Source organism: Lactuca sativa, chromosome 6 (assembly GCF_002870075.4).
Source record: "Lactuca sativa cultivar Salinas chromosome 6, Lsat_Salinas_v11, whole genome shotgun sequence".
Lineage (NCBI taxonomy): Eukaryota > Viridiplantae > Streptophyta > Magnoliopsida > Asterales > Asteraceae > Lactuca > Lactuca sativa.
Genome location: NC_056628.2, coordinates 121,117,371 through 121,189,459, shown reverse-complemented (window position 1 = coordinate 121,189,459; position 72,089 = coordinate 121,117,371). Strand labels below are relative to the sequence as shown.

The 72,089-nt window shown below is 38.6% G+C and overlaps 3 protein-coding genes and 2 long non-coding RNA genes across 5 annotated transcripts; 3 read left to right on the top strand and 2 right to left on the bottom strand.

The window, feature by feature from the left end:
- Window positions 1–28,772: 28,772 nt before the first annotated feature.
- Window positions 28,773–32,378, bottom strand: LOC111882211 (30S ribosomal protein S1, chloroplastic). The gene is made up of 7 exons (XM_023878567.3): window positions 32,013–32,378; window positions 31,148–31,423; window positions 30,926–31,006; window positions 30,525–30,806; window positions 29,891–30,001; window positions 29,192–29,278; window positions 28,773–29,044 (listed from the first exon to the last, which is right to left on the bottom strand). The coding sequence occupies exons 1-7, from the start codon at window positions 32,316–32,318 to the stop codon at window positions 28,940–28,942; spliced, it is 1,248 nt and encodes a 415-aa protein (XP_023734335.1). The 5' UTR covers window positions 32,319–32,378; the 3' UTR covers window positions 28,773–28,939.
- A 4,065-nt stretch (window positions 32,379–36,443) lies between these two features.
- LOC122196553 (uncharacterized) lies at window positions 36,444–40,260 on the top strand. The gene is made up of 6 exons (XM_042899581.2): window positions 36,444–36,538; window positions 36,629–36,770; window positions 36,862–37,005; window positions 37,086–37,457; window positions 37,894–38,076; window positions 40,231–40,260. The coding sequence occupies exons 3-6, from the start codon at window positions 36,877–36,879 to the stop codon at window positions 40,258–40,260; spliced, it is 714 nt and encodes a 237-aa protein (XP_042755515.2). The 5' UTR covers window positions 36,444–36,538; window positions 36,629–36,770; window positions 36,862–36,876.
- A 5,241-nt stretch (window positions 40,261–45,501) lies between these two features.
- On the bottom strand, window positions 45,502–46,480 carry LOC128126631 (uncharacterized). The gene is made up of 2 exons (XM_052764472.1): window positions 46,326–46,480; window positions 45,502–46,250 (listed from the first exon to the last, which is right to left on the bottom strand). The coding sequence occupies exon 2, from the start codon at window positions 46,170–46,172 to the stop codon at window positions 45,600–45,602; it is 573 nt and encodes a 190-aa protein (XP_052620432.1). The 5' UTR covers window positions 46,173–46,250; window positions 46,326–46,480; the 3' UTR covers window positions 45,502–45,599.
- Window positions 46,481–59,604: 13,124 nt separating this feature from the next.
- LOC122194603 (uncharacterized) lies at window positions 59,605–60,563 on the top strand. The gene is made up of 3 exons (XR_006183944.2): window positions 59,605–59,754; window positions 59,881–59,935; window positions 60,032–60,563. It is a non-coding gene; the product is annotated as an uncharacterized LOC122194603 (long non-coding RNA).
- A 7,835-nt stretch (window positions 60,564–68,398) lies between these two features.
- On the top strand, window positions 68,399–69,561 carry LOC122194728 (uncharacterized). The gene is made up of 3 exons (XR_006184382.1): window positions 68,399–68,480; window positions 68,614–68,682; window positions 68,754–69,561. It is a non-coding gene; the product is annotated as an uncharacterized LOC122194728 (long non-coding RNA).
- The last annotated feature ends 2,528 nt before the right edge of the window (window positions 69,562–72,089 follow it).

Sequence of the window (72,089 nt, the reverse complement as noted above, 5' to 3'; positions counted from 1 at the left end):
GTATCCATTATCCTCGGATCCTACATCATAATCTTCAAAGTGATGCGCCCAGACTTCATAATCATGGGTGTATAGGATGGGAATCTTCGTGGTTGATCCAATGCTGTTGAAATATTGATGGGATTCAATTGCGACTCATCCATTATGATCAAATAACCTGTTCAAAGATCAGACTTGTAATAAATCAAATTAGGGCAAAACAATAAATATCAAGATACGTCAATAATGAGATGACGGCTCAATAAATATCAGTAATTGCGGAAAACCCTAATTGAAACCTTTTTCACAGAAAAGAAGTGTATTGATTACACAGCCTCCTGCTCTGATACCAATTGATAAGATTAAAACTAACCTTGAAGATCGATTAGATCTTAAACAGGCAATATAAAGAACAAACAACAAAAACACAAAAATAATAAACAACTCAATAATGAATCAAACAAGTCGAATGATTATAAAACAACCCTCAGAAGAGCTCGACAAAGAACATCAACTGTAGAGGGTTAGAAGGTTTACAGGAACGATAAAGAAAGAACTTTATAATGCTATCTTCTTCTATCAATCGTATTCTCTAGATCGTTAACCTAATATGCATGCAAGCATATTCTTATATAGTAAACCTAACAGCTCACGGTTGGACAAGCCCAAACCGGAGTACAAAATAATTGGACTTTTAACCGAGCCCAATGACGCAATTCTAAAAGAATCTGCAACCCAACATAAATTAATATAAAAGTTATATTAATATATTATGAAAATAATATATTAATTAGAAACAATATTATTTAATTAAAAATTAATCACAATTAATTTTGGGGTTAATAGAATTAATTAAAAGTGTAGGGTTTGAAGTGTAATTGTTTAATAGTTGAGCAAAAGGCTCCAGAACCTTCGTTCTTAAGGGTTGGACAATTTTTAGGGATATTCTAGGGTTTCTAGAATATCTCATATGAATAAATAAGGAGTTGGATAATTACCAATTTAAAATATTATTATTATTTTCTAATTAGGGTTATACATGGCTTCTTTGTACCACTATATAAAGGACCCTAAGGCCTTTATTTTTCGGCCACTCATTATTCCAAACGGATAGCCGAATTTTATACCTCATTTCCCATCCTTCAAGTCATCCTCTTGCTAGCTTGGGTATGATTCCATTAGACGCACGACATTTGTGGTGCTAGCTTTCAAGAAATCTACATTTGAAGAATCATTGCTATTTACTAAAATAACAATAAGCTATGTAATCCTAAACCTTCTTTTGGTAATTTCGAAAAAAACCTATACCATCTAGGGTTTCTTATTTGATGTTAATAGTTATAGGTTCAATAGTGAAATCATAGATCCTTTTAGGTTGCATGTGAACTTAAGGGTTTTAAGTTTATTTGTCTTACCTAAATCCCATCATATTTTACTACACACAGGAAGGTATCATTGAGGTAAGAGCGATACATTGAACACAAATTTAGGCATGTAAAGTCCATATCATGCATTGCACTCTATTTATTTGCTTTAATTTACGTAAACTTGTTGATTTATAGCATGTAGTATATTTAAAGTTGCTTTTAACGTTATCTTTAAGATGTATTAATTCAATTGCAATGACTTACATTGTATGAAGCGAAATAGATTGAAGTTGTTTCGAACAATTTTTTTAAGATGAAGTTCAATTTGAACGTGTGAATTTTCTAAGGAGTCTAACCCCTTGTATAACTCACTAAACTTTTTACGTGTGATTGATATGATCGGTGAGAAGTAGAGAAGTGATTAAATACTCCTAGAGGTTAAATGTTGAGGTCTTAATTGGAGAATAAATATTGAATTCCTCATACTTTGTTAAACATTTAGAGTTTTGAAAAAGTGGAGATTTTCCACTACTTACGTTGGTTTACTTTACTTAAAATTTGAAAATGATATTTTTAAACAAACCCTAGAGAGGTGTTACTGTTATGGTCAAAATGTGTAGAATTGATGACGCCAAACTTGTACATAGTTTTATAGCTATAATGTTTATTGCTGATAGTCAGTATTGGCTAAATAAGTGTGAATATTACAACTTAGACAAATTGCCAGGATTTTGTTTATTATATGTTGTAAAATGTTACTTCTCTATCGAAGACTAGGACCAAATATGGAACTAATACTTGATGTCGGTGAAGAAATCTAAAATTGCTAAAGAAACTGAACTTGTTGAAAATTTTTAAAGTTGCTAAAATAATCATGTAACACCCAAATTTTTCAAACAATTTTTACATTTTAAAAAAAACATACTTTCATTCATAAATATTATAAAAATGTCATTGTATCACATATCAACCATAGAAACACAACCCAAGATCATAATGCATAAAAACTCCTCATGTGTGTACTGATCATGCCGGCGCCTTCCCACGATCCTCGCTGCTATCTACTCGTTCTCAAGCATCTACTAGCAAAACCCCTAGGCTAAGGAATCACAAATCAGGCCACTCTAGTCCTAATAAGAATACCTAGCCTATTCTAGCATGCATATCATACCATAACATATCTCATAACTCATAATGTAAATGGTATTTTGGGAAATCACCGTTCGGGCGCTAGCTGATCGTACACACTGCTCTGATCTGCTCTTTCAAAAACTTTTTACTCTTTGAGAAAATTTTGTGAATTTTATTTTGAAAATCTATCAAATCCTCAGTTTAAGTTCAGATACGCCCGAAGGTGCACCCGAATCCCTCAAACCAAGGCTCTGATACCAACTTGTAACACCCAAAAGTTTCAAACAATTTTTACATTTTCAAAAAAACACACTTTCATTCATAAATATTATAAAAATGTCGTTGTATCACATATCAACCATAGAAACGCAACCCAAGATCATAATGCATAAAAACTCCTCATGTGTGTACTGATCATGTCGGCGCCTTCCCGCGATCCTCATTGGTACCTGAAACACATAACACAACACTGTAAGCATAAATGCTTAGTGAGTTCCCCAAAATACCATATATAACACATATTAGCCACTCGAGGCTATAACTTTGTGGACCCTCTGGTCCTAACTCTGTGAACCTTCCGGTTCTAACTCTGTAAACTCTGGAACATACACAACATAAATCACATAGAAATAATGCAGTGCATCACAATCACATAAATAGCATACAAGATACTGTTGGGTCGTGTTTTGTGTAATGTATTGCGTCTATTGGGCTCATTAGCTAGTCCATTATGTATCTCCGGTATGGGCCTGTCTATCCGTGAGTTTAGTAGGGTTTAGTTTATATATAGGTGCTTGCATGCTCCTAGAAGGTAACGATAGAATAGTACGATCAGAAAGTTATTATTTAGCAAGTTTATTGCTATCGTTCTTGTAACCCTAAAATCCTCTACAGCGGAAGTTCTTAGTCGAGCTCTGCTGAGGATTGTTTGATCTAATCATTCGACACATCTTGATCTATACTTGTGTTATTTACTGTTTTTACTTCATCGCATTACCTGTTAAGAAGATCTAATCGATCATCAAGTTAATTAATAACTTATCAATTGGTATCAGAGCAGGAGGCTGTGTAATTCATACACATCTTTTCTGTGAAAAAGGTTGCGATTAGGGTTATTCCGCATTAACTAATATTTATTGAGCCGTCATCCCATAATTGACGTAACTCAGCATTTATTTGTTTTGCCCTAATCTTATATATTACAAGTCTGATCTTTCAAACAGGTTATACGATCAAGCATGGACGAGTCACAATCAAATCCCATAAACATCTCAAACAACATTGGATCAACGACGAAAATTCCCATCCTTTACACCCAGGATTACGAAGTATGGGCACATCACTTTGAAGATTATGTCATTGGATCTGAAGACAATGGATATCTTATTTGGGAAGCAATCGTGTCTGGACCATTCGCTCATTCAGCAACGTCTAAAATCATTAAAACTCAGAAAGAGTATAATGATCTGTTGAAGGGCGTAAAAGATATTGCCCAAGACGAAAAGGATAAGTTTCAGTGCAATATTAAAGCATTGAGACTAATTAGATTCGCTCTTCAATCGGATACTTTCAGGCTAGTAAGTTCATGCAGCACTGCCAAAGAAATATGGGATAGGCTACGAGAGTTATATTACACAGACGAAGATCTGGAGCATTCCATTCAGACCCTACTTTTATCTAAGTTTGGAGAATTTAAGCAGAATCCCAAGTAAACTGTTACTCAGACATTCGATCGCTTCAATCATCTTCTCAGTAAGATGATTAAACACGATATTGAAAGGAAGTTGATTGAACAAAAAGTTACGTTTTTGAATGGTCTTAGATCTGAGTGGAGAGCGGTTGTGTCCACTGTTAAAGCTCATGAGCAATTCAAATCTTATTCATTGGCTAAGCTGGTAGGAATTTTAAAATCCCAAGAAAAGATTGTCTTGCAGGAGAAGAATGTGGTTTCAAGCTTGGGTTCCTTGGCCCTTCTTTCTTAAAGCAAAAGTGTGATGGAAGATGAAGACCTTAACTTAGAAGACTATGACCTTACCTCTGAAGACTATGCAATGATGGTATCAAATCCAAAGAGGTTTATTAAGAAAAGGTTTCCTACCAATAAGAACCAGAATTGGCAGGGAAGCTATAGTTCTGAAATAGTGAGGGAGGAACCGAAGGCAGAAGAAGCAATGAAAGAGCCGAAAGCTGAAGGGGATTCTGGGGTGAACTGATACTACTGTGGAGGAAAGAACCACTATGCCAAAGATTGTGTCCTAAAGAAAATGGCAGAAAAGGATGAAGAAAAAGATGAAGAAGCTGTGTTTATGAAAAAGCTGGAAGAGATCAAGAGAAAGAAAACTACTGCTAACCCTTCTATGAATGCTTTTATTGTGCAGGGTTCGGTAGCGGATGATGAGTTCGGTGGCGTGGAAGTCTGGTCAACCGATTTTGAGGATGATGAAGTTAGAAAGTCATCTCATGGAAACGCTTATGTTGCGAAAGGTGAAGGAAGCGGTGGAAAATGTCTGATGGTGTCGGATGTATCTCAAATAAGGGGATACAACACAGACGGTGGGAATGAAGACAAGAAGGAGCGAGAGGACTTGTGTTTCACAGCAAAACCTCTCAGCGTGCAGTTTAATGAGCTTGATGAATTAATCAAGAAGGTACAATCCATTTTTGTTTCATTCAAAGTCCCACAAAATTCATATGAAAAAGAATTAAAAAATGTAAATTCAAGAATCTCTCATCTAGACAGCAGTTTAACTCAAATACGGGTCACCAATTCTAACCTAACTGACCAATTAAGCAGGGTGTCTTCAAAGAGTGAGGAACGGAGGATGTGGATAGAGTTGAAGGAGTCAGAGTTGATCAAATCCAAAGACGAAAACGTTTATTTACAAAGAGACAATTTAAAACTTTTGAAACAAAGAAATGTGTTTTGTTTGATTGCTAAGCGTCTTTATTCTAACATCACTCAACTTCATCTTAACAGTGAAATAGGACAGAAAATTCATCGCATGATTTTGCCCTTTCTTGAGTTTAAGGAAGATGAAATTGACGCTGAAGCATATAATTGCGAAAGTGTAGTTTCGTCTGAGGATGTAAATCCGACGTATATGTATGGTCTAGACAAAATCGAATCTTTCATAAAGTCCAAGGACCATAAGGACATGCTGAAAAATCTTTTGGATAAAAATGATAAACTGAAACTAAGGACCGAAACCATACAAAAGTTTGACTCATTGAATGCCAACTTAAGCTCATAAAATAAAATTGATGTTGAAAATGCATCTGAGCTTAATGAGGATGATGATATGAGTGAAATTTCTGTAGAGGATGAAATTGACTGTTCTGAGTTTGTCAAGAGCGAACCCGAAAACCACAAAAATCGTATTTCAGAAAATTCTGTGGAGTTTGCTCGTTTGTCCCAACAAAAGTCCCCGATCCTTGAAGAAAAAGCTATTGTATACCAAAAGGTAAGGACAACTCCAAATCAGGTGTATAAGGTCACAGGAGTAACCGAACATCAGACAGCCGAACTCACAGGCATTGTAAATGAAGATAATGTTGATGGTTGTGATGAGTTCTTCTGGTCTGCCCCTATCGATAATGCTGACGAAACCGTTGGTCTGTCGGAGCGGACGTCCTGGAAAACCAAAGGCAGATATGTGCCAGAGCCACTAAACAAACCTGACAACTTCGATGTGCCAAGTACTAGTGGTACAAAAGAAGTTCCTGAAGAGAAAGGAGTTCCTGCAGAAAAAGTCACTCCTTCAAGTGAAATATCATCAGTTCAAAGTAAACCGGCTGACAAGAAGCAAAAGCAAAAAGCCAACATCCACCGACAGCCGAAGCAAGTAAAGAATCAGAAGCAGCAAAGGAATCAGAGATACAAGAAAAATCTCTCTGGACGAAAACATTTTTGGAGATCTCAAAACGCCCATTTCTCTTATCATGACAGAAATTCAAAGTCAGAGAAAAGTGTTGTTAGGCAGCAAGAAAGTAATAATAACCAAAAGGAAAGGTTCGGTTCTGAGGATCATAACAACCGAAGGGAAAGGTTCGGTTCAGAGAACACCAACTACCGAAAACATAAGTTCGGTTCCGAAAGCAAAAGCAATCAAGGTTCAAGGTTCGGTCCCACTAATGATCAAAAACAAAAGGGGCACCTAGAACCTCAAGTCAAGCAAACTTCTCAGTCTAACTTCTGTCGTTCTAATTCTTCTCAACCCCATTCTAAATCTAATTATGTTCATACTCAAAATCCAAAATCTTTAACAGATTCGAAAGGAAAATCGAAGGTTTCCTCTGTCAAGACTGATCGAAAGCATTCCAAGGCCCAAACGTCAAATCCTGAACCCAAACCGTCTGTAACAAATCCCAATAAAATTAAGGTTTTCACCATTAAAAAGAAAGATGAAACAACTTTAATAAAAAGAACATATCTTGTTGACATCTCTCTTACTATTCCTGTTCCTGTGAAAGGCTCACGTGGACCCAAGAAACTTTGGGTTCCTAAATCTGCTTAATTTTTGCAGGTTATCAGTGACGAGCAGTTTTGTAACGACCCGTTTCCGGTATGTTAATTAATTTGTTTTGGGCTAAGTTTTCAAGAGGGACTCGGCGAGTTCTAGCCTGACTCGCCGAGTCGGGTCGCGCATTTTGGGCACGCGGGAGCCGGCGACTCGACGAGTCCATATCCTGGACTCGGCGAGTCCATCCGTCTGGGTGAAACCCTAACTCCCCGGGTTTGCTCACTATTTAAACCCCCATTATAGCCTCCATCTCGTCACTTTCCCCTGTTAGCACTGTGAGAAACCCTAAACCTTCCTCTTGTGAGCTTATAGTGATTTTATTCCATTTTGGTGAAGGAGTGAAGAAGGAGAAGAAGAAGGAAGCAAGGAAACGAGTTCTAGTGCCAAGATCCAAGGTCAAGGGTGAACTTATTCAGGTATTTTCGGAGTCCTCTTCTGGTTTCATGCTTAAACTTCCATTAGAGCTCTTTTAAGGGCTATTTGATGCTTGTTCCAAGCTTTATGCTTGCTTGATTGTATTATTAAGCCGAAACACCTATGGATCTTAGTGTTGGGGTGTTGAAGAGTCCAGATCCACTGTCTTTTTGGGATTACATTGCTTATTAGCCATGGATCTACCCTTATTGTGCATATTTTAGCCTTATTTCCCTCATTCATGTAGTTGTGCACGTAAAGTTGGAAACTTTACGTGGTAAAACAGCTTAATGGACCTAGATCTATCATTTGCATGTGTTGGATTCAAGAGAAATCGAGTAAAAATATGTTGCATGGCGGCGACTCGGCGAGTCGGAAGAACGACTCGACGAGTCACGTCGCGGGTCCCGAGTTCTCCAGTTTCTTCAGTGTCGAGTGGACTAGGTGAGTTAGGGAGTGGACTCAGCGAGTTAAGAGTAGACTCAGTAATGGAGGGACTCGGCGAGTTGTTCATACAACTCGGCGAGTCCAAGGCAACCTCCTTAAGGATTAAGAACAACTCGTCGAGTCTGTTCATCTGACTCGGCGAGTCGGATGAAGATCATCTGAGTTCTTGGATCCAGAGGGTACCCGTCGAGTCGATGCCACACTCGACGAGTAACAGCATGTAAGAGTTGAACGGGGAATCTAGGACTCGGCGAGTCGGGTATCCCGACTCGGCGAGTCAGCCCTGAGTAAGTCAACTTTGACCAAGGGTAAAAGGGTCATTTTACCCTGAGTATAGTGCTAGTGATTGATTGAGTGTGTTTATGGATTTGTAGCCGAGGAGATTCAGGAGCAGCAGCCGTTAGCTTTCCGAGCCACACACTCATCCGCTAGCTTACGAGGTGAGTCTCCTTTCTGTAGGGACGGGTCTAAGGCCACAATGCCGGCCCGTCCAGTTAATAGTAGTTTCCGGACTTCGGTCCGATGTAGTAGTTCGTATGTTTGATGCCTTCGTGGTTCAGACATGTTCTATGTGCTATGTGTATGTTCCGGGCCACGACCCGATGCAGTATGCAATATAAATGGTTATGATATGCTATGTTATGTGCAGCCAGTTCCGGACTTCGGTCCGATGCAGTCAGTTCCGGACTTCGGTCCGATGCAGTCAGTTCCGGACTTCGGTCCGATGCAGTTAGTTCCGGACTTCGGTCCGATGCAGGGGACAAGGTCCCAGTCAGTTCCGGACTTCGGTCCGATGCAGTTTCCGGGCTTCGGCCCGATGCAGTGGGCAAGGCCCAATATGTGTTTATGTGTTATTGTATGGTATGTGGTAGTTTGGGGGAGCTCGCTAAGCTTCGTGCTTACAGTTTCAGTTTTGGTTTCAGGTACTTCCGCAAGCAAAGGGAAGAGCTCTGGATGACGGCATCGCACACACCACCGCCTCAGCTTTAGCCTGGGATTGATTTAGATGTTTGATTTGATGTAGCATGATACAGTTTTTCCGCACAGTATTTTACTATGTTTTGGAATACATCACGTATGGTTTTATTATATGATGCTCTGATTGCAGTTTTGATTATATTAAAAACAAAAATTTTTGGGTCGTATTTTTGGGTTGTTTCAAGTTGGTATCAGAGCCCTGGTTTGAGGGATTCGGATACACTCTCGGGTGCATCTGAACTCAAATTAAGGGGGAAATAAAAGATTTTTTAATAAAATGTTTTTACAAAAGAATTTTGAAAATACTTAGGAGGAAAAAGAATTGTTTTAAGATAAAGGTGTGTGCATGCGGTCAACCGAGCTCAAGTAAGTACTCCCAAATTACCCATACAAGTTATTTGTTCAATTTCAGTTTAGTAGAACAGCATGCTAGAATAGGACTAAGGGTGTAGGAGGATGCCTTATGTGCCTGCTTATGTGTTACAGCTCTATGAATATTGCATGCTAGAATTGAGTAGACAGCAGTAGGATAGCCTGTTTAGGTTATGCCTGATAGCGTGAGCTTAGCATCCTATGATAGTGCAATTTCTCGTTATAAGAATAGCTTGCGTGAGTCTGTTTCCCTTGTCCGAATGCTGCTTGCTTTGTGCTTAGTGGGATTCGAGTAATGGGAGTTAGCCATTAGGTGGACACGTCACACCACATGTAATCAGGTTTGAATAATCCCAGAGTGCTGGAACTGGCCCTACTGTGCAGCTCTTGTTTGAGTCCAACCGTTGTAGGGACGGATCTTTTACTTGAAGGATTATCCGATCCTCATCACATGTGATGGTGTTCAGGTGATGGCTAACTGGCAGTGCAAGGAGACCTACAGCAGCTGAGGACCAGTCGTATTGAGCTCGAGTTTTCTCTAGGGCAAGCCTAGGGTGAGGGTAGCAGAAAATAGCAGCGGTAGAAGTGACTTGGGGAAGTCGAGGCAGTTCTTGAGGAAAGTACGGATAGATGTGGAAGGTAGTAGGGGCCCATACTACTGGAAACAGAGGATCCGTACTCGAATCAAGGAAGGCCAAGATTAGACCAGGAAGCTAGTAGTCGTATTATGACCCCTTGAAATATTTCAATGTTCTGATGTTGTTATGATATGTTTCAGAATGGTAGTTTTGCGTCCGAGGCCAGCAGTCGGCAGTTCAGATGCCGAAGGAGGATCAGGATCGGGATCCGACCCGGAGGTCGGACGGATGGATGAGCAGACCAGAGAGTTCCTTTCTTCTGAGATTACTCGCATCATACTTGAGCAGACTCCTGTGATCTTCGGTTCGATCAAGGAGGGCATTTTGGAGATGATGGATGAGAGACTGAGTACCTTCCGTACTGAGATGGCGGCCATGATGGGGTCGCGCACACTCACTTTCAGGGAGTTCAGGGCGTGCGGGGCTCCTGACTACCACGGGGCACGGGACCCCATAGCGAGTACCAGGTGGTTGGCGGATGTGGCCAACGCATTCCGCACTAGCAGATGTCCCGAGAGGGACAAGGTCAGATTGGCGTCCTGTCTCCTGAAGGACAGGGCACGTGACTGGTGGGAGGAGGTAGGACATACCATCGGGGATGATGCGGCATTGGATGCCATGACCTGGGCTGATTTTTCTACCAGGTTCAGAGCGGAGTTCGCACCGGTCATTGAGGTGCAACAGTTAGCCAGGGAGTTCCAGGATCTTACCCAGACTACCGAGACAGTGGCGGAGATCACCGCCAAGTTCAGGGAGCGGGCCCTTCTTGTTCCTCAGTATGCAGCAGACGAGGAGATGAAGAAGGCCCGTTATCACGAGATGTTGCGGAGCGACATTCGTATGTTTGTGAGCCGGTCCAGTTGCAAAACACTGGACGACATGATTGCTAGAGCCAGAGAGAGGGAGATTGATCTCGAGATGGAGAGGAAGAGGAAACCGGAGGCGGTTTCGGGCGCAGGCAGTGTAGGCAAAAAGCCCAAGGTTTCAGATCACAGACCTAGGAGTCAGCAGAGCCACGGTCGATGTGGCAAGTGTGGGAGATTGCACGAGGGAGCGTGCAAGGCAGGGAGTTCCGGCTGCTACAAGTGCGGTCGGATTGGGCATTTGAGTAGGGATTGTACGGCCCCTGCCACTACGGTTACAGCATCGGATCTGATTTGCTTTCAGTGCAATCAGAAGGGACATAAAAGGTCCCAGTGTCCCAGTTTAGCTGCAGCAGGGAAGGTGCATGCACCCGCCCCTGCTACCTTGAGGATCACGGATGGCCGTCAGGGCCGAGCTGATGCGCCGGTGGCGAAGAGCAGGGCATTTCAGATGACAGCAGAGGAGGCGCGAGTGACTCCTGATGTGGTGACGGGTATGTATCTTCCCTTTTATCTCTTTATTATTGTTGATTAAATGTTGCTTATGGTTGTATGTTTTATTCAGGGTCGTTCTCTGTGAACGGCATTTCTGCTTTGGTATTATTCGATTCGGGGGCTACCCGATCATTCGTATCTCTTGCGCTTAGCAAGAGGTTCAGTAGAGCTCCAGGGAAACTGGATTGTCCTTTAGAGGTGGAGATAGCAGATGATAGGACCGTGAGGGTCGACAAAGTATATGGAGGGTGTTCCCTTCAGATATTTGAGGAGCAGTTTTCAGTGGATTTGGTTCCGATTCCCCTGCGCGGGAATAAAGTTATTGTGGGAATGGATTGGCTAAGCCCCAACGGGGCGGTGATTGACTGTGAGCTTCAACTAGTGAGGGTTCGCACTCCCAGTGGGGGAGAGATAGTGGTTCAGGGCGAGAGGCCCCAGCGAGGATTGACCTTCTGCTCGGCCGCTAGGGCGAGGCGCTACGTTCAGCAGGGTTGCGCCGGTTATGTAGCCTACGTCTTGGATGCCCGGGATAAGGGCAAGACGACGATCGATGATGTTCCTATTGTTCGAGATTACCCGGATGTGTTTCCCGAGGATTTGCCGGGGATACCTCCTGAGAGGCAGGTTGAGTTCAGGATCGACCTGGTTCCTGGTGCGGCTCCGATAGCCAAAGCACCATATCGACTTGCTCCCCCTGAGATGCAGGAGTTGTCTACACAGCTTCAGGAGCTGTTAGACAAGGGTTTCATTCGACCGAGCAGTTCGCCTTGGGGAGCGCCGATCTTATTTGTGAGGAAGAAGGACGGGTCGCATCGGATGTGTATTGACTACCGGGAGTTGAACAAGGTAACGGTGAAGAACCGTTACCCACTTCCGAGGATAGATGACTTGTTCGATCAGCTCCAGGGAGCGTCTTGGTTCTCCAAGATCGACCTACGCTCCGGTTACCACCAGATGAGGGTCAGGGATGAGGATGTACAGAAGACTGCTTTTAGGACCCGGTATGGTCATTATGAGTTTGTGGTGATGCCATTTGGGCTCACCAATGCCCCAGCCGCGTTCATGGATCTCATGAACCGCGTGTGTAGACCGATGCTGGATCGGTCAGTGATAGTGTTCATCGATGACATCTTGGTGTATTCCAGGACGCAGGAGCAGCACGAGGAGCACCTGCGGGAGGTGTTGGAGACTTTGAGGAGGGAGAGACTGTTCGCTAAGTTCTCCAAGTGCGAGTTCTGGTTACGCGAGGTGCAGTTTCTTGGGCATCTCGTTAATCAGAAGGGTATTTTGGTTGACCCGGCCAAGATTGAGGCCGTGATGCAGTGGGAGGTCCCGAGGTCTCCATCTGAGATTCGGAGCTTCCTAGGATTGGCAGGGTATTATCGGAGATTTATTCAGGATTTCTCCAAGATAGCAGTGCCGCTCACCCGACTAACCAAGAAGTCGGTAGTTTTTCGTTGGGGGCCTGAGCAGCAGGCGGCGTTCGAGACTCTCAGGCAGAGATTGTGCGAGGCTCCGATCCTTACCTTGCCAGAGGGTGTTGAGGATTTCGTGGTCTATTGTGATGCTTCGATCACCGGTATGGGAGCAGTGTTGATGCAGCGAGGCCATGTGGTGGCTTATGCTTCGAGACAGTTGAAGCCTCACGAGGCTAATTATCCTACCCATGATTTGGAGCTGGGGGCAGTTGTATTTGCTCTCAAGATATGGAGGCATTACCTGTATGGGGTCCGCTGTACTATCTACACGGACCACAAGAGTTTACGATACCTTATGGATCAGCCGAGTTTGAATATGAGACAGAGGAGATGGTTGGACGTGCTGAAGGACTATGACTGTGAGATCCTGTATCATCCAGGGAAGGCCAACGTGGTGGCCGATGCCCTAAGCCGCAAGGTGTCGGCGGCCCCTATCAGGGATTTGTGTATGAGGATGACGGTAATCACTCCTCTGTTGGAGCGGATCAAGGAGGCTCAGATGGAGGGTCTCAAGGAGGAAAGGCAGAAGTGCGAGAGGATAGTGGGTCGAGTAGCTTCGTTCGACTACGACAGCCGGGGTTTGATGACGCTTCATGGTAGGGTGTGGGTACCGTACTGGGGTGGGGTACGGCAGATATTGATGGATGAGGCTCATAAGTCTCGATTTTCTATCCATCCAGGGGCGACGAAGATGTATCGAGATCTTCGACCTGATTATTGGTGGCCCTGCATGAAGCGGGACGTCGCCTGGTACGTGGAGAGGTGCTTGACCTGCCGGAAGGTCAAGGCGGAGCACCAGAGACCTCACGGCAAGATGCAGCCGTTGGATATTCCCGTGTGGAAATGGGAGGACATCACCATGGATTTTATCACCAAACTTCCCAGGACCGCACGTGGAGTAGATTCGATATGGGTAGTGGTGGATCGGTTGACGAAGAGTGCCCATTTTATTCCGATCCAGGAGAGTATATCGGCGGAAAGGTTAGCCGATATCTATGTGCGAGAGATTGTGGCACGTCATGGAGTGCCGGTATCGGTGGTGTCAGACCGAGATGTTCGCTTCACGTCCAGATTTTGGAAGCGGTTTCACGACGAGATGGGTACTCGTCTCCATTTCAGCACCGCTTTCCATCCTCAGACTGACGGGCAGAGTGAGAGGACGATTCAGACCCTCGAGGACATGCTTAGGGCATGTGTTCTGGATTTTGGGGGCTGTTGGGATACGTATCTTCCCTTAGCGGAATTCTCGTATAACAACAGCTATCATGCGAGCATAGATCGACCTCCTTTTGAGATGTTATATGGCAGGAAGTGCAGGACCCCGATTTGTTGGGGCGAGGTCGGTCAGCGGGTCATGGGGAGCACCGAAGTGGTGCTCAAGACGACGGAACTGATCCAGCAGGTCCGTAGTAGACTGCAGACTGCGCAGAGCCGGCAGAAGAGCTACGCCGACAGGAGGCGTTCAGACTTGGAGTTCCAGGTGGGAGACATGGTTCTTCTGAAAGTCTCACCTTGGAAAGGTGTCATCAGGTTCCGGAAGAGGGGCAAATTGGGCCCCAGATTTATTGGTCCTTTCAGGGTTTCGGCCCGGGTGGGTCGGGTTGCTTATCGGTTAGATCTTCCGGAGGAGCTCAGTTTGATACACAACACCTTCCACGTGTCGCAGTTGAGGAAGTGTTTAGTGGACGAGACAGCGGTCGTTCCCTTGGAGGATATCCAGGTCGATAGCGGCTTGAATTATATCGAGAAACCGATAGCAATTTTGGAGCGAAAGACCAAGACCTTGAGGAACAAGGTAATTCAGCTGGTAAAAGTGCAGTGGCAGCATCGGAAGGGGTCTGAATGGACATGGGAGGCTGAAGAAGAAATGAGAACGCACTACCCGGAGTTATTCGCAGATCCAGCCGTAGCAGACTTCGAGGACGAAGTCTGAAACAAGTGGGGGAGAATTGTAACGACCCGTTTCCGGTATGTTAATTAATTTGTTTTGGGCTAAGTTTTCAAGAGGGACTCGGCGAGTTCTAGCCTGACTCGCCGAGTCGGGTCGCGCATTTTGGGCACGCGGGAGCCGGCGACTCGACGAGTCCGTATCCTGGACTCGGCGAGTCCATCCGTCTGGGTGAAACCCTAACTCCCCGGGTTTGCTCACTATTTAAACCCCCATTATAGCCTCCATCTCGTCACTTTCCCCTGTTAGCACTGTGAGAAACCCTAAACCTTCCTCTTGTGAGCTTATAGTGATTTTATTCCATTTTGGTGAAGGAGTGAAGAAGGAGAAGAAGAAGGAAGCAAGGAAACGAGTTCTAGTGCCAAGATCCAAGGTCAAGGGTGAACTTATTCAGGTATTTTTGGAGTCCTCTTCTGGTTTCATGCTTAAACTTCCATTAGAGCTCTTTTAAGGGCTATTTGATGCTTGTTCCAAGCTTTATGCTTGCTTGATTGTATTATTAAGCCGAAACACCTATGGATCTTAGTGTTGGGGTGTTGAAGAGTCCATATCCACTGTCTTTTTGGGATTACATTGCTTATTAGCCATGGATCTACCCTTATTGTGCATATTTTAGCCTTATTTCCCTCATTCATGTAGTTGTGCACGTAAAGTTGGAAACTTTACGTGGTAAAACAGCTTAATGGACCTAGATCTATCATTTGCATGTGTTGGATTCAAGAGAAATCGAGTAAAAATATGTTGCATGGCGGCGACTCGGCGAGTCGGAAGAACGACTCGACGAGTCACGTCGCGGGTCCCGAGTTCTCCAGTTTCTTCAGTGTCGAGTGGACTAGGTGAGTTAGGGAGTGGACTCAGCGAGTTAAGAGTAGACTCAGTAATGGAGGGACTCGGCGAGTTGTTCATACAACTCGGCGAGTCCAAGGCAACCTCCTTAAGGATTAAGAACAACTCGTCGAGTCTGTTCATCTGACTCGGCGAGTCGGATGAAGATCATCTGAGTTCTTGGATCCAGAGGGTACCCGTCGAGTCGATGCCACACTCGACGAGTAACAGCATGTAAGAGTTGAACGGGGAATCTAGGACTCGGCGAGTCGGGTATCCCGACTCGGCGAGTCAGCCCTGAGTAAGTCAACTTTGACCAAGGGTAAAAGGGTCATTTTACCCTGAGTATAGTGCTAGTGATTGATTGAGTGTGTTTATGGATTTGTAGCCGAGGAGATTCAGGAGCAGCAGCCGTTAGCTTTCCGAGCCACACACTCATCCGCTAGCTTACGAGGTGAGTCTCCTTTCTGTAGGGACGGGTCTAAGGCCACAATGTCGGCCCGTCCAGTTAATAGTAGTTTCCGGACTTCGGTCCGATGTAGTAGTTCGTATGTTTGATGCCTTCGTGGTTCAGACATGTTCTATGTGCTATGTGTATGTTCCGGGCCACGGCCCGATGCAGTATGCAATATAAATGGTTATGATATGCTATGTTATGTGCAGCCAGTTCCGGACTTCGGTCCGATGCAGTCAGTTCCGGACTTCGGTCCGATGCAGTCAGTTCCGGACTTCGGTCCGATGCAGTCAGTTCCGGACTTCGGTCCGATGCAGGGGACAAGGTCCCAGTCAGTTCCGGACTTCGGTCCGATGCAGTTTCCGGGCTTCGGCCCGATGCAGTGGGCAAGGCCCAATATGTGTTTATGTGTTATTGTATGGTATGTGGTAGTTTGGGGGAGCTCACTAAGCTTCGTGCTTACAGTTTCAGTTTTGGTTTCAGGTACTTCCGCAAGCAAAGGGAAGAGCTCTGGATGACGGCATCGCACACACCACCGCCTCAGCTTTAGCCTGGGATTGATTTAGATGTTTGATTTGATGTAGCATGATACAGTTTTTCCGCACAGTATTTTACTATGTTTTGGAATACATCACGTATGGTTTTATTATATGATGCTCTGATTGCAGTTTTGATTATATTAAAAACAAAAATTTTTGGGTCGTATTTTTGGGTTGTTTCAAGTTTGATGAAGAATGGTATATTGACAGTGGCTGCTCACATCACATGACAGGAAGGAAGGAAGAGCTGAGGGAATTTCGGTCTCTTTCAAACGGGGGAAACGTCAAGTTCGGGAACAACTCATTCGGCACGATAAAAGGTCATGGAATGATAACAAATGGAGATTTCACGATTAGAAAGGTTGCATATGTTGAAGGACTACAGCACAACCTCATCAGTGTATCTCAGCTCGTTGGAGGTACCGGTCTCAAGGTCTCATTCGACGATGAGGGTTCGGAAATAATAGAGAAGAAAACAAAAAGAGTGATTCTCAAATCGGAGCGCAAAGGCGAAATGTTTCCTCTTAATCTCAAACCTATCAAAGGAAATCCAGCTATCTGCCTTTTGTCAAAAGCACAATCTGACGAAAGTTGGCTGTGGCACCGAAGGCTCTCTCATCTCAACTTCAAGGATATCAACAAACTTGTCACAGGAGGTCATGTTAGAGGTCTTCCGTTACTCAAGTTCGATCGCGAACATTTATGTGCTGCGTGTGAAATGGGGAAGCAGAGTCGTCAAAATCACCCATCGATTGTAAACACTAAAGTTGTTGAACCATTAGAGTTAATTCACATTGACTTGTGTGGTCCATCATCTATCGAAAGCATCGACGGCAGCAAGTATATTCTTGTCATTGTTGATGACTTTTCACGTTTTACATGGGTGTTCTTTCTGAAGCACAAATCTAAAGCAACTCTCAAGCTAAAGACGTTTATCAAGCAGGTTGAAGTGCAGCTGAGGAAAGTCGTTCGCAACATCAGGAGCGACAATGGGCTCGAGTTCAAAAATAAAGAATTCGAAGACTTCTTGGCAGAAAAAGGAACCAGTCACAACTTCTCAGCTCCCTACACCCCTCAACAAAACAGAATTGTCGAAAGACGAAACTGATCTTTGTGTGAGGCCGCCCGAACCATGCTAAGTTTTGCCTCTTTGCCTTTATATTTTTGGGCTGATGCTATTGTTGCAGCATGTTTTACGCAAAACAGGTCCTATCTCAATAAGCATTTCACTCTTACTCCCTATGAGATCATCAACAACAGAAAGCCAAACGTCAAATTCTTCCATGTATTCGGCTCACGATGCTTTGTCTTCATTTCTAAATAACATCGTAACAAGTTCGACGTCAAAGTCGATGAAGGGATTTTCCTGGGATATTCTCTCACTTCAAAAGCCTATCGAGTATTAAACAAGTGTTCGAGGAAGATAGAAGAAACTTACTATGTGACTTTTGATGACAGCTATGTCAAAAAGTTGAAGGCCAGTGAAGACACAGTTGGAGAAATTTTTTCTCAAACAGGCCAAGTCACAGCCTCGATTGCAAATCTGTTTGAGAAGTTTGTTGAGTTATTCGATGAACCAGAGAAGGCTACTCTCTCGGAAGCTAGTGCACCAGACAACAAAGTAGATCATCTGAAGCAACTCATCGAAGATGCTGCCAAGCAAATAAATGAAGGAGAATCAAGTCCAAACGACCCGCCACAACACGGTGCTTCAGTTGAGGGGGAGGATCCACCTTCTTTAACACAGACAGGCTCACATGTTGAGGGGGAGAACTGTTCTTCAGCTGCTCCCGAAATCCAATCTGCACCCGAAAGTCCTGCAACACCTGAAAGCTCAACACCACCTGAAACTCCTATAGCTCCGGAAAGTCAAGATACACCTAAAAGCTCATCTGTCAAGGGGGAGAATGTCGATATGTCTTATGACGATGATAGTCAATCTGAACTAGAAGAGATGGTAAATGCTGAATTGGATCCATCCTATGATCCAAATTACCCTCCTCTTGTCAAATGGACCAGAGATCATCCTGTTTCACAGGTTGTCGGTAATGTCTCTGAAAAGGTCCTGACCCAATCTCAACTAAAGGCAAGGCAAACTTCCTTATTTTCAAAAGTAGGTTCTGTATGTTTAACTCCTTCGTCTCAAAAATTGAACCAAAGACAGTTAACACTGCTCTTGATCACTCCGATTGGGTTCAAGCTATGCAAGACGAACTTAGTGAATTCGAAAGAAATAAAGTTTGGCGCCTCATTCCAACTCCTCCAGATGCCTCGGTTGTTGGTCTCAAATGGGTCTTCAGAAATAAGATGGACAAGGAAGGCAATGTGATAAGAAACAAAGCTCGTCTAGTGGTGAAAGGATACTGCCAGGAGGAAGGAATCGACTATGAGGAAACTTTTGCTCCTGTGATTAGGTTGGAATATGTTCAAATATTTCTTGCCTATGCTGCACACAAGAACTTTGAGGTCTACCAAATGGACGTAAAGTGTGCATTTCTAAATGGAGAACTCGAAGAAACGGTGTACGTGGAGCAACCTCCTGGATTCGTCAATGAAAAATATCCCAACCACTGTTATATTCTAGACAAAGCGGTATATGGACTGAAAAAAGCACCGAGGGCCTGGTATGAAACGCTAACCAAGTTTTTAAAGATGTCCAAATTCAAACAAGGTTCGGTTGACCCAACCTTCTTTCGTAAGAAGAAAGGTAACCACCTTATGATTGTTCAAATCTATGTCGATGATATCATCTTTGGCTCAACGAATCCTAGCTTAACGGTTGAATTCAGAAAGCTGATGGAGACTAAATTTGAAATGAGCTCAATGGGTCCAATTAACTTTTTCCTTGGTTTAAATATTAGACAGGGACCCAAAGGCATCTTTATTAACCAGGAAGCTTACACGGAGACTCTCCTTGCTAAATTTGGCATGATGGGAGACTCAAAGGTTAAAGTTCCAATGGCGTTCGGCACCAAGCTCACTACATCCTTGGATAAGCCAGCAGTCGATATTACGCTATATCGCCAAATGATCGGTTCTTTAATGTACCTTACTGCTAGCAGGCCTGATATAATGTTTTCTGTTTGTTATTGTGCTAGATTTCAGGCAAATCCTCGTGAACCTCACATGCTTGCAGTGAAGAACATACTCTGGTATCTCAAGCGAACTACCTCTCTCGGCTTATGGTATCCATCCAACTCAGGTTTCTTTGTTCAAGCCTATTCAGATACAGACCTTGGAGGTTGTGGGCTCGACAGGAAAAGCACCACTAGAGGCTGCTAATTCCTTGACGGAAAGTTGGTTAGTCGGCAATCAAAGAAACAGACCTGTGTATCTCTGTCTACCGCTGAAGCAGAATACATCGCAGCTGCCTCCTGTACATCTCAAGTGATTTGGATCCAAAGCCAGCTCCGGGACTATGGACTCAATATGAAAATGATCCCACTATATTGCGACTCTGAAAGTGCAATTAGGATCTGTCATAACCCAGTGCAACACTCGAAGACTAAGCACATAGGACTGAGGTATCACTTCGTTAAAGATCATCTGGAAGATGGGAACGTCGAAATACACTTTGTTCGAACCACTGATCAACTGGCTGACATCTTCACCAAAGCTCTTCCTGAAGCATCTTTTAACAAAATACTACAAGGGCTAGGTATGATGGAATCAGAGTCATTACCAAAAATTACCTCTCAAGCTCAAAAGCAAGAAGCGAAATAGACCGAACGTTCGGGTTCGGGTCTTGCGCTAATGTACCGAAATGAACCGAACGCTCGGGTTCGGTTGCATTATCTGCTTTTCGCTCATCACTCAAAGGTAGTTTCCTTGGTTGTAGATCTTATGTATAAATTTTCCAAATTCATTTCTTTTATTGTCAAAGTTATTCTTTTTTTCAAATCTATTTTCTTTGGCGACCGAAATCAACCGAACGTTCGGGTTCAGTTCCAAAAATTTTCTCACCCGAAATAGACCGAACGCTCGGGTTCGGTTCCAAAGTTTTTCTCAACCGAAATAGACCGAACGCTCGGGTTCGGTTCCAATTTTTTGTGTGTCTCATTTTTTTATTTTATCAAAAATTCCAAAAATATTTTTTTCTTTTCTTTCATAAATTCAAAAACTCCAAAAATATTTTATTTTTTTATTATTATCTTATTTAGCTTGGCTTTTATTTTTTTATTATTATCTTATTTAGCTTGGCTTTTATTTTTTTATTTTTTTCTTTTCTTGTGGGTATATTATTTCACTAGCTAAGTGTCCCTAGAAGCATGCTGTTGTATGCGTCCAAAGCCTCACCTGATTCTGAATAATAGCCTTACTGACCTGGTATAAACAAACCTTGTCTTCCCAATTAGGCTATCATATTTATTCTAATCATGAGCTACCTGACTCTCTTCTCACATGAGATAAGAGTTTTCTGCTTGGTCCTATTTTTATAGCAGAGGTACTTTGGTTTCTTTATACCATCTACATCATTGTTCTCCATCTCCCTCGTTTCACAAACATAACCCTTGAGACTCTCAGGCATTACCACTAAGGTTTATGGTTGCACAATTTCTGTGTTCATGATCTTAGCTTCGTGTCACTACGTGCTAAGTGAAACCCAAAATTCAATACCCATTATGCATTGACAGTGAACAATTAATTTGCTCAAGCTTTCACTAATGAATTGACGAATGTACCACATGAAATCTCTATTTTTCTTTTGAGTGATTCCTATGAAATTGTTAACACCCATAACATTTCTTCCCTTGGGATCCAGTTTTAATTTTTGTTGAGATTTTATATATTTCCTAGCCAATTTAAATTATCTTCAACCTACTTGTTCAACAGACTACATTGGTCTCACAAGTACTTCGTTCGATTTCTATCTTATATCAAGATTAGGAATTCTGAATCGAAGCAAAAGCCAACCTCATAAGCCTAATTAAAAGAAGCCTTTCAACACTTCTTAATAAGTGTCTGATCGTTATTCAACGGGAAACCACACAAACACTTTAAAGTCTCTCTTGATTTTGAAGGAAGAGATTCGTGCCCGGGATCCCCTGCTTCGTGTCTTTATTGACATCACATCATCCCTCAAAAGTGTTGCTTTATTTCTTTTTCTTTTACACACTCAGCACGAAAATCTTTTTGATTTTCCAAAAAACTGGTTTCATTAATTCTAAGGAATTTTAATTGGGTTGGCTGTTATCAAAAGTTGTGGTTAATATTGATCCACGTGGCAATTTTATTTTAAAGATGTCGTTACAATTTAAAGGGATAAGATGACGACATAATGACTCAGGCGGGAGTCTAATCGATTTGATTTCAAACGGCGCAAGAGGGAAGCGTGCGAATCTGAACTGTTTCATCTCCAAACGGTGCCTGAAGGGAAGGCGTGTTATTAGGGGCCTGACATTCTCTCTCATGCGTGATCATCGGCAACCCCAACTGTCATGCATCAGTCAACTCCGAAAAACCCTTCGTTTTTTAATCGAAGATTTGGGAAGATCTTTCTCTCTCCTTAACCCACAGTATAAAAGGAAACATCATCCACCGTTTACCTCTTTACTGCAATTAAAATTCCCAGAGAGCAAGAAATCCTTAAACCTTCACTGTTCATCATCTCCTCCACTTTCTTCATAGCAATGGCAGATTCTTCCTCAGTTCACGCAACATCCCACATCTTGCCCATTCGGCCACAACAAAGGTTGATCATCGATTTAACTCCTCAATCGTATGACGCATTCATGTTCCCCATCATCGAGTGTCTGAAGTTTTCTCCAATCGCTCCTGCACTTACCAAGGCTGAAACTGTTCCGATGGAATTCTTGTCACAGATCTTTGCCACCGCACACTATGACAAGGTCGTCGACAGAATCTTCTTTGATGTCTATGAGCACAAGGCGTCGATTTCAAAGCAGCAGTTTTGCTCGTTGTTAGGGTTTGACGCAGATTCTCCCAGGTTCAATCCGGAATCAATCCCCATGGGTCATCTTTTCAACATGTTCTATAACATGGGATACACGGAGGTGCTTACTACGGTGACGAAATTCAAGAAGTCGTGCCTACCTCCACAGTGGAATGGGATGTTCACTGTTTTGTTCAAGGGTTTATCTGAACGAAGCGTCGGGTCTGATGGAGCTAGTTGTTTATTTCTCTCCATCATGTATGGGATCTACAATGGCAGCAACATGGACTATGGGTCAGTTCTGTGGCAACAACTTATTCAGAGTCTCTCCTCCACTTCCAGACACTCAGAGATCTCGTATGCTCGGTTCTAGACCATTATCACGAAATGGGTGATGGACAAGTACCACGTCCCCATTGTCGCTGGTGCTCCAATGGCTTCAATTGGTACCTTCCATACCACGAAGATCATTGTGTCGGATGCTTCTAAGTTTCCATTCAATGGGTCTATCCCAGAAACGATGTATGGTGATGTTCCGGCTGACAGCAGGATCATTCAGACGTACAAGGAGTTCAGACATTCTGGTCCGAGGGATCTTACTCCGGAGATGATGAAATCAATTCATGACGCCGACAAGCCTGCTCCAAGAGGCAAGAAGGCTGACAAGGGAAAATAAGTGGCCAAGGGGGTGAAAGGCCCGTCTCCAAAGAAGAGGAAACCCACCAGAGCTACTCAGTCTCCACAGCAGAAGAGGAGAAAAACCCAACCGCGACGAAAGTTGATTATCGCTTCCTCCTCAAGCGAGTCTGAGGGTGACAGTTCTGATTCTGAAGGCTATCAACGTGGTAACATTCCACCACGATCTCCAACCCCTGAAGTTCATGTCTCTACTTCTCCTATTTCCTCTCCACCTAAAACCATTTCTATTTCTATTCCCCCCATAACTTCCACTGCTCAAATACCACCCACTTCCATCTCAATACCACCACCAATATTAACCGACACAACCACCACAACCACTGCAGATGTTAGAACCAACGTATCTGATACGGGGGTTCATACTGACGCACCCGAAACCACCCCAGCACCCGAACCCACGCCTACACCCGCACAAACAACACAACCCGAACCTACCCATACTACCGAACCACCAGCTTCACCACCACCATCTTCTCCTGGTCACTCATCAGAGGGAGAAGAACCACTCCTTGGCGGGGAGAATATGACTTTTGACTCGGTCTACTATAGCCCGTTTCAAGTACAAAGCGATGACGATGACGACGCTCCTGTTACTAAAAGGCATCTCCAGGAGCTCCATGACACAATTAACTTGCTCATCGCCTCCTCTTCCACTTCTCAGTCATCCCTATCTGAAGCTGCAGTTCAGAAAATTGTTGACACTTTCTCCAAAGCTCATCAAACTTCACTTGATTCCGCCACCACTGCCATAGATGCCTCCACCAAAGCCTGTCAGGCTACGACCGAAAAAGTCGATAAACTATTCACTGATGCTTCTTCCCTGTTGAAGTCTTTACAGGAGAGTGCCAACGCCGCCAAGACTATGCTGGAACCTATTGTCCACCAACTGGCAACATCAGTCGTAACTGAGTTGAAGTCCTTCGCTTCTCTTCGTCAAACAATTTCTGACGACAACTCAGCTTTCCGAACAACCATCGAAGAGCGTCTCTCCAAGCTTCAAGAAGATTTGGCTACCGAGAACTCTCTCATGGATGCTCTCGCAAGGAAGACTACCGCTCTGAAGGTCAAGAGTACTCAACTCTTCAACTGTTAACAGGAGATTGACTCTCTTCGATCTGAAAGAGATGTGGTTAAATCGTGTGTTTCGGATGTCCACTCTGCTATCTCCAACATCCTTGAAGCACATGACCCCATAATCAATTATTCAGTATGTCGTACCCTTGCCGAGAAGCTCGCTCCCACCCTCGCTCTACTCAGCAAAATCGAAGGGCTCCTTGATTTCGTGTCCATTCCGAAACAAGGGGAGAGAAGGAAACAATGTCTCAATCACCTCCTACTTCCACAGCAACACACACAACTGAACCTCCTCCAGTAGGCCAAGCCTCCGGTTTTGGTGTGAAAGACAAAGGCAAAAAGATTGCTGAGGAGAGTGAAGATGATGATAAAGAGACAATTATCGACATTCTGAAGCGGCAAAGTCGGAACAATGAGGCTGACATCAGTGCTCGTGTGGCAAGAGAGGCTGAAGAAGCCGAACGTAAACAAAAGGAAGCCCACGACCTTCTTGAGAGCAGGAAAACTCTTTTTCCTTCCTGGACTCTTGAGAGACTGATTAAGGAAGCCATTGACACACCGAGTATCTTGTGGCTGGAACCTGTGATCTCTTTAGATCGTTCCAATACTGTCGACTCACAGTTCGACATGCCACTGACCCGAAAGGCGTTTGTTTTTCATGCCTTTGACAACATTGCAGAGTTCCCTCATCCTCATCCACAGGTTGATCGGGACTTAATTGATTTTTATCTGAAGGCTGCTCAACCCCAATACCAGACTTGGAGCGCTCAGAAAATCGTCAATGTTCGGGTCCTGAAGCCGTACAGGGAAGGTAACTTCACCAATGTTCGCTTCAAGGTATTTCGGGGATCTGCCAAGACAGAACATGCTATTTCCCTTGCAAATCTTCCCAACCTTAATCCCCATGATTGGATTATCTTGCACAACATCCTCCTCACCAACGAAGCTGAATACGGTCCGATCATCGACCATTTCAAGAGGATGCTCGTGTGCTACATCATGGAAGTTGCATTGATGGATCAGGAGATTGCGAGCGTATTTAAGAAGAAACCTACAATATCTCCTATTGGCTCTGCCAGTGATCTCAACATGATGCAGATGGGGAAGATAGACCCGAAGAGAAACTCTGTCATGTTTACCAGGAACGAATGACAGAAATGTCTTTTTGCCTTGGCAGACAAACATCTCTATACCACTGCATGTTTGGAACATGTTTTAGGGATCATCCACAGATGCAAGCAGAACACAGCGGATGATATCAAGTACTTTGATGATATGATTCAATGGTACATTCGGTTCAGACGGACTATCCTTGCTCTTATCACACGTCTGTTTGATACTATAGGTGCTTGCATGCTCCTAGAAGGTAACGATAGAATAGTACGATCAGAAAGTTATTATTTAGCAAGTTTATTGTTATCGTTCTTGTAACCCTAAAATCCTCTACAGCGGAAGTTCTTAGTCGAGCTTTGCTGAGGATTGTTTGATCTAATCATTCGACACATCTTGATCTATACTTGTGTTATTTACTGTTTTTACTTCATCGCATTACCTGTTAAGAAGATCTAATCGATCATCAAGTTAATTAATAACTTATCAGATACTCTGTCATATAACTCTAATTACCACTCTAGGTAAAGTATAGTGAGAAGACTCACCTCAGGTAACTCGGTAATCTCGAACTCTGTAAAAATCTGATCTACCCTCCGCCCAATCATACGAAATAAACACTCTTAATCAATACGTCTCTCAAGGCCAGACTATTCCCTCTCTTAGTACTCTCAGAAGGGTAAAAGACCATTTTACCCCTCTCGTGGCTCAAAGACTCTAAAGTTGACCAAACCCTAAAAGTCAACAAAAGTCAACTCTCCGGGTTACGATGTGCGTACCAAAAAAGTACCCTGGGCGTACCCGACGTCCTCACAGAAATGGGTACGCGACCCCTTACGCCGCGCGTACTGGGATTACGTCCCGCGTAGCTCCCAGTTTCAGACTCCTTAGCTTTTGGGGTCTTAAACAGTTAAGACACATGTCCAAATTTTAGATCTGACCATCCCTAAGCCTTTTAATCCATAAAGTTGGTGACTTTAAGCCTTTGCATGGCTGGACAAGTCACTAACACCCATAACATTCCATTTCCAACCATAGAAAGCTCATAACTCAAGCATGACCCCATAACAACGACCAAGTTGGGATTTTTATGGATCTATAACACAAATATCACTGAAATGGGACAGATCTAGGTCCATGGAGTCCATTACTTATAAAGTCTCCACCTTTGGGACCTTTAAACCTAGAAACGGTCCATGCAACATCAAACCAAATAAAGAGGAAAGTTTTGAACTTTATACCTCTAGATGAAGCTCCTTCCTCTGAAGATCTCAGATCCAAACTTGCACTTCAAGCCCTAGCCTCCACAAGCTCCTCTCCTTCTTCTTCACTAACACACCAAGGCACTTTTAGCTCCAAAACACTCACACTCAAGCTAAGGACGATGGAAGGCTCTCTTAGGGTTTCACTCTCTGATATGGAGGCTGAGAAATGAGCCTTAACATCCCTTATATAGTGCACAAGCCAAATATTAGGGTTTGCATCTGGGCCTGCTACGCCCAGTGTAACCCTGGGTACGCCCAGCGTACCCAGGCGAGTCCGCGTCCAACTTAAGCGCATGAGTGCGCGCAGCGTACGCCCCAGTATGCCCAACGTACTCATTTGCTACAAAAACTCACTCCAGGGACTAATCTTGACAACTTAACAAAAGGGTAAGGTTAAATAGCTTTACCTGAGTTTTGGGATGTTACAAATATGAAGCTGAAACTATTAATATATAGAGCTAATTATTTCAGTTGGATTTGAAGGAGTTATCAACATGCTCAAGCCTCTCGAACTGAAGATCCAATATGTTGGAGATCAGATACTAGTCGGAGTTGATACTCGTCAACCGGCTACCTCAGAAGTCAAAAGAGTTGTTTTCAGTATGGAGCTGATCATATGATGATTTATTTTGAAGATCAATATGATATGTTCCATATACATCTCATATCTATAGCTTATCTTTGAGAAAACAATTCATATAAGTTAGAGATTTTATATGATTTACAAATCTGATGATTATAAGCATGATTACTCATCTCCTAACTTCATGCGAGTTTGTCAGATTTGATTAGTATATGTATCGCCATTAGTTGCAGTCATATGTCGAATGTTGATGAATTGTATTTTATTTTGAGATATTGAAAGTTTTCTAAGATTTCTTACTGAACTCTTACAGAGGATGCAGAAAGTGTATTCTTTATGAATCATTGTGCTTAAATGAAAAACTGACAAATAAAATAAATTTCTATTTGTTGAATACTTGTGTCACTATTTCGTGTTTTTTATTGATTCATACACGAATGTTCAAATTCCAGGACCAACAGTTACACATTACAAGGATTTCTATGCACTTTCGAGGCTGGCCACGATTGTTAACTAGTTGTAATTAATATTAGACTTGATATGCTACATGATTACCAAATAAGCTAGTGATAAAATGATGTGAATTACGTTAAATCAAAGATAAACACCCAACCACAATCACATCTTCGTGTCATTTTGGAGTATGTATGATTATACCTAACGATTACATATGGTCATCTCCGATACATTGAACTCTTAAGAGTTTAGTGGATTGTCATATCAACATTCCACTAACTATACCATTTTATCTATTAAACTCTTAAGAGTTCAATGCAATGCCACATATATTTTTATAAATAATATTCATAAATAAAACTAGAATATCATATTAATTAGAAATTAAAAGTTACAAGTTACTAAATACTCCATTTGTTCCATATTAATAGTCCATGTTTACTTCTTGGTTTTTCCCAAAAGAATAGTCAATTTCTAAAAATAAATATCAATTTTACCAAAATACTTTCATTATTAGTTAACATATCATGAAATTAAATACAACAAATGATGGAATTAAATGCAACAAAAGGGTAAAATTATCATTTAATGTAATAAAATTAGTGATAATTAATGTTTCCTTAATTTGTGTGTTTTTTGTTTGTGAACAATAATTTTGGGAAGGAAGAAGTATTAACTAAATATTATAATTTAGAAATTAAAAGTTACAAATAATACATTAAATAAATAAGATGTTATCTTTTTAAAATATTTTTAAGATTTATATTACATTTTTATTGTTTAGAATAAATATATATATAAATTAACTTAACAAATTAAATTATTGAATATAAAATAAAATAAATTATAAATCAAAAAAATAAAAATATACAGTTTGTTTATTGCAAAAAAATAATAATAAATAAATAAAAATAAAATGTTACTTTCTATATAAATTGTTATATTAAATCGAGAAAAACAAATCTTATTTCATGGTTGAATGAAAATTAAACCCCCATTCATCAAACTCTACCTAAAATGCCAACTTTATCCCATTGAACGCCACATCACCCTCTTTTGCTCATTAAACTCTCCATTGACCACCCATTGGGGATGACCTAATACTACATCAACATCTTTTACAAAGCAAAATATATAGTATTCACTACACGAGTCGAAAAGACTATTATGTATCGTAGTTTGAATCAAATCCCAACCAAAATGGCCAATAAGATAATAAGATCTTGAACTGCATTTGACATACATTAAACTGAATGAGATAAAATTTGCAATTATCTAGCTCTGCAAAAGAATCTTTCTACATTAAATACAACAACAAAGAGACCGAAATGGAATGGGAAATCACTTTGTGGCTTCCATATGAAGCATAATTATCTTTTTTACATTAAATACAACAAACGAAAAGATACATTTAAACTTCTTCGCCCGGTGGGCTTTCGTTTAAATCCAAACCCTCTGCAGGCAAGTCTGCGCCAAGTGGACCTAACGTCCCGTCCGAATTCAAAGTCAATCCGCTCTACAAAACCAAAAGTATATCTCTCGGTTAAAATTCATTTTATCTATTTGTTTATTATAGCATCCTACTTTCATTTCTTTTATTAACAAAAAATGAAATTAATTGAAAACACTATTGTTGTGTTGAAGGGGTAAAATGGTCATATACCTCGGGGGAGAATCTAAGCATGTCAGCCCGAGCCATGGCTTCAGCTTGCGCAATTCTTTGTCTGAAGGTCATAGCCATCTCCTCTGCCTGTAAATAATAAGAGAATCCAACTTTATTAATGATAAATAAAAGGGTTAAATGTAAGAAATAGCAATGCACTTATATTGATTTGTTTAAGATAGCATCCTACTTTCTTTTCTTCTTTTTACAACAATGTACCTTAAAAAATTTAACCCAATTATAGCAACGTCATTCAAATACAAAGCAATTTTCACTACTAAAATTGGGTAGATTTTTCAAAGTACAATGTCCTAAATAAGAAAAAAGAATGAAGGTAAATACTATAATTTGTTAATTTATTCAAAGTACAATGTCTTAATAAGAAAAAAAAAACTGAATATACGATGTTGTAATAGATATAAACGAAAGTGGGGTGCAAAAATAAACAAATAAATATAGGTACATTGCTATTGCTTGCATTTAGCTATTATATTTAGATCACTTCATAACCCTACGAATCATGTTAATGAGAAATGCTATTAAACTGCACGATGACTTGCACTCTATCATACTACAGAAAATCATTAAGTGGCTAAATGGATAAAATGAAGAACATTCAAGTGCTTTTGGTATTTTCCCATATTGTAAAAGAACAATAAAGATCACTTTAATCTTTACTAAAGCTAAAAAGCTATTTACCTTCTCAAAAACTAACTTCGGGTTGCGAATCATGTCTCCAGGAGTTGGCTCTAGTTTCTTGGTAGATAGACTAACACGCCCTCTCTCACGATCATGACTTAATACCATCACCTGCACACGACAAAATACTCATTCCATTTCATGTTTTCAATGCGAGACATAACAAAACAGATTGTACTGTGTTTGGCATGCATTGTACTTGGACCGACCGAGACTGATGTTAATGGGACAAAAATTGTAATCTTTTGTCCCACCCAAAAAGATGGAATTGGGTGGGCTATATCTCGTTTGTGCAAAAGACGGAAATGCCCTCCTCATCCTCACCATCGAAAAATATACCTAGAAAAGCTTGTTCAATGTAACAAATGCAGCCTTCGGCTGCATTTATTACAAGGGACCAGATAAGCTTTCTATAGCTGTTTTCGATGACGAGGATGAGGAGGGCATTTCCGTCTTTTGTACAAACGAGATATAGCCCACCCAGTTCCATCTTTTTGGGCGGGACAAAAGATTACAATTTTTGTCCCATTGACATCGGTCTCTATCGGTCAAAGTACAATGCATGCCAAACACAGTATTCTGTTAGTGTCCTGTTTGTTAAACGGGGCCCATGACAAAAATTTACAATTTATACCTTGAGAGTATCACCAGGTTGAAGAACGGTTGCAATGTCAGAGACACGATCATGACTGATTTGACTAACATGGAGAAGCCCATTGACTCCACCAATATCAATGAAAGCCCCGTAGGGTTTCAGGCTCTGAACCGTTCCAGTCACAACTGAACCGATTCCGAGTTGTGCCTGGCTATCAGCCCTGGCCTTACGGTTACTCAAAATGAGTCTTGATTGTTCTTCATCTACCTCCACAAACTTTAATGGAATTTCTTGCTCAAGAAGCTCTTCCGCATTTGAAGTCTGAAAAATTATTACATTACACTTTAATTTTGCATTGAATAGGTGTGTTATAATAAGAATACAAAAAAAAAAAAAATCAAAAACTAAAAGATGGATGGAAGGAAAATATGGAAACATACGGAGGAAATTTGCGAAAATGGAACGAATCCACGAAGTCCCTCAACAATTGCAACAACTCCACCTTTATTGGCACCAACAACCTTCACAAATACATGAGGAAAAAAAAACAAGAGATTAATCATGAGAACATTTCCATTAAGTGTCACATGGATAAATGATGTTTGTCTTGAATAAGTGTTGTATGAAATGAATAAAGATTTTTTATTTTTTGGACATCTTACCTTACCCTTAAGAACAACATCTTCGGCTTGAAGTTGTCTACATCTTTCCCATGCAAGATCATACTGAATTTGGCGTGAGCTCAAGATTAAGCTATCATCATGTTCATTTTCACCAATAATTATAAATTCATCACGCATACCAGGGACTATGCCTGCTTCTTCTACATGCTTTATGCCATGAATACTTGCTTCTCTAACAGGTAAAAATGCAGAAGATTTTGCAGTTATGTCAATGTATGCTCCATTGGCATCTACATTGAAAACTGTACCTTTCACCTACAACATAGCATGATTGTCAATGCTAGTTTTAAAGAAGGAAAATATATAAGTAAGATGAGATCATCACAATCATAATCATCATCAAATCTCCACTCATGCAAGTGTGGATTCACAAACTTATTTGATTAGACAATAAATTTGAAACATGATTTCACTCGTTATGATAAATACTTGATTACTTAAACTCAATGTAGAGTTCTAGTTAAGAAACCCAAAAACCAATTTCAACTAAGCTAAATATTGCTCCAATTGTTTCAAAATGTGAAAGTTGCAGTTCTATTGCGAACAACTTTCTCATTTCTAATTATGGTAATTGTATTTGAAAATTATTACAAAATCATTCAAACTTTCTGTAAACTATATAAAAACCATCGAATATTTCTAGCAATTATCCCTTCAGAAACGAGGTATACATTTGCTTATGGACGTCAAACAAGTAAATTTGCAGCTTCAAAATTTGATGAATTTGAACTGTCTACTCAATTAAATCTTACAATATTAGCTAGGAATAGGAATAGAACTACTTTTGTATCAAAATGAAAAACAAATCCATATGAATATATACTTAAGACACATAGCTACGTACCTTGGATCCGATTTCAGAATTGTAGTCGAACTTCTCGATGGCACTGTGGAAATCTTCAACGGTGAATGCAACACCTTCATACGGAGCTGTGCGGCACCTCTCGTAAGCCTCTTCAAACATCTCTTTCAGTTTCATCCTCTCTCTGGTTTGCGCGTTAGATACAACAGCAGCAGCAGCCTTCGTTGTTTGAACTCTCTTGATTGTTTGATTGGTACTGTTATAACTGAAAGAGGATTTTCTTGATAGATGAGTTGTTGAGAGAGATGGGCATCTCAGACCACCAATTTGCTGTGCCAGGGACGCCATTTGTGCGTTTGTGCAAGAGAAACAAGATTGTGCTGAACTGCAGATTACGCCTGTAGTGATTACTGAGCTGTGAGATAAGGTGGAAAGGATTGGAGGCAAGGGGACAAAGAAATTGGGCCACACCCGAAAAAGCCCATAGTATCTGGGCTAATATTCTAAGTGGTGTCCAAGTACAACTAATCAGATTTCTTAAAGAATTAAAAAGTATTTTTTTTTTAAGTCAATTATGATATTGTATTAATTTTTCTGTTATAATTTGGTCATTAAGATTTCTAAATAGTTTTTATAATTTTGACTAGAGATTTAAAACCTAAAAGTTGGATCGGAACCAGAACCGAACCAAAACCGAAACCATTAGAACCGCAATCTATGGAACCAGTCCGAGCTCCAGGTTTAAAAAATGAATTTATCCGGGTTCTGGGTGATCTAAGTTTTGGGTCCTTCAGGTTTAGGTAAACCGAGTTTAAGAACCGGAACTTATTTCTATGAAAATTTTAAAACATGCATATCTCATTCATTTGAAGTTAGATTGACGTGAGATTTTTTCTTGAGTGTAGTTTATAGTTTGTATATGCTTTTAGACAATAATTTGTCATTTTTGGTTTCATATTCATTTACAGTCCACCAAATTCGGGAAATCAAAACTGATAATTTTTAATTTTTTTGTATTATGTAAAAGTTTTAAAACATGCATATCTATTTCGTTTGTAGTTGGATTAGCAGACGGTTTTTTTTCAACGTTTAGTTTAGAGTGTGTACATGATTTTAAACTATAATTTTATCATTTTTGGTTTCATATCCGTTGACTTACAATCTCCCAATGTTGAGATATCAAATTGAAAATTTTCTTTTTTTCAGTTTCTTTTATTCAATGAAATTTTACAACATGCATATATAATTCGTTTGAAATTGGATTAGTATGCGGTTTTTTCCAACATGTAGTTTAGAGTTTGTATATGTTTTTTTTACTATAATTTTTTATTTTTAGTTTAATATTCAATGACTTACTTTACCTGGTACCAATCGACTCACTTTTATATTTTTGAATTTTTCAGTTCTAGACCCACTTTACCCGGTATCTTATCTGGAAATGGTTCCTATATACCGGTCCGGTTTCTGGTCCTATAAAATCTCGTTAACATGTTCTTGGTTTTTTCAGGTTCAAGTCTATCCGGGTCAAGTTTTAACCCACTTTTATCCCTAATGTTGACCATTTAACCTTTCGACATGGTTATACGTTGACATGTCATGTTAATGTGTTAGTCTTTGGTGATGCGGCAAGATGGCACAACATTAAGTTTTCATCTTTTTCAATTCTTGCATTAAGTTTTCATTTATTATAGATTTTAACACTCCATTCTTTGTTTCACATCATATATCGTTTTTCAATTTTCTTTCAATGTTGATAATTCTCCATTTGAAACCGTATAAATAATTTGCTTACATTTGAAACCGTATAACTTTTTTTTTATATTTTAAAACCATATTGTCTGTATAAACACAATTTTTTTACATTTAAATTGTAATACTATGTATAAATATTTGTTGTTTATATTATAACTATTAAGTTATAAACTCGTACACGGTTGACAAATTCAAAAATAGATAATAAGAAAAACATAGTCTTTAATCATAAAATGGCAAAGATATCTTTAAATAGTAAGGAGTAAACATTAAGGATTTTAAAATGATATTTCCCGATAGGATTTGAATGAAGTAAGGAATAAGTAGGCACTTTAAGTTATATAGCAATATTGTTCAAAATAACAAAAAGATGAATTCCCAAAGACTTATTTATATACAACAATGGATGTTTATTGGTAAGTCTATTATCCTTATCTGATATTTATAATTATAATAGTTTTGTACTATTATCTCTCGATAAGAAAACATGCCACTGACCATGAGTGAGAACTAGTCGTCTTGGAAACAAACCAATATTGGATAATGATTAGATTTCACTCTTATTTATTGTCATAAGAAAACATACATCAAATAGAAATTGTTTTGTTTGAATTTCGAAAGGAATCCATTTTGCCTAAAGTTGTAAAATGCATTCTTCGACTAAACGGTTGATTTCCATTATTACTTCATATATGAAATATGCTTCTATAGTATGATTATATAATGATATCGTGTGTACCCTAGTTCCATTACATAAACCATTCATACTAATATCTAATATAGAGATACAAGGGTAAATGCACAACAAATTTATAGGGATAAATTAGTAGTGTTAAGTGGAATCATCAAATATGAAACAAAATTTGTCAAATGTCAATAAGCACATATTTCTACAAATGACATGAATAAGGAAAAATGTTCATCAATCAATATTCAAAACTTTTATATATATATATATATATATATATATATATATATATATATATATATATATATATATATAATAAATAAAACTCAAATTGCGAAAACTCAATTATCTTATTTGAAAACCCTTTTAATTATGTAAGACTAACAGAAGAAAATTAGCAATAAAATCACTAAAGCTAACTAATTATAAATAGAGAAAATGACAAAAATAGTCAATTATACTAATTGCATTACAAAAATAGCCAAAAAAAATCGGGATTGCATATTTAGCCACCCATTTCGCAGATGAGAAGGCCCCATCTGCGAAATGGGCATCTCATCTACGAATGTACAAGTGCCTGAAGCACAGTTGTGCTTCAGGCACTTGTACATTCGCAGATGAGATGCCCATTTCGCAGATGGGGCCTTCTCATCTGCGAAATGGGTAATATTTAGGTATAAAAACGTTTTTTTTTTTTTTTTTTTTTCATTTTCACCATTCTCTACACAAAAACTCTCTCTAACTTTGGGCTTCTCTCGGAATTTTGGCTAGTTTTTGAAGAAAATGGAGGATTATGTCAACAATCCCGCAAATATGGTTAGATTTTAACTCTTTTAATGTTTAAAGTTATTTTTTTTTAAAGTTAATTTTGTTGTGTTTGATAGTTTTAGTATATTTTTAGTATACTTGAAGTTTAAATGCAAATAGAGACAAGTAGATAATGTTTACAATTTGTTATTTTTGTAGTTTTTTTAGTTGTTGTATAACCTGAAATCTTGTAAATTTTTATCCTATAATTGTTTATATAAACTGCAAAATAGTTGTTTGTATATATATTTGTCGTATAACATTTGTATAAGTTGAAAATTTGTCGTATATATATTGTTAGAAATTGTTTTTATTTGTCGTATAAGTTGAAAAATTTGTATAAAGTAGTCGTATAACTTGCAAAATTGTTAGTTTGGTTGTCGTTTTATTTTTAAATTTTTTTGTTTATATGGTTATATAATGTTAGTTTTAATTAGAAAGATAAAAATTGTTTATATATTTGTCGTTTAAGTTGAAAATTTGTTTAAGTTGAAAATATGTTTAAGTTGAAAATATTTATATAATTATGTATGATATTGCTTTCTATCGTAAATATATTTGTTGTATAACTTGGAAAATTGTTTATATATGTGTATGTTATTGTTTTTTATCGGGGAAATATATATATTAGTAATTAAGAAAGTATTTGCAGTTCGTAATCATATATTTAAAAAAAATATATTTTTTAGTTATCTAATTTGTTTTTGTGTTTTTTTTTGCAGCATGATTTTAGTTTAATGAATACGAAAGCCTTTGCGAACCTAAAAGGCTCTGGCGGTAACATATGGGAAGTCTTTGAAGTTTTAGATGATGCCCGACGTGCTATTTTCAGAAATACCGTCTTTGGCTATTTTATTGATGTCCCTCGTTTACAAGGGGACGCTTTATTGTTTCATAAAATGTTCCTTCATCAGATCCGGCCGGACCCTGTTTTATCTCCAGATGGAATAAAACGTTTATATTTTCGAGTAGGCAATACCAAAATGGTTTATGGGCCGGAAGAGTTTTGTTTGATTACCGGGTTCAATTTTGGGGAGTATCCAAAAAACATTGGGAGAAAAGGGTCGGAAAAATTAATAAGCAGTAAAAAAAGATGTTTACTGCGTGAACGGCTATTTCCGGACCATACTAATAGTTCGGTGAAAATCGGCGACCTGAAAAGTTTAATTTTAAATCAAACATTCCTAGCACTTGACGACCTTGATGCAGTTAGAGTATGATTGATATACATTTTGTGTGAAGGTTTTTTGGGCAAAGAAGTTAACGATCGGGTGCCACAAGATTGGTTTTATTTGGCTGAGAATTTGGATCTCTGGAATAGGTATATTTTCTTTACGTTAAAAGTTCTATTTTATTAAAGTTATAATTTATATAATAATCAATTTTGTTTTTTTTTTTTTTGTTTTGTTAGCTTCGCTTGGGGTAGCTATCTATGGGATTTTACTTATGTTGACCTTGAGGATACGTGGAATAAGATACATCATTATTTATCACTTCCTGAGCGTGGTCAAACTTTAAAGTATTCCGTCTCAGGATTTACGGCTCCAATTAGGGTATAAAAATTTTATTATATTTAAATTGTTTTATTGTTATATTTTTTATTTTAATTTTAACTTTTATTACTGTTATTGTACAAAATTGTAGATATGGATATATGAGATGATTCCGGCTGTTCGTGCATGTGGATTTGCATTGAGAAAAAATAAAGACTTGCCTCGGATGAAAAGATGGAGCGGAACAAAAAAATTGAAATGGGTTGACGTGAACAAGATTTGGTCAAAGATGCAGGTTTAAAAATAATTCGTTTATTATTAATAAAGTTGATTATTATAGTTTTATATGCATTTTTAATATGTTTAATTTTTTAGGAGGGGCTACCACCAAGACAAAACATGTTACCGGGTGATGGTGAGATGACATCTTTTTATTATATGTCATTTCAAGAGTATGTATATGGTGAAGGGAAAGCAGTTCCATCCCCAGTACGGGACCATTTTAGGAGACAAGACGAATCTTCGTCTAGTATGTCGTCCAGTGGTCGCTCTCATGGTAGAGGTCGGGGCAGTGGGAAACACAAGCTAGACGAGTTGTTGAAACGGGTACATGCACTGGAGCAGCATGTGTTTATGAATCAACAAAAACTTACAGAGGTTTTTTATGAAGAAGTGAATAATGAACAATTTTGGAACGACATTATTTTTGAGGAACCGACAGTGTCACAAAGAAATTATGATGAACAGGTTAGTTACACGCTACATTATTTATTAAATTTTATTAACATATATGAATACCTGTGTTCATATTTTATATTTGAAAATATAGGTTGTGCAAGATGAAGTGATGAATAAAAACAATACAACTCAAAATGTTTTTGGTGATACTCAAAACGACAAGGTTGTTATAGATGTTACCTTTACGATTTTAATAATTACTTTTTAATAAAGTGTCTTTCGTTATTAAGTAAAAAGTTATATTTTTAATGTAGGTGTTGGAGGAGAGTAATCAGTATGCGGGGAACAAATTTGATGATGATGTGTTTGATGTAAACGATTATAGTGAAGTTAAAGAGGTTATTATATAGTTACATTAATATTAATATTTTGTTTATTTAGATATTATTGGTTATTAAATTATGTGTATTTCGTTATTAAGTATAAAGTATTATCTTTAATGTAGGAGTGGGAGGAGAGAAATGACAATACAGGGAACAAATTTGATGATGATGTGCCGGATGAAGACGAACTTATAATAATGGGAAATGTAGATTATTTTCATGATGATGATGATGACAAAGAAGTTACACCCGATAAACCTAGGAGTCGAAAACCATCACAATTTTTATGCACTCCTTACACCGAGGTATTCGTTTTATTTATAAACTGATGATTTTATGTTTATGTGAATTATCTGAAAGATATACATTTAAACATTTGAATATTGTTTTTAGTTGCACACGACACCGAAACAAAAAAGAAGAACAAAAAAGAAGGTTGGTATGAAATCAACAAGCCCCGTTCCTCCTCCAGTTTTTGGTGTTGCTCATGACTTCTCCATGTTGCGCCTGCAACCTTACGTAGCAGGCGGTGAGGATGTCATCCAAAATTATGTATTGCATTCATACGATGTGCAGCATCGTTTGTTTAATTTCGTGTTAGATAGAGATTTTTGGAGCTCATTGTTTGGGCATACACACGACGGATGGTTGGAGTCAGCGGTAAATAAATTGTTAATTAATTCTTTTAAAAGTTAATTGTTTTTTAGTCAATAACAAAAGTATCATGTGTGCAGCATATAACCATTTGGTACCGAGTTTTGATGGAGAAACGGTTTGAGAGCGACCGACATATAATAATGCCTCCAAATTTTTTTGTTTATCATGCTTTGGAAGAAGGACAGGACTGGAGGGCGTTTATGGCTGGTATTGCTACATACCCCAACTTCATGGTTGTTTGGTGGGATGTTGATACGGTAAACTTAATACTTTATATTGAAAATAATATCGTTTTTTTGTTATGTTTTTGTATTGTGATGTAAATAAACATAAATTTATTTTCTGATCCTTATACAGGTCTTATTGCCGATTCATTCATCCCCTAATCATTGGCTATTTGGGGAACTACGATTAGCGTCAATGGAAGTGCATATTTATGACAGTCTTGGTAGAGGTGCTTATGAAAAAATCCAATCCGAAGGAATCTTTTCCAAATTTGAACGTCGGGTGGCAAATTATTTGGACAAGATTAAGTATTGGGCGCGGAGGAACATCCCAAGGATTCCATTGAATATGCAATTCATTTATGAAGAAAACGTTCCCCAACAAAGTAGTCATTTGGGAGATTGCGGTGTTTTTCTTTGTATGTTTATGGAGCAATTGGTTTCAGGTCAACCAATACGTGTTCTTATTGACCCAAAGAACGTAGCTTTAGAGTTCCGTCTCCGGATGGCAAAAATTATTTGGGGGTCTAGTCCTGCTCCTCTGTAGTTGGATTATATAAATGTATATACAAATTAATGTTGGATTTCATTATTAGTTTATCTTTAGAGTTTACTCAACGGATGACAAAAAATATAACGTTACGACAATTACAACAATTTAATGACCTACTAATTACTTATCAATAAATTCAACATAAGAACGACCACAACATTTGTTTTAACGTTACAAATACAACAATTTATTGACCAAACAACTTCAAAACCATAAAAACAATATTGAAAAACTTACAACTTGTAAACAAGAACTGCCAAGAACAACACCCAACTACAAACCAACGCTATCTTTAACTTCTTATTTTCTGATTGAAAGAGCTTATTAGAGTTAGCTACTTTAGCTATTACCATAGAAGATTGGTCATTCTCTTCATCAACCCAACTGATAAACCCGCATTTTGGTCCCTGTTAAATTTAATATCCACAGTAAGAAAATAAATTTGTGTCATGTAAACACGAGGGTTTAAATTTGAATGACGGTAAGAACATGATACCAAATACGGGCAAGCGTAGAACAATCTTCCTGGGTTTTTAGCTGTACCCGAAATCCTAACGATACGTTCTCCTCCACAATTGCAGTATGCCATTAGCCTTCTTATTCTTTTAAATCGGAGGTAGTTTCTCAGTTAAATTTTTTCATAATGAGTGACACCCATTTATAGAATAAATCATATTACGGACAATTCTTTTTGACTATGAAATAAACTGGTTTGACTATGAATTCAAAAAGTTCAACTATGGAATGCAGACAAGTACATTCTGTAGTATTGTCATGTCGGTCAGTGAAATTTGACTATGAAATGAACTGGTTTGACTATGAATTCAAAATGTTCAACTATGAAATGCAGACAAGTACATTCTGTAGTATTGTCATGTCGGTCAGTGAAATTTGACTATGAAATGAACTGGTTTGACTATGAATTCAAAATGTTCAACTATGAATTTAAAGGGTTAAACTATGAATTTTGATCAGTAGAGATACAATATCTTCTATTTATAATTCCATTTGTGTGATCATTGTAGAGCACAATTATCGATATTGAAAATGAGTAGTCACAGCCAAAGAACCTTTTCTCAACTACCAATTTTCTTGCATAACCTTCAAAGAACAAATCCTAATACCTTCACAGCCATTAAGAAAACCGATAACAACCGCTTTCAATTCTGTTTTGTGGCTTTAGGTTGCGTGGTATAACATACTTCTTTTATTGAGTTATACAATATTTCATGATAATGTATGTCGATTAATTCTTACATAACACTAATATGTGTTCGTTTTTATGTAGATTCGTACCTTCCTTAGGTGCATGATACCGCTAATATATGTGGGTTATTTACCCCTTCTTGGGAGCTTTCTGACAACAATGTACTTCGCAGTGGCTTTAGATGGAAATCATGAGCCACTACTCTTAGCACTTGGTTTGGGAACCTTACAGTGTGAAGAATCATGGAGATGGTTCATGATGAGGTTAAGAGATTGTTTAGGTGAGGACACAGAGGTTGGTTTCATAAGCAACATGTGTGATAACATAGACTTTGGTGTTGACAGTGCCTACCCGGATTCCTATCATGGATATTGTCCTAAAGATATAGCTCGAAAGATACGTGAGTCTATCGGACATAACAATACGGAAGTCGAATCGTTGTTTTGGAAGTCATGCAATGCATATAGCGTTGATGATTTTTACTTGTGTTTCGAAAGGTTGCAAAGTACATGTAGGCAACCACCTTTCTGCACCTTGCTTATGAGTCCAATTTACTGGCTTGACGATATACCGATTTCAAAATGGACAAGAGCATTTTTCCCAAAAATACGTTACAATGTTAAATCGATTGACGTCCCTGAAATTTTGCAAATTATATCCTCACATGAGTTTCCTATAACAACGATAATTGAGTTAACCACCACGTCGATAAAATCAAAGTATGCTGAACGGGCCGAACTGGCTGGTAAGGGAGATTGTTATATTTTGTTTTTTTTATTGTCATGCTATTTTTATTAAAATATCAAATTTTACAGGGAGGTTGTCTGGTGGGTTGACCCCTTACGTTGAGAGTAAGGTTCAAAAAAGTCTCAGCAAGTCTTACAATTGTAATGCAAAACGTTTGTATGGGGATACATTTGAAGTCCATGACACTTTTGCCACCAGCAACGTACAACTTGAACGAAGGGTATGTAGTTGTGGTAAATGGCAAAAAAGTGGTATACCATGTGGCCACGCTATAGCATGTCTAAGAACCCGTACATCTGAGTCCATTCAGAGAATGGTTGAATACAAGTTCACTAATTATGTGTATCGAGTTGCATATGGATCTGAGTTGGTGAATGGTATACCATCATATGAGCATTGGGAAATACCAAATGAAACGGTGGTCCTGTTACCTCCCTCAATGCAGTAGTTATTCATGTAGCACATTTATGTTTTATGTAGTATTATGTATTAGTTTTTTATGTACTCCGTTTTTATTTTACTGCTGTGTTACGTATTAGTTATCCATGTACCCAGTTTATTTTTTATGTCGTATTATGTGTTAGTTATTTATGTACCCCGGTTTTATTTTATTGCTTTCTAAATATTGGCTATTGAGGGAACAACATACATTAAAAGAAATGGACGTTTATTAAATAGTAACGACTAGACACATACAACAACAAGCAACTTAAATAACGAAAAACAATTAACTTAACCAACATGCATATTAAAAATAAGGGACATTCTTTAAAACATTCCATGCATCTAAGTGGGTAAACTCGCTACCATCGTATTGAAAGCGGTATAGTTCCAAAGCCACCTGTCGTAGAATGTCTTCATCCGTATTTGCATGTTCGTTATCCAACTCGTTATAAATACGTTGAAATTGTTTCACCTTCATTTTCATATCTAGAAACTTCGCTTTGACATCTCTTCTTCTTCGATATTGAGTGCGGTTCATTAAATGGTGAAACAAATGACAGACACGAGACCAAAATGATCCGGCACGAACTTGTGGGGGACCCGGTGGAAAATCCACCTCTACAGTTGTAATCCAAGCTTGAACCAAAGCGACCTCCTCTACGTTCCTCCATATACGTGGTGAGTCCATAATTGCAAGGAGGGAAGTAATAGAATACAATTACAACGGATATTGAAATCTATTTATAACGACTCCTTACTTTCCTGGTGCAATGAGTTGTCAACTCAAACAGCAATGTATTGTGTTGTCATTCAACCGGGGATGAATTGTCAACTCGAACAGTGATATGTTGTGTTATAAGTATAGTACACTGCATTCGTCAGTTAATTTTGACTATGAATTGCAGACATATTAGAAGTTTGGACTGCGATTTTGTGTAGAAACTACTATAAATTGACCCTAAGTTACATGCAAAACGTTATTAAATTAACCAATATAGTTGTTCAAATATTGTTTTTTAGATTCTACCCTCTTTGTTTCAATCCAAATGACTTCTATATCATGTAGCAATGAAGAGTTCTTGGTTCTTACACATGCTTATATTCATGTGTACGAGACAAGCAAGTTGAATGATCCAATGTTTTGGAGCCGTCTAACAAATATTTTCAATGCTGAAAACCGAATGGCTACAAGAAACGATCGTGACGAACTAGACATCTTAGCAAGATGGTATGAAATGAAAACCGAAGTTCTATTATTCAACGATCTTTATACCAAAATTGACGACACCCGTTTAAATGCTACTGAGGATGTCATCTTGGAAGCTGCTAAGGAGGAATACAAGTCATTAAGTAACGGGTTGGAATTCCAGTTTCAAGCCCCTTGGAATATTTTGAAATATATCCCGTTTGTTTAAAATCTATTTTAGTTTATTATTTGAGTACTAGGTTATTTTCATGTACTAGGTTATTTTCATGTATTTCTTATGTATTTCGTATGTATTTCGTTTGTTTAAAATCTAATTTAGTTTATTATGTGAGTACTAGGTTATTTTCATGTATTTCGTATGTAATTCGTATGTATTTCATATGTTTAAAATATATTTTAGTTTAGTATGTGAGAAACTCGTATGATTAAGTTGAGTTAATATATTTTAGTTTATTATGTGAGAAACTCGTATGATTAACTTGGGTTAATAAATGGCCATTGCATTAGTTATCAAAATATATTAGAATACATTAGTAACAAGATTCCATGAACCATTAAAACATCACAACAATTACATGAAAAAAACGACATAATACGATCAAAGCATTAACGTAAAACACAAGTCCATGGCTTATTCTTAACACAAATTAGAGCGGTCTACTTGAAATACTGTTTATCTCTAACAACCTTCCAAACTTCCTCATATTCGAAGTCTCTGCCTTCATGCTCAAAGATGTAAAACTCTGTAACAACTTCCAAGAACTCTTATTCGTCACGACAACGAACATTGTTACGTTTCGCATAACTACATGCTCGATTGAACCATGTCACTTCCTCCTTTACATCCGTCCACTTAGTAACAACATCTGATTTTTCTCTTTTTTGCCCTTCTCCCATCTCATGGTTAAACAAAGATGTGATGCGACTCCATTCATCACCAATTAGGCAATGCGGGGGAGCAAGTAACGGTTCACCATCCTTAACACTTAGCCAGCACCGTGTTAGAACTAACACCTCGTTTGTCGTCCATGGCCTTTCAGAATTGGAACCAGGTACTTCATTCGAAGAACTTGCTGCATTCGACGACATTTCTAATAATGGGAATTCGTTTCGTTTAGGTGATTTGGGTGTTTGGTTTATAGATCTTAAACATCTATTTATATAAATAAATAGACTATGAAATAATACTTTGACTACGAAATGGTTATATTTGGACTACGAATTTCAGCTTTATGCAGTGTTTTGTCATGTCAAACTGTCATTTATCTCTTGTCACTAAAGGGACCCACTGGGATGTGCAGGTTACTACAGTGACTTGTCATTACTGTCTAGTCATTTCAAAGTTGGACTTCTCATTACTGTCTAGTATGTATAAATACCACTTATTGCTCCAGTTTAATACAACATCGATTTTATTATGAGTTCCTCACACAAATTCGAAATTTGCTCATGCAACGAAGTAGATTGTTACTACTGTGATTCGGTAGACCCTTTTTTACACCCTCTTCAGCCGGGTCATATATGTCACATGAAAATTTTGAAGAATTAAACAAGAAGAGGACAAAGAGTCATCCCGACTTCTCACTCAACTTGCTAATGATATAGGTTCGGAATGCAAACAAGCTGAAGAATGGATTGACCTCAATAAAAACAAAATCAAAGAGCATAAAGATTGGATAAAAAAGAGTAAGAAGGCAATCAAAACGACTGAAAAACGGCTTGCTGAGAAGGATGAGCAGTTGATACACATTATGGTAAAAAAGGATCGTTTCGAAGACAAAATGAGAATTAGGGATGACTATATAACAATGGAGAAAGAGAAGTACCCGTTGCAGTTCCCTGAGTTTAAAAATTAGTTATAAAGTTGTTGTAATATTATCATGAAACATATTAGGTTGCCAAATGATCGTTTGTTGTTTTTTTTAAATAACATGTTGTAACTGTTAAAATAAATCTGCAAACTATATTTTATAATATAAAGGCTTCATTCATTGTTATAATCAACAAACTTAACTAAAATATGAAAGCATAGCAATGTCTTGTAAGAGTTAATAAAAATATTACAATACATAATAAGCTAACAACTCGTCATTACTCTTAATTTCAAGGTTGTTTTATATCAAAATCAGCGTTATGGGTTTGTGAGCAACCCGCTGAACCACCAATATTATATGTCATTTCTGCAGTAGAAATTATGTGACCTGCTCTGCTACCAGACGCCCTTCCAGTACAATTATTTCTCGTGTGTCCTAGGTGACCACATGTAGAACACTCTTTTATAATTGGACCCTCGCCTTGGGATGGAATGCGGTCTGTGTTTCTTGGCCTGCCTGGCTGACGTTTATCCATTATAGGTGGCTTAACAATCATCAAATCATCGGGGATCTCCCATTCGGATGGCTTCGGCAGAGGGTTTACTGATTCCTCATATGTTTTCCTCAGTGTTTCGGTAAAGTAAGCATTTAATGCAAACCTCGAGCAGTCTTGGTAATTGTTCACTGTTAAACATCTTATGACATGACCACAAGGTATCCCATCAAGTTGCCAATGCCTACATGTACATGTCATATGTTGAAAATCAACAATCACATTTTGTGCCCCCTTTTTGACCTCGCATTTCGTATTTGAGATAATGCGAACATCCCATTTGGTAAAAATTTTCTTGTTTTCTTTTACAACTTCATCCGCCCAAGGGGTAAGTGTTGTTGTTGCTTCCGCTAAAAAAACAGCCAAAATGAAGAAGTTAAAATCAATAACATCGAAACTAATAAAACATTAATATTACAAATTTACGTAATACCTGCAAAGTTACGTCTTTGAAACCACCATTGTTGCATTGTAGCACGAAAAAAATCAATCAACATAAGTATTGGCACCTTACGTGCGTGTCTAGATAATGCATTTATAGACTCCGCACTGTTGGACGACATAAGATTGTATCGGTTCCCTTTAAAATGTGCCCTTGACCAGGTTTCTGGATTTATACTTTTTAAGTACTCCCATACTGGTTCTTTTGTCTTTTTCATAACATCCATGGCAGCATCAAAAGCATCAACTGTGTACGCCCTACACGCCTCCCAAAAAATTCCTTTAACCGTCTTACTCTTGTCGAATCTAGATACTATGTTGAAATACAAATGGACACCACATATTCCATGATGAGCGTGAGGAAAAATGTTGGCAACGGATGTTGCTATAGATGGAGACCTATCAGATATAATTGTAAGCTCCTGCATATTTCCTAAGCAATCACGTAGTTTTTGAAAAAACCATGTCCAAGAATCAGTACACTCATTTTTGCATATACCATATGCAACCGGTAATATTTGATTTTGTCCGTCCTTAGTAACTGCAAGTAGCATGGTACCTTTGAACTCGCCCTTTAGGTGAGCTCCATCTACTACTAGGGTCGGCTTACAAAAATTGACAAAAGCTCGTACCTACAATACATTGTATATCTATTCAAATACACCAAAATAAATATTAAAAAAAAATTAGAACATGATAATACTAACCGAGCAACCGAGTGCGACGTACAAAAACTCAAACCGATCATCAACATCTGTTTTAATATGTGTGACAGTACCCGGATTATGTTTGGCCAAGTTGTGACAATACGCCGGAAGTTTGGTAAAAGAATCCTCTTTCGTACCCCTTAACGACAACAATGCATATTGCTTCGCACGCCATGCTTGATGGTATGAGATATTGATATTCAATTGAGCATTCATATCATTAACAATTTCTTTTCCCCGATAAACTCTACTATAGTCTTCAGCCAAAACATCAGCAACATTTTCACCCAAAACATATTTGTTTGCTTGTCGATGATTAGGTTGCAACAATGTTGAAGAACATGTGTGTACATCAACAAATTTATTCACTTGGAAAAGTCCATCAGTATTTTTAATTGCTTTTGCTCTTAGTAACCAAGAACAATTTTTCGAAACACACACAGCTTCATACCTTGATTTGGTGGATCTACTTGTCCTCGTCTGGAAACCTTCTCGAAGACATTTTTTACCAATACACCGCTTTAAAAGTTCTTTGTTTTTAAATATACTCTCACATTGAATCTTTTGAAGATTAATGTCTACCATCTGTGTTGGGATATCTTCATTATTATCAACTGGCCATGCTGGTACAGGGGGCATACCGTAAAAAAGGTTATCGGGATACTTAGCTTTAACTTCATCACCCAACTCATCTCTATCGGAATTACTTTGTAGCTCGGTTATATCTAAACATACATCACCAACATCAACATAATGCCCGTAAACATGATTTTTTTCATTTTTTTGAGTTGAATTTTTTTTCTTTTTAGTTTTATCTACCACACGCCTATTCATAAGTTTAACTTCTTGTTCGGCAACATCATCACAACGACCACCAACATGATTAAGATATGTACCAACATCATCATCACCAACATACTTGTAATTCTCGGGATCCACATATTGAATAGGTGAATAACTAACATTAACATTTTCAGCAACACTGTGAAACTGAGGTACACTAGGAGTATTGAAAGTACCTATCGGATCGTTGCTCCCTTTAAAACTGCATAAATTACCAACAACTTCGTTTCCAATTTCACCGCCCCCATTAACCTCCTCAACTTCATCAACCACCACAAAACACTTTCACAGCCCTTCCTCCACTACATTTGATTATGTTTATCAACATTCTAACATCCACGTCTTCAACTATAGCTATATAATAATTTAATTCAGGATGGTGGAAACGAAGACTAATTCTATATTTGTCTAACAAACCAATTTTGTTTCTTACCATAGATACAAAATCACTATAACTAATATACTCATAAAATATCAAAGAAAATTCAGAAATACCTCCCTGTGGACATATGTATTCCAGATTAGTTCCATTAACTTGCCATCTCCCACCGGTTACAAGACAAACCAAATATTCAATCATTTTTTTAGCAAATTGTAGAGATAGAGAGTATTTCACAAACCAAATAACAACCAAAATGATATTTTTTCTACAAAAATTTTTATATAGCAAAGCCCATTTCGTAGTCAAACCAATTCATTTCGTAGTCAACCTTAAAAAAAAAAAAAAAAAAAAAAAAAAAAAAAAAAAATCATCATTTCGCAGATAGGATCAGAGGATTTCGCAGATGGGACCTATTCCATCTGCAAAATTACCCCTATTTATACCGAAAAATATTAAAAAAAAAAAAATTCTCATCTGCGAATGTACAAGTGCCTGAAGCACAACTGTGCTTCAGGCACTTGTACATTCGCAGATGAGATGCCCATTTCGCAGATGGGGCCTTCTCATCTGCGAAATGGGTGGCTAAATATGTAATCCCGATTTTTTTTGGCTATTTTTGTAATGCAATTAGTGTAATTGGCTATTTTTGTCATTTTCTCTTATAAATAAACAAAAGAGAAAATTATGGTCCATGTGCTTTAGCGAAATAAGTATATATAATCCAACATCAACAAAATCGACAAACTTGGTCCTTGTGTTTTGTTGATCTTACGGAGATAGTCCTTCCGACACATAGCATAAAAAAAACAATGTTAAATATATGTGAAATGGTATTTTTACCTTTTCTTTTTCTTTTTCATATTTTATTATTACTTCTCAATTATAAGGACCATTTATAATTGAGATATATTTGATATGAGATATATTTGATAAGGGCATAATAGTCATATTGTTTGGGTTAGGGATCAATACTTAAAAGAGTTAAAGTTAAGGATTAATTTGGCAAAATGTCAATAGGTTTTGATGATGGATGAGACGTGTTTGGGATCAAGCAAAGTCGTGGGTTTAGAATTTATTTTTCAAAGTGTAGACACGTCTTCTCGGTTTGGTAGTTTTATCTGATTTTTTTTATCTTGGTTGACAAGGCAAATGACATTGATATTTCTTGCAAGTTTTCCTTATAAAAATGAGCCACTCTTTAAGAATTGAATTTGATCACAATGATGATGTGAAATTTCGTTGGTTTTACAATTGACACTTGATTTACCTTTTTATCCTTTTATACACACATGAAACAGATTTTTCTCGGCCTGTCAACCGACCACTACCTGATAACGATGATGCATTTAATTGTTTGTTTTTTAGGACTTACTGTGTAAAGGGTTCCCCATTTCCTATAGATAAAATGGTGAATGTGATTGTGAAACGATTCTTTTTTTTTTTGCGATGTCAATGTATAAAAAAAATAGTATTAATTCTATATTATTAAGTTGTGAACATCAAACATGTTTTTTTTTTTTTTTGACTAAAATCATCCATCATGACCTTTGTTTTTAAGTTAAGATTTTATTGTTTGACAGCTTCTTCTCTAAATATCTCATATGCTTAGAGCATACAACAAGCTTCTAGATGTGAACAATAGACATATCCAATTAGTCTCAATATGCTTTTTCAGTTTAACCAGAACAAGCTTCTTGCTAAAAACTATATTGTTCAATGTGCTTTAGCTAGAATTGTATTTTTTGTATTGAAAATTAGGGGTAAGTGGAGAAAGTTATTATACATTGTCTTTTCTGATGTATCGTTCTTTTTTGTAACAACGTAAATTTCAAAACAAAATTTTCTTTTTGACACAAGCTTTTTCATATAAAAAGTTTTACAAAATATCCGGTAATAGTTATCAAAACATATCGTATCCCAATATCACAAAAATCAATCCTCTCTCTAGTGTGTACGAATCACGCCGGCGCCTTCCCACAATCCTCGCTAGTACCTGAAACACATAACACAACAACTGTAAGCATAAAAGCTTAGTAAGTTTCCTCAAAATACCCGTACACACATATGCCTTTCCAGGCCATACTTCACACGACCTTCCGGTCCATGTGTTTCAGGGGACTTCCGTCCCAGTCCCATTAGACCTTCCGGTCCTACTCGTGTTGACCTTCCGGTCCATGACTCCCTGACCTTCCGGTCCATGTCATAATGCCTTCCGTCCCATATCATACATAGCATACATATCATATACATAACGCATACAAAACATGCAACTCATATCATACAAGACCTTCCGGTCACACATAGGTACCCTTCCAGGTACAGTATAGTGAAAAGACTCACCTCTGATATCTCGGTAAGTCTCTGCCTCGGTAGAAATGTGACCTAGCCTCCGCCTAATCACATAAAGCAAATATTCCCATAAATACAACTGCACTCAACCCTAAAAGTCCACAAGGTCAACGGTCAACTTTGACCCGACTCGGCGAGTGCACTAGGGCGACTCGGCGAGTCTACACGTGTCAACTGACTCTCTCTAGAACCCTTTCTTGGCACGTCGAGTGTTTCCCCAACTCGACAATTTACACCTGGCAAGAATCGCGGGGCCACCCCGACTCAACCGCCGAGTCCCAAGAACAACTCGGCGAGTTCCAACTCGAACTCAGACATCTGACTCACCCTGACTCACCAAGTATTTCCCCCAACTCGGCAAGTCCACTCACTAAGTGATTAACGAGCAACCTTTAAACTACTCGCCGAGTCCCAAGAACAACTCGGCGAGTTCATGCCATGCACAAACTAAAGACGACTTATGAGGTTAGATCTGCTCCATCAAATCATAGATCTAGCCTCTCCAAGCATGATAATCACGTAAAGTTTGGATCTTGACGCACCAACAACCTCTACTTGCTCTTATATGATGTTTTAGCCCCATTTATCACAACCGATGGTCAAAACCCCCAAAGATCTTCATAAAGATTGAAGAGTAAAGCCCTCTGGACCTCAATGGATCCAGATCTAACGCCTCAACGCACATAGGGACGTATTGGCCTCAAAACTAGTCAATAAAGGGTCCAAGAAACCCTAAATCCACATCATCATAACAACAGAAAAGGAGCCGAGATATTACCTCTAAAGTGATCATATGAGCTCCAAAATCGCAGGATGTCCACTTCCCTCGCTTCCTTTTGGCTAAAACCTATTTTTCCATGTTAAACAAGCTTCAAATGTTAACAATGGCCTTCTCTCTCTTCCCAAAACGCTCAAGTGCTCTAGGGTTTCTCTCAAGGGACTGATATATGCAAATGACGGCATTAAGGGCCTTTAAATAGGTCCCAAACCCATGAAATTAGGGTTTCATTAAACAGCATGGACTCACCGAGTCCAGACGCGAATCCGCGTGGACATCCGCGACCATACTCGGCGAGTTTATACTCCAACTCGCCGAGTCTCCTCTCAAAATCCAAAAATAAATGAATAAGAAATAATACCTGGGAACCCGGATGTTACAATTCTCCCCCACTAGAATCAAACTTTGCCCTCAAAGTCTCACTCCGAAAACAACTCTGGATGTTGCTCCTGCATCTCATGTTCCGGCTCCCAAGTCAACTCTGACCCTTTCCGATGTTGCCACTAGACCTGCACCAGAGGTACTTCCTTGTTTCTCAAAACCTTGATCTTTCGATCCCTGATCGCCGCTGGTCTCTCAGCATAATTCAAGCTCGCATCCACCTGAATATCCTCTAATGGTACTACTGCCGACTCGTCGGCTATACACTTCCGCAGCTGCGACACGTGGAAAGTGTCATGAATCTGCCCAACTTTGCTGGCAACTCCAAACGATAGGCTACCCTGCCTACCCTCGCGATCACCCTGAAAGGACCGATATATCGGGGCCCCAACTTGCCCCTCTTCCTAAATCGAATCACTCCTTTCCAAGAAGAGACCTTCAGGAGCACGAAGTCGCCAACCTGAAACTCGAGCTCGGACCGACGTTTGTCCACATAACTCTTCTGCCGACTCTGAGCAGTCAACAACCTTTGTCTAACCTGCTGGATCTGCTCTATCGTCTGAAGCACAATCTCGGTGCTGCCCATCACACGCCGCCCTACTTCTCCCCAGTAAATGGGGGTTCGACACCTCCTCCCATACAACAGCTCAAAAGGCGGCATGCCAATGCTCGAATGATGACTGTTGTTATAAGAAAACTCCGCCAAGGGAAAATACGTGTCCCAAATCCCTCCGAAATCCAATACACATGCCTGAAGCATATCCTCGAGCGTCTAAATCGTCCGCTCACTCTGTCCGTCCGTCTGTGGGTGGTATGCGGTACTGAAATGTAGTCTCGTACCCAACTCCGCATGAAACTTCTTCCAAAATCTGGAAGTAAATCGCACATCTCGGTCTGAAACAATCGAAATCGGAACTCCATGCCGCGATACCACCTCCCTCACATACAATTCTGCCAGCCTCTCAACAGAAGAGCTCTCACTGATAGCAAGAAAGTGAGCGCTCTTCGTCAACCTGTCCACAATCACCGAAATTGCATCGACATCCCTCGCGGTCCTTGGCAATTTGATGATGAAATCCATGGTAATCTGATCCCATTTCCACTCGAGAATCTCTAATGGTTGCAGTTTACCATGTGGACGCTGGTGCTCGGCCTTAACCCTGCGGCAAGTCAAGCATCTCTCTACAAACCATGCGACCTCCCTCTTCATACCGGGCCACCAATAATCCTTCTTTAGGTCCAAATACATCTTAGTGGCCCTGGGATGGATTGAGAATTTCGATCGATGAGCCTCTTCCAATAAGATGGTACGCGTTCCGCCCACGGATGGTACCCATATCCGACCCCGAAAGGTCATAAGCCCCCGGCTATCGGCAACGAATTCCGATATCAGCCCGACAACTCGCTCTCTCCTCTGTTTTTCTGACCTCACAGCCTCAGCCTGGGCCCCACGGATAGCATCCAACACCGGGGTCATCACTGTCAATCTCAAGCAAATATCTCGAATTGGGGCACCCTCCGCCCTACGGCTTAATGCATCGGCTACCACATTAGCCTTGCCCGGGTGGTACAGGATCTCACAATCATAATCCTTGACCACGTCCAACCACCTTCTCTGACGCATATTCAGGTTGGGCTAATCCATCAAATACTTCAAGCTCTTGTGGTCCGTGTATATCGTACACCGAACCCCATACATATAATGTCGCCAGATCTTGAGAGCGAACACTACCGCTCCCAGCTCCAAGTCATGAGTGGGATATCTCGACTCGTGAGGCTTAAGCTGCCTAGATTCATACGCTATCACATGCCCCTTCTGCATAAGCACCGCTCCCAATCCGGATATCGATGCATCACAATATACCACAAAATCCTCCATCCCTTCCGGAAGAGCTAATACTGGGGCCTCACATAACTTCTGGCGAAGTATCTCAAATGAAGTCTGCTGCTCCGGACCCCATGAAAATGCAACACCTTTCCGGGTCATCTTGGTGAGTGGCACAACGATCTTGGAGAAATCCTTCATAAATCTCTGATAATAGCCAGCCAATCCTAAAAAGCTCCTGATCTCGGTGGGTGACCTTGGCACCTCCCACCTCATAACTGCCTCAATCTTGGCCGGATCGACCAATATCCCATTCTGGTTGACGAGGTGTCCCAAGAACTGAACCTCCCGCAACCAGAACTCACACTTGGAGAATTTGGCATACGGCCTCTACGATCTCAGGACTCCAAGGATCTCTCTCAAATGCTCCTCATGATGCTCTCTGGATCTCGAATACACCAATATGTCGTCAATGAACACGATCACCGAGCGATCCAACATCGGTCTGCACACCCTGTTCATGAGATCCATGAACACCTCCGGTGCGTTGGTGAGTCCAAAAGGCATCACCACGAACTCGTAATGCCCATAACGAGTCCAGAATGTTGCCTTCGTGACGTCCTCCTCCCGCACCCTCACCTGATGATACCCAGACCTCAAATCAATCTTGGAGAACCAAGATGCTCCTTGCTGCTGATCGAACAAATCATCGATCCTCGGCAGTGGGTAACGGTTCTTTACTGTCAACTTGTTCAACTCCAGGTAATCAATACACATCCGGTGTGAACCATCATTCTTCTTGACAAAAAGAATCGACGCTCCCCAAGGTGAGCTACTCGGCCTGATAAACCCCTTTCCCAGCAGCTCCTAGAGCTGCGAGATAACTCCTGCATCTCCGGAGGCGCAAGGCGATAAGGCACCTTAGCGATAGGCGCAACTCCCGAAACCAACTCAATACTGAACTCTACCTGCCTCTCCGGAGGCACACCTGGCAATTCCTCTGGAAACACATTCGGGAACTCACGCACTATCGGAACCTCCTCAACCGGCTTCGAACTCTCTGAAACAACCCTCGCATCCATCACATATGCCACAAATCCTCTACAGCCCTGCTGTAGACTCTGTCTCGCTCTGGCGGCCGAACAAAATGCTGACCCCATACATGTACCCTCGCCGTACACCGTAAGAACTCCCCCACTGGGGTCTCGTATCGTCACCAACTGACGCTCGCAATCTATAACGGCTCCAAATCGGCTCAACCAATCCATGCCCATTATAACACACACATCCCCCATCGTAATCGGGACCAGATCTATCGGGAACTCCACACCGAAGATCTCAAGGGTACACCCTCGAATCACCTCTGATGCATACACTGCTCGCTCATCAGCTATGGAAACTCGCAGAGGTCGACTCAACGCCTCCCGACGGATACTAATGTGCTGGCTAAATGCCAAGGAAACAAATGACCGACTCGCACCCGAGTCAAATAACACCAAATCAGGTACAGAACTCACAAGAAAAGTACCTACGCATATCATCATATAAGCAGAACATCATAAGCAAAAGATAAAGTACAGAATACATACCATCCACAACATCGGGCGTCGCACGAACTTCCTCTGCAGTCAACTGAAAAGCTCTCCCACGAGCCTTCGGAGCCTCGGCCTTCACCGGTCGAACCTCGGCGACCCTAGCAGCAGGCGCAGATCCCTGCGCTGATCCCTAGTGTAACTGAGGCACTCGGCATTCCGATGGCCGGTCTGGTTGCAATGGAAGCAAACCATAAATCCCTTGGGGCAATCCCTAGCGATATGCCCCTCCTTTCCACATTTGTAGCAATCACCCGATCGACAGGCCCCCTCATGACCCTTGTCGCACTTTCCGCAAGTGCGGCCCTTCTGGCCTCCAGTCCTCGAATCGGCGAACTTGGTCCGCTTGGCTGCCGGCTGAGACTGAGCCGGCCGTCGATCCATCCTCTGAGACTCGGCCTCCTCCCTGTCCTGAGTCTCTAACTCAATCTCCCGCTTCCGGGCATTTTCCTGAAGCTCCCGAATGTCCCTCCTCATAATACCCAAATACCGGCTCATCCGAGCCTGCTCAGAAGACACTTGTTCAGGGCAGAACATCGCCCTCTCATGAAACTTCCGAGTGACCACAACAACCGAATCATTACCCTGCTTAAGGGTCAAGAACTCCTGAACCAGTCGTTCCCTCTCTACCGGGGGAACATACTCGTCTCTGAACATGGTGGTGAACCTTTCCCAAGTCACCGCTGAAATCTCCGCAAGAGTGAAGTTCGATGTCACGAACTTCCACCAATCCTTCGCCCCCAAGCGAAGCTGGTTCAAAGCAAACTGTACCCTCAGATGCTCCGGACATGAACATGTATAGAAGCATACCTCAATGTCAGCAGTCCATCTCATCACAGCGATCGGATCCTGCGTCCCATCAAACTCGGGTGGCTTCGTGTTGCTGAACTCCCGGAACAACAACGAATCACCTCCCTGAGGCCTGGCAGCAGCCACAACTGCTGTAGCTGCAGCGGCTGAGGCCTCAGTCACCACGGCGTACCGCTCGTCAAAAGTCTCCAACAGTGTGGTCTTGATAGACCCAAACATCTCCGGAATCTCGACCCTGATTGCCGCAGCCACCTCATCATGGATCATCTGACGAAGCTCCTCGTCACTCACACCGCTCGTCTCATGTCTGTGGAATGTCCCAACCATGATGCCCCTCTGAAATACAATATAAATTTATCAGAGACTCGATCGAGCATAATCATACTCGATGACGCTACCCTACTCGTCCTCCGTTGTCCAAAAGATTCTTACTTGGAATGCCCACAGATCCGGTGTCTTCAGTAGTACGGTACTTTTGGGGAGTCACCGTTCGGGCGCTGGATGATCGTACACACGACTCTGCTCTGTTTTTCTCAAGACTCTTTACTCTTTCTCAAAAAAAAATATTATCAAAAATTTCCTCAAATCCTTAGTTTGAGTGCAGATGCGCCCGAAGATGCATCTGAATCCCTCAAACCAAGGCTCTGATACCAACTTGTAACAACGTAAATTTCAAAACAAAATTTTCATTTTGACACAACCTTTTTCATATAAAAAGTTTTACAAAATATCCGGTAATAGTTATCAAAACATATTGTATCCCAAGATCACAAAAATCAATCCTCTCTCTAGTGTGTACGCATCACGTCGGCGCCTTCCCACGGTCCTCGCTAGTACCTGAAACACATAACACAGCAACTGTAAGCATAAAAGCTTAGTGAGTTTCCTCAAAATACCCTTACACACATATGCCTTTCCAGGCCATACTTCACACGACCTTCCGGTCCATGTGTTTCAGGGGACTTCCGTCCCAGTCCCATTAGACCTTCCGGTCCTACTCGTGTTGACCTTCCGGTCCATGACTCCCTGACCTTCCGGTCCATGTCATAATGCCTTCCGTCCCATATCATACATAGCATACATATCATATACATAACGCATACAAAACATGCAACTCATATCATACAAGACCTTCCGGTCACACATAGGTACCCTTCCAGGTACAGTATAGTGAAAAGACTCACCTCTGATATCTCGGTAAGTCTCTGCCTCGGTAGAAATGTGACCTAGCCTCCGCCTAATCACATAAAGCAAATATTCCCATAAATACAACTGCACTCAACCCTAAAAGTCCACAAGGTCAACGGTCAACTTTGACCCGACTCGGCGAGTGCACTAGGGCAACTCGGCGAGTCTACACGTGTCAACTGACTCTCTCTCGAACCCTCTCTTGGCACGTCGAGTGTTTCCCAACTCGACGAGTTCCACCTGGCAAGAATCGCGGGGCCACCCCGACTCAACTCGCCGAGTCCCAAGAACAACTCGGCAAGTTCCAACTCGAACTCAGACACCTGACTCACCCTGACTCATTGAGTCTTTCCCCTAATTCGGCAAGTCCACTCATTAAGTGATTAACGGGCAACCTTCAAACTACTCGCCAAGTCCCAAGAACAACTCGGCAAGTTCATGCCATGCACAAACTAAAGACGACTTCTGAGGTTAGATCTGTTCCATCGAATCATAGATCTAGCATCTCCAAGCATGATAATCACGTAAAGTTCGGATCTTGACGCACTAACAACCTCTATTTGCTCTTATATGATGTTTTAGCCCCATTTATCACAACCCATGGTCAAAACCCCCAAAGATATTCATAAAGATTGAAGAGTAAAGCCCTCTAGACCTCAATGGTTCCAGATCTAATGCCTCAACGCACATAGGGACGTATTGGCCTCAAAACTAGTCAATAAAGGGTCCAAGAAACCCTAAATCCACATCATCATCATAACAACAGAAAAGGAGCCGAGATATTACCTCTAAAGTGATGCTCTGAGGGATGTCCAATTCCCTTGCTTCCTTTTGGCTAAAACCTCCTTTTCCTTGTTAAAAAAGCTTCAAATGTTAACAATGGCCTTCTCTCTCTTCCCAAAACGCTCAAGTGCTCTAGGGTTTCTCTCAAGGGACTGATAGATGCAAATGACGGCCTTAAGGGCCTTTAAATAGGTCCCAAACCCATGAAATTAGGGTTTCATTAAACAGCGTGGACTCGCCGAGTCCACCCCTTGGACTCGCTGAGTCCAGACGCGAATCCGCGTGGACATCCACGACCATACTCGGCGAGTTTATACTCCAACTCGCCGAGTCTCCTCTCAAAATCCAAAAATAAATGAATAAGAAATAATATCTGGGAACCCGGATGTTACATTTTTCTTTTTGGTAATTATTATTTACTTGGTTATAAAGTCTTAATTATTGTATTTTGCTTCATATTTTAGCCTTAATTAATATTGTTGGAAAAGTGATGGCTATCTTCATGTTTGTTATATGATGCAATGTTTGTTTGTTTTATGATATTTGATTGATGATTGTGATGTTTTTTGGAAATGACCCTTGCACAACCGAAGGAAGTGAAGAAGATGCATTTGAAGAAGAATGGAAACATAATTTGATTTGACCTATACAATATAATATGAACTTTATTTGTAATACTTAATTATCATTATTTTTAATTTCATTCATCTTATTCGTCTCTCTCTCTCTCTATATATATATATATATATATATATATATATATATATATATATATATATATATATATTTACTATCTTATAAAAAAATCTCACTATTTCTATAAATAGATTGAATATAATAATATTATTTTTTAAGACGTCCAAACAATTAAGCTAAAAATAGAATCAAACGTCAATAAAATAATATTATTCTATTAATACTCTCAATTTTAGATCGTCCAACATATAAAACACAATTTACAACTACCTAATGTGTAATTAATTGAAACTCATTTAAATGGTTCTATCTTTTCCCCATATATCGTCTGGTTCCTATCTACGTTTTCCACTTATATGTTGATCGAGTCTTGTTGATGCCGAGATATCTGCAAATATTTGTGGTCACCTTCCCTCTTATGACTGACACCATCTTTTTATAGGAGTAATAAACTACACAAATTATAATGAATCATGGAAGCATGTCAATTTCCTTCCGGTTAAACCCTAGCTATCGTCAACAACACCACCCCTCTCCTTATTTTATCCTCCTGTTGGTGACCTGCACCATTGCTCGACACAGTTTCCTCTTAATTCGACAAATCTGGCCTACTTTTTCCCTTATATTCGCTGGCATATTCTTATCTATACACTGAAAGGGGGTAACTAGATTTATTCAATCACATATTTGGGCTCCTAGAATATGGCGCCCTTGGGGCTTTCTATATAACGAAAACGAACATAAATATTGAAATTGAAATGGAAAAAGAGGGAAGATCATCTATCGGTCATCACCAGCACTACCCTCTCTTCCATCTCTCCACCGGCCAATGACCTTCACCATTATTTTTATTTCCTATGAAATCGCCTCTTTCTTCACTTCTGCACATTCTCGCCATCTACGGAGCAAAAAACATAGAAGGATCCGATTCTCTTTTCCCCACACCACATGCAATATCCTCAATTACACCGGTCAAGTCCTTCGTTACACGACTCTTCGTTTTTCACCCCATTTTAAAGCAGCTTTAGATAGGAAACCCTAAATCCCTTTTCATAACCTTCTAACTATTCACAACTCTTTAAGACTAACACTAGCCGTCACTCACCAACACCATGACAATCATTTTTCAGCAATACCATCTACCATCGTTTGCCTCCTTGCCACCGTCATGGCATCATAAGACTAGCCTCGCCGATATCTATAGAAAGAAACTCCTACTGCATCTTTTCCACCACCACACACACCATTCCCCACATATAGACACATGAAACATTAGTCACGACACCTCTTCAAGATCAGTTAACTATGGGAGAAGATCCAAATCAGTCAAGGCTTTGGGTTTAGGGTGCTTGATAGCTTTTGTTTTGCTTAAGTTTTGTCTCAAAGTTTTGTTCTTTCGATTTTACAACAAATGGCGATGGTCTGAAGCCCTTCAACACTTATTATATAAATGGGTTTCAAATTCCCTCCAAAAATAACCTAATCTTTCACACACACACACACACTATATCGACATTGATAGAAGATGCTCGACGTGTGCTTCTTCAATTTCAGAAAGGTAAGTCTGAATTTTTCCTATATATTTCTCTCAATCGAACGATGTCACATGGTTTTAATATAAAGTCTATTTCAGATTTCTGGAGATGGTGAGCGGATTTGATCAATTGATATTAGTTTCCTCAATCTTTTGTCATCTATGCCTATGAAGGACCAAATTCGCAACATGTGTTTATTCTCATCCTCTTGCTTCTCGATCTACCACCATCAATACCAGCCACATTCACTGTTATCATCGTCTCCTGGTATCACCACTAAGCACCATGACTCCATCACACCTCTAAATTCTTTCATTTTTTTTCTGAATGTGTATCTTAAAGGTTTATACTTGCTAAATGTTGGTTATTCTAAAGTTCATTAATTTTGTGTAGAAAGTAAATGGTCAGTTTTGGCAACTCCTATACAACAAGTAAAGTAGCCCGTGAGGTAAGGCTGGGTCAACGATAGTTTATTAATTTCCCTAAATTCCTAGCTGTTGATATGCTTTAATATTATCTAGAATGTGTGTAACCTAATTTGCAGGTTTTAACTGGATCAAATAGGGCAACCAAAGACCTATATGGGTTCACTTCATTTTTTATGTGTTTAGAAATCAAAGTTCGAATTTGGTTGTTGTTTACTTATGTAGACCACAAGTTAGTCTGTCTAATTCTATTCTTTTTAATATTTAGGTATATTAATTCTGGTAGGGAATTATATTAATGGTGCATATCTTTCTTCATCAAATTAATTGGCCTTGTTCAATTATATTTGATTGTACCACTCATGATAGCATGCTTTTCCATATGCATCTTTAGTTTATCTTGGCTGTTATAATTGTTTTGATTGCAACAACATAACTCACGGAGAATGGTACCACCTGCTCAAATGTGTCCCGGTACCGAGCTTCTGCAGGTTCTACAAGTCGAGCTTCCTTTGGTCTTCTATGTATTGATCGTTGGCAAAATGGGTGCAACCCTTGACTGTTGGACACATATATGTATGCACATATCTTGAAAACAAATTTTTATGTTTATTTAATGTTCACATGTAATTATATAGCCTGCATTTTTTTTTGAAGTGTATCTATGCTTGGAAATCATGCTCATAGTCATGCCTAATTAAAAGGCCTCCAAGTTAGTTATCTTTGGTATCTAATATGATTTTTAAATTCTTATTTTAGTCAATTTATCAGGTTATGTTTTTGGTTGTTAATTGTTTAATCAGGTTCTTTTTTTCATTATATGGAAAAGAAAGGAGTGTGGGATAGATATGGTTGGTGGTGATAATGTGAAGTATTCCAACTATGTGTTAGTTGGACTGGAATATTGTAAAGGATTACAACGGTTCAGATTCAATCAAGTTCTGATTTAGATTTTTATTTACTCACAAACAACAAGATATTTTGACTTCTTTAGTTTTGACTTTTTTTTTTATCTTACTTTCAAGTTGTAGCATGCCTTTTTTCTTTTATGAATTACCAACCGATGAAGTAAACGTTTCCAGTTTTACATATTTTGGCCAAACCATTTTGTATATGAACACTTTTTTTGGTCTTGCTTTTGAGTTTTCCACCAATTTTTCTTTTTGTCATTTCTTCCAAAACATGTATGACAAGGCATTGAATTGTTGATTTCCACAGGTTTTTGCAAAATTGATAGCAATATGCAAATTTATGTTGGTGCTGATGTCCTTGATGGAGGCTACTGTACTCTGTTTAAATCTTGATATTGTTACAAATAATCAGTCCGATGATGTTGCTTCTGGATAACTGTTTTTGTAGTAAACTGAATATGAATAATAATGTTGATTTGTGTCTAATTGCTTTTTGTACTGATGGGTTTAGGCTTGGAGGGCTTTTGGAAGTGATTGGATCAGTAAGATTTCATTGCTATAAATGGTGAGACCCCTACAGTAGGACATTATGCTTTTGTCTTTAATTAGGTAAGGTATTAAAATACAATGTCCTATTAAGAAAATAGTTGAAAGTAAAATGCTGTAATTGGTATTTAGTTTGTCAAAACTAAATTTAGAAAAAAAATGATTTCTTTTAAATTATTGCAGTTATCTTTTCTTTGTGTGTTGTTGTGGATGTTTGCTTTAGTGTGCATGTGTATGTCACTATGTCGAATGGGTGTGTGAATGGTTGTGAGTATGTCTAATGCAAATTTTAGTTTTGATTTTTTATACTATCTTCTCAAATTAGATAGGTGGCATTGAAGTGTTTTTTGGAAAGCCACTCAAAGAAGTAATTTTCTATAGTACTTGTCACATGGTGTTGTGTATAAAAAAAACAAAATTGTAATGGGCGATAGCTTAAATTAAAGTTGTTTATGAAGTCATATTCTCGATTGCTTTAGGAGAACTATTTGGATAAATTCTTTTTTGTTTTTAGATTTAGAATAGAAATATGGCTTCTGATCAATGTTGGCTGGAATTAGTATTCAAACCAGTTTAATCGTATAACTGTTACCAATTTTATTATACTTTTATATTAAATTTATTGCAATAGTTGCTTTTGTTTGTACACGAAAATCTCAAATCGTATACGACATTGTAACATAAAATAAGTCAAGCCAATTAACATAAAATAAGTTGCATATGACCATTTGTCCAAATAACCGGATATTAGAATCTTGGATGGCCGGTGTTTCAAATAATTTCAGATAATTTTGGATTTGGTTATTTTTTAAATTATAACAACACGTTAATAATAATTTTTTTTAAACAATTACGCAAGGGTAGGTGTATGGTTTAATTTTGTTTTTTCGCATGTTTTTTTGACATAATTGCAAATTTAGTCCATCTGGTATGTCAAAAATTGGGACTTTGGTCCAAAATATTTTGGAGTTGCACCACTGGTCCAAAAGGTTTCTTTCTCTGTGTCTTTGATCCAATGAGTTTTGAGCATTTTTAAAATGACAATTATGCCCTTACCTTTTTCTTTTTCAATTCTAATTTATAAGAAAATAAAAAACGAAAAACCCACACACCCTTACTATGTTATCATACCCATCGTCTCCTTAACACATTTTGTTTCTCTATCTCCTCTCAACACCACCATAACAACACACCGTAAAAACCCTGAAAACAATCACCACCACCACATGTCGGAAAATTATAATGCCACCCCCAAAACCTGTTGGAAAATCAAAACTCTGCCATGAACACCATCTTTACGTCACCTTCTCTAGAGCTCCGTCTCCCCACGGACATTATCCAATGCCGCCAAAAATAGATATGTCCTACAATGAACAAATATCTTCGGCGAAGAACTATTCTACACTCAGAAGGGCAGCTAACAGATTTGAATCACCGCCGCCGCCAACGCGACCACCACTACCACCCCAAACCTATCCCCCACCCACCACACCATGCAACCACCATCGCCAACTCTACTATCGCTGCCAACACTATTGCTGCTAACACCACTAACCTACCCCCACTCATCCTCACCATACTACCACCACCTTTTCTAAAAATGAAAAATGATAGAAAAATACACATATAAACATGTTTTCTAATATTCTATAATATAAAATGAAAAATAAATAAGTTTTATCTAAACACATTTTCTAAATTCTTTACTAAAAAGGAAAAAATAATGACGCAAGAGAACCATTCAATAAAAAAGAACCAAAACTAACACTTTCATCTGTATTAGTCAACCTCATTACCTTCTAGATATCAAAAATAGAACTAGAATTGATAATAAATCAACAAAAACTTCTAACCTTCTCTATATCGTAATTACGACGACTTCACAAACCTAATGAAGAAATATTGCTCCTAAAGGAAATTGTTTGAAATTATTTTGTAAACTCTATTTCAATACAAAATGTCTTAGGAAACCAATCTCCGATAGACAAGCTATTCGTTATCCTTGAAAAAATAATTTCATACATGAAACTATTCACAGAAAGGAAACTAATATTGATAAAGATTTGTGTTAAGATTATAATCTAAATTTGGTTTCAAGACCAGAAAAGCAACTCAATATACACCAGAAAAAAAAAACGAGTTTAATATTACAAACCCACAATCCTTCAAACCAGTCAAAGTATCGAAACAAGTTAAGATGTTATAGATATTTGAAGTTAACATTATGATTGCTTAATTGCAATTTGCAAAGAAATGACTCAAAAATGAATTTACTAGCTTTTGAGATAGTAAGAACTAAATAATTATGAATATCTTGTAATTTGGTTGATATGTAATGGTTTTATGGTTTAATATGATAGCAGTAAAAAAACTATTTACTAAAATGAATTAATCACTACTCGGAATAACTTTTCCCCGCCGCTATGCGCAGGTACACACCTAGTGTGTGTGTGTGTGTGTGTGTGTGTATATATATATATATATATATATATATATATATATATATATATATATATATGGGTTTTTAAAGTTTTAATGAACAATTGACTTCGTTTGTGTACCATTTGTATGTGATCAAAAGGGATTAGTTGCAATCGAATAAAAGCTTATAAAAAAGTTAGCAGTTGTTGTATAAAGAATCGAAAATATTAACAATCCAGTGGATAGATTTATGTTTAAAATAAATAGCAAAGCAACTAATTATTATACATCTTCATGACTTTAGTCATGCATTAACAACTAGGTAATTTTTAGTTTTAGTTTTGTAGTATTTACTAAAACCTATATAATAAATATGATCAATTATAAAAATGTTGTTTTATTAATTACAGTTAAATAACATAAAAAATCACAGTATAAAAATATACATAATACAAACAGTCTTAATGAAACTACGGGTAAAATATAAACAAAATCATAATAGACTCAAACTATAGGATTCGAATCATGAAGTATAAAAAGATTGAACGACTAAATTTTTGTCACACCCCAAAACCGGAACAACAGAAACGTTTGGGGGTGGAGGACGTCATGTTTAGTATCACAAGACATGCATCATAGTAAGCAAAGTAATGAACAACCATTTCATTAGAAAGAAAGCGTTTACAATGTGTGTGTTCACAAAACATAGAGTACACAAGCAAATAACAAAACAAGACTTGAAGCTATATTGCTCCATCTTCTGAATTCCCAGCGCGAGTACTTGTCTACTATTTTCCTGAGAATACAAGTTATTTAAAAGAGTTTGTCAACAATTAAGCTTGTGAGTTCATAAGATTTTAGTGATGTAAATAAGTTGTAGAAAGTTGTTGTAAAAATGTAGTAAGTTATAAGTCATTTAAAGTGTAAGTTATGTTTAGAAAAGTTCGACTGTTCCTCTAGAAAATCCTATATTTCCTACTTAGATGAAAGATACGTAAAAATGATTCTACAATCCTTTATGTGAGTACTAAATGAATACAAGTTATATAAAACTCGGAGTAAACAAACAACCGACTGGGCGCTTCTGCCCTAATTCCACAACCAAACAAGGAACAGGAAGTAAAGCGGATAGCACACATCCCATTGTTTGTTAGGTCTTTGTTGTATATAACCTTGGTGTATTCGCTTGTTACTCATGGAGTTAATTGTAATAGTTCCTTTATATTTTATGAAAAGATTCTTTAAGAAAACCCTTATTTCTTATAGTAAAAAGTGACCACATTGATTACTTCTATAATTACTTAGTTTATATTGGCTATATATAATCCAATATTGAATAGATAATTAATTGGGTGAATCTGCCCTAAGCCCACAACCAAACAAGGAACAAGAAATAAGGCGAAAAACACACATCCAACGGCCTATTGGGTATTAATGATATATAACCATGATGTATAAACCAAGATATTATAGATTCAATCACCTAAAGTCCTTTAAGTCTACACTGGTTTAATAAAATGGATTAAACCCTTTACCGGTAAGTTTCTAGTTTTGTATATCCAAAGTTCTATTTGAAAAGTATGTTTTGTACTAGCAAAACTGTGCATTGAATTAGTATCCTATGACTTGGCCCATACCTGGTACCCCTTATGATGACGTAATGTGTACAGAACATATATATAACTAAAATCGAATAGATAATAGGTTGGGTGAATCTGCTCTAAGCCCACAACCAAACGAGGAACAGGAAATAAAGCGGAAGGCACACATCCTCTAACCTGTTGGATATATATATATATATATATATATATATATATATATATATATATATATATATATCCCTTAATGTATACATTAGGGAATCATAAGGTTAACGTTATGGTTCTTTTCTACTGAATGTATTAGACCCGACAGTTCTGTTTGTCGTTTGTGAATTGTAAATACTATAGTATTGTATAAAGTGACTACTATTGTATTAATTGCCTTAAATTGAGTATTAAGGTATAATGTGATTACTAGATCCCATACTAAATTCTCTCGCTGTCAAAAGATTATGGGAACCAAACGCGACCTCTGCAATAATTGCAAGCCATGAACATCCACATTAAGATTATGTGATCATGTATACCCAATATAACTATCACCTTTTGTTTAGAACAATGTGTTAGTGATTCATTGGTATAGTTAGATCCTGTAATTGTTCCATGCTATAACACCTTGTTATGTTTGTTTTCTTATCGTGTATTGTATCTTCCTCCCCGTTTCTCTTTATTGTGTGTTCTCTTATGTTATCGTGTATTGTATCTAGTATGAACTGACTCTCTAAACTATACCCATTATAGTTTACTTGTATTTTACTTGAACCGTTATTGAAAAGACTCATTTTACTACCAAGTTATGCTTGTACTTTAAAAACGGAGTTTTGTTAAACTATAAAGCAACATAACTGTAAAATAGTTTTTGAAATGTTTTGACCACTTATAGAAGACATAAGCAACATCTTGAACAATATTTATAACAAATAATTACACAATTATCATTGTGTTCAACTTGTATTCCCCCCCCCCCTCCTTAAAAGCATTTAAAACAATTAAAAGATTCATTATGGGGTATGAACTCACCTGATGTGGGTGATTCAAACGGGTATGCGTGTAAGGATGAGAAGTTCCACGAATGAAGTCCCGAGACACAACAAGTCCTAAATGACATATAATGACACATATTGTCCATGAATATAGTGTTTATATACAACTATATGAAAGGAAACACCTTCCGGGACTAGGAAACACTTTGACCAAGTGTTGGAATCACATGTGATTTAACAAAGGAAGGTAGATGGCACTCACATGAGTTTAATACCATGGGTTTACGGCCCAAGGGAGTTTACGGTCGTAAACTCATGGTCAAACATGGATAAGAGTGAGTTTGAAGGCTAGGGATGTTTTAGGGACTTTTGTTTTATACTTGCATGAGAAAGGCCACCTCAAATGAGGCTTTTGATGAGTTTACAACCCAAAGGGGTTTACGGCCGTAAACTCATGGTCATGATGGATTTGAGTGAAGTTTAAGGTCCTTCAATCATCAAGTAAGGGTTCTGGGTCACTTGCCTTGCATCCTATAGGGTTTATGGTCCAAATGGCCACCTAAAAGGGGTTTACGGCCTTGGGAGATGGCCTCGCCGTAAACTCCATTTGATCTTGTGTTCTTGATGTTTTCAAGTCTCTAAGCATGGATACTAACTAGATATGAAGTATAAGGAATAACACTTATGATCTAGAAGCTTGAAATGGTTGATATTGGCCAAGAACACTAGTGTGTGTTCTTGGTGGAACTTGAAGATCTATACAAACATGATTTTTATGGATGAAATCATGAGATGATGCTAGTTAAGAAGGATTAACAACAACTGAAGAAAGAACACTTACGATTTTTGAAGATCGGGATGATAGTTGAGAGAGAATGAGGGAAAATCGGTTATGGAAAGGAAAGAATGGAAGAAATGGCCAAGATATATATATATATATATATATATATATATATATATATATATATATATATATAGAGAGAGAGAGAGAGAGAGAGAGAGGTGATTTTATGGCCCCCTTGAGTTTACAACTGTAAACTCTTGGTAACTTGGCCGTAAACTCCTCTTTATGGAGTTTAAGGTTTGCATGTTACAATGTGGTCCTAGCTAGTACTCCCTAACACTTATTCCTTAAGTGTATTAGGCTCAAAACTCCTTAGAATGACCTTTAACCGCGCTAGAACTCCGTACTAATGAGTTTGACACCCAGTTGAATTGATTGATTATGTCTTCGAAGCAAAAACATTTCGGTTGATGCTCGATAATAGTATTAGAGAATACCGACTGTTGAATGGATTACTTAATTGTTGTAATTGTTTTTATATAAAGATTTTGGATTTTTTTATTGAGATGTTCCCTACTTCCACACCAAATGATATTATCTCAATGTTGTGTGTTCCTTTGAACATGTCGGTAATTAGACGTGGCACTTGAGCATAAATTATAAATTAACTCTAGCCTATACATGTGTTTTGGTCTTTGATTAAGAATATGAAAGCACCGACCAATCCACGATTTCATATTTCTTTTATTATGAGTTGGTGACGAAGAACAAGAAGTTGTCGATTGAAGTTTTATTCAAATAGCTAATGACATGGCTGTTTTTCGATTAATGCAATCTTTCCATTTTTTGTATTTATTCGAATACTTGACGACATGTCTATTTCTCGATTAATGTTATCTTTTCATTTTAGCACATTATTGGAGGTTCTTTAGAGTATATTGTCAACAAAAAATATATCAATGAAATTAATGATCAATTGATCGACGTAGAAATAGCAATCGGTCGTCATGTTGGAAAAAAGTATGTTAAGAATCCTTCTTTATCCATCTAAAAATGACATGTTTTCTCTTTTTATCCATCTGATGATGACATGTATACATACATTATTGATATAATTTAAATGGTAATAACATTTGTCCATTCATTTTTGTATTTGGAATATGTCGTTTTCCATGTCATTTCCAAGTCTACGTTGATTAAATTTTTTATAAAAAAAACATATTTCTAAAATGGAAGTATCGAAAAAAAAAGTATGCTAATGAATTGAAGACAGAGTTAGAAGCCTGAGTTAGAAAAAGTTCCAAAATCGTAGGAAAAAAAAGGTTTGGGTTGCTTTAGTTTTCTTCTTAATTCAGTTCCCCAAACTCGTATTTAAGTTTATTTGATTTAATATTATGTTAATTTTACTATCTTTTTTTGTGGAACTAACTTGGTATTTGTTTTCCATGCTAAAAGGATGAAGCTTTTATTGCTTGTAGAAGATTCCACTTCTCCAAAACCTTCTTTACTTGTAGTTGGGGAAAAGTAAGTATTTTCTTCTTCGTTCCCATCTATAAATTTGTTTTAAATTGTAACTTTTCACCGTGTTTTCCAAGGTGCTGGATGTCGTTGACTATTAAGGTAAATTGGTCAATTTAGGCGCTGTTTGATTTGGATCTCATTGGGTCAGGTTAGACAAAAATGTCTGACTCGATCAGCTCCATGTGTTTGATATGTCTTCTTTTTGCATCTGACTGAGTCAACAATGTCTAACTCGGTCGTCACAAAAAATCTTGCTGACTGAGAAAGTATGAAATCGATTCCACAATTGCCCTTGAATCAGCACCAACCTCACATTGTCGTTCCTCATAGCCATCAATTTAATCCCTAGAAAGGGAAAAAGAAACACGAACAGAAGCAGCAAACAACGTGGTCTGGTGGAGGATTAGCAAAAAGAAACACGAAAGGGCCAAAGGGGAAGGAAGGGTGGAGAAGATTGGACCGGTGATGGTAGATCTGTCGAAGGGGGGCTGCTCCGGCAGCTCTTGTGTTGCTTCTTCTTTCCTGACCAGACATAACGCGAAAAGGTTGTTGCCTCTTTTATCTCGCCGGAAAAAGAGGGGCAAGAGGCTGTTGCCTCTTTAATCTTGTCGGAAAATGAAAACAACCACCAACAAGTATTTCATGTTTGGGTGTGGCTTCTTCTTTGATTCTTTGACAGCAAGGAGGAAGAAAAAGAAAGAGAAAGACAAAGTAAAGAAGCAGCAAAAAGTATACATGTTTTTTTGGATATCAAATTATCAATCAGGAAGGAAAAAGACAAATAAACAAAAGGTGTATAAGGTGTACACGACATCATTACTAATATTAATATTATTATTGTTATTATTATTATTGTTGTTATTATTATTATTATTATTATTATTATTATTATCAATCACTGTATACAACATAAGGGTTAAATAGTTATTTTGCATCGGTCAACACATTTAATCAGATATACAATCAAACATCATGGTTTATTACTCAGGTCTCGTTTGATAGTTGTTGACTGAGAAAGTGCTAACTAAGAAATGTCTGTCTGGGTAAGAAATCCTGACTGAGTAAGAAACCATGTTGTTTGATTCTACGTCTGACTGAATGGCCTGACTAATAAAAAATGACCATTTTACCCTTTGCTCTAAAGGGTGATGTAAATTACACACAAATCCTTAAAAAATTCCAAATAGAAGTTATAAAAAATCATTGTTTTTACAAAGTTATAAATAAATTCATTGTTTTTCAACAATTCAAACGATTTATTCTTTGACCAAAATTCATACAGAGCAACAGTAAACATAAGAATAACACTTTGACCAAATTGCCCCTCCTCCATTTTTATTCCAGACCATTTCATGAGCATAGAATTTTGACCATATGTCTTGTAAAAAACAGATCCTCTCATCCATATCTTCAATAATCTACTAATTTTGAGTTTCTTGATCTAGAAAAACCAATTGAGAACCAACATACTTGGCTTATACTTGCTAATCTTGAAATTAATCAAAAAAAGACCAAACTGCCCTTTTCTCAAAAAAAAATTTATAAATCAGTAACCAAAAATCTTTATTCAATATGTCACTGTAAAGATCCCACCGAAATGAAAGAAGAAGAAGAACTTAGAGGGCAGGATTCAAATTTAATAACAATAGCACATCTAATCATAGCTTATACATATTTGATAACAATACAACATGACATGAATTGTAGATAGTTGTAATTAACAAACACAATGATAATCATAATCTGATCAAGTATACTTAATTCAATCATAAAAGTGTACAAACAAAAAATTAATCATATATCAACATCCATCATGTGCAAGTCCATTTATCTTTATATGGAATTATGTACTTATAAAACCAGAAGACATACTAGAACAATCCAGTGTCCTATTAAGCATAAATAATGTCATATGAACTTTTTTAAGTTCTCAAATCAGCTTATTTGCAATAAAAAACATGACTTACTAAGAGCTATTTCGTATGATCTTGTCAAGCATATTATACTACCAAAAAAACATGACACTTGCTCATAGCTTATACGTATTTCATAACAATCCAACAATAGAGAAAAACAATTATGATTTCACAAAGAATTCATAATATTCTAACAAAAAAGTATTTTGATTTCATAAAGAACTTCAAAGCATAAATGGTATCTGATTTTAACAATTATTAACAGAAAAGATGAAGAATATCTTACCTGATGGCGTCGAGATGGTGTCACAAATGGAAGAGATGGAAGAAAAGTCTGGCGGAGGTGCAATCGGCGGGATGGCAGAGGTTCGACCGACGACCTCTGTTTGGCGTTCAATTGGAGATACGATGTGGAGTTGTATGCGATTGTGTTTTTAGGTCAGGGAACGATGGAAGAAAGAATAAAGAGGGAGGGGTAGGATCGTCTAATGTCTCCAGACAGCGATTGTTAAGATACTGAGCGAGAAAGCAATTGGGCCATCCAATCTTACCGAGAAAGCAACAATTCAAACACTTATGGTCTGATCGAGTTAGTCCAATTCGTTGACTTGACCCAGTCAGACCTTTATCAAACACACCCTCAGTCAGAATTTATTACTCAGACAGACCTTTTCCAGTCAGCAACTATCAAATGACCCCTTAGTTAACTAACTTATACTAATGGCTAATGGTTTGCTTATATTTAAGTATTTGCCTAAATCATGGATGGGCACGAATATCATATAACAAGAGACAAAGGTAAATCCTCTTGTGATTATAGTAGAATGTATCATAAGATATTTTTAAATCTTAGAATCTTTATGGTTTTATATTTTCTGTAGGCATTAAATTGTGATGAAGGATTATACATGACTTGGGATTTTATAATGGTTGAATCCAAATCATGTTTTTATAATTTATTATTTTGAAAGGGTAAGTATGTTGCTATTTCCATATCTATTATGTACTAATTATAATGTTTGTTGGAACATTTTTTAGGTAATGAATTGGAAGAAAGATGAAGTTATCAGAGGAGATGAAAGTTTTTTAGCATTATGTTTATTGTTTGTGGAAAATGTATTTAAATTTTAAGAAGGTTGTTATCAAAATCGTATAGACAATGAGATTATAAACAACAAATTATAACTGGGGAATTTCTTATCAACTTTTTATGAATATGGAACTGGAAAAAGGTAATGATGGTAGGAAATTAGGAAAATTTGTTGTTTGGATGATTTTAAGAAGAAAAAGCATAATGGGTATTTTATGTCAATACATTAGAAGTGCATTGAGTTACATGTATTGCATAAAAAGTTAGAAGTATTACTTCAAGAATAAAGGACATAATAGTGATTATTGGATCAAAAGTTCCCGTTCACAAAAACAAAAACCAAGCAAATCAATTTATTTTTTATACATTTGTCAACCTGTCCAACGGACGGTTTATGACACTAG

Bases quoted from the DNA above. Each gene is read 5' to 3' on its own strand.
- LOC111882211 (XM_023878567.3), bottom strand. From the start codon at position 32,318: ATGGCGTCCCTGGCACAGCAAATTGGTGGTCTGAGATGCCCATCTCTC. The intron at 30,002-30,524 runs GTATAAATTGTA...TGTCGTGTGCAG, and splicing joins AACCTGGTGATACTCTCAAG to GTGATGGTATTAAGTCATGA. The intron at 29,279-29,890 runs GTAAATAGCTTT...TATTATTTACAG, and splicing joins CGAAGTTAGTTTTTGAGAAG to GCAGAGGAGATGGCTATGAC.
- LOC122196553 (XM_042899581.2), top strand. From the start codon at position 36,877: ATGATTCCGGCTGTTCGTGCATGTGGATTTGCATTGAGAAAAAATAAA. The intron at 37,458-37,893 runs GTTAGTTACACG...TCTTTAATGTAG, and splicing joins AAAGAAATTATGATGAACAG to GAGTGGGAGGAGAGAAATGA. The intron at 38,077-40,230 runs GTATTCGTTTTA...TGATCATTGTAG, and splicing joins TATGCACTCCTTACACCGAG to AGCACAATTATCGATATTGA.
- LOC128126631 (XM_052764472.1), bottom strand. From the start codon at position 46,172: ATGCTACTTGCAGTTACTAAGGACGGACAAAATCAAATATTACCGGTT.